A 72,089-nucleotide genomic window follows, 5' to 3' on the forward strand; every position below is an offset into this window, starting at 1 on the left:
AGAGAGTGCATGAATTGTCTAATTTGTTGACTACAAAACGAGATATTTGGTCGAATGATGGTAAGATACTCCAAAAAGGCAACAACAATCCTAAAAAGTTTTGGATCATCAAATTGTTCTGAACCTGAGGATAGTAGCTGCAAAGAAGATATCATAGGTGTTGGCATTGATGATGCCTCTCACATACCTACTTTAAACAATAAGTTCTTTATGTATTTTGTTTGTGACAAATGCAGATGACCATCTTCTGTATATTGATATTCTACACTTAAAAAATAGCTTAATTTGCCTAAATCTTTCAAAGAGAACACTTTATCAAGTTGTTGAATCATAGAATTAATTTGTTATACATTATTTCCAGTTATGATAATGTCATCTACATAGCATAATATATAGATTATAGAATTTAAAGACTTCATAACGAATAATGATATATTAGAATTTGCACTCTTTAAGCCAAAAGGATTCAAAGTATTACTCAATTTCAGAAACCACTCTCTTGGGACTTGCTTTAAGTCATAGAGAGACTTCTTCAACTTACAAACATGAGTGTCCACATTTTGTTCAAAAAAACATTATTAAAGTCGAATTTTCTAATAACCCAATTCCTAGATAAAACTATACTTAAGACTAATCGAATAATAGTAGGTATAATAACAAGACTGAAATCCTGTTCAAAATCAAAATCCTCTTGGTGGTGGAACCCCTAAGCAACTAAACGAGCCTTACATTTCTGTATACTACCATAAGGAAGTTTCTTAATAATGTAAACCCATCTGCAGACAGTAATTTTTGGCATTTTGAGGTATAAGGACTAAATCCCATGTCTTAGTTCTCATGAGAGCATTGTATTCTTCAACCATGGCCTTATACCAATGAGAAATACTTAAAGAAGCAATAGGTGTTTTAGGAGCATGCTCATCATAAGATGCAGTGCAGACAATAACAGTATATTTTTAGTTTAGAAGATTCAGTTTTAGATCTTGTAGCCATAGAGTGAATATTAGTGGTAGTCTTGGGTTGATGTTTCTCAGTAAGCTGAATATCTTGATTATCTATGGATGGGAGTTCAATTTGAATCCCAGAAACAGGTATTATAAAATTGGGTATAAGTGGGAGTTCACTATGATTTTAATGTTCATTATCATGAGACTCATCATTATCAAAGTTACTTGACAAAGAAGCATCAGTAAATATGTGATGTTGCTGAGAAAGAGTCAAATTACTACTGTCTTGCTTGATAGGAGAAACAGAATCACACAAAGTAGGGCCTATACGTAGAACTTTAGGAGTAGTCTCAGACATAGGCTTAGTATTAGAATTAGTAAACAGCTCCATATAAGAGAAATCACATTCATCAAACAAAACATGTATGGTAATATAAATTCTATAATTTGAAGCAAGACATTTATATCCTTTATAATTAGTAGCATAACCCAAGAACAAGCATTTTGAGATCTAAAGTCAGCTTTTTCTTATTGTAAGGTCTTAACCAAGGGTAACAGCTATGTCAAAATTTTTTTAAGGTATTGTAATTTAGTTTTTGATTTAGCAAGACTTCATATGGTGATTTATTAGATACTGTAGTTGGTATTCTATTAATTAAGTAGGTAGCGGTAATAACTGCTTCATCCTAATAAATTAAAGGCATATCAGTAGTGGATAGCATAGCCAAGCTCATTTCAATGAGATGTCTATGCTTCCTTTCTGCTCAGTCATTCTGTTCAGGAAGAGAATCTATGTAAAATGCTTTCTTGGGTCATAAAATTAGCAGAAGTAGCAGATTTATACTTACCTCCATTATCAGACTGAAAATCTTTTATTTTACAACTAGAAAGATTTTTCATTAGAGTTTTGTATATTTTAAAAGCATGCAATACTTGAGATTTATTGACAAGCGAAAAAATACAGGTATATCCACTAAAGGCATCAATAAAAATAACATAATATCTATAACCAAGATGAAAGACAATAGGAGCAGTCTCCAAACATCAGAATAAACCATTTGAAAAGGTGAATTATAGGATGTATTAGAATTTGAAAATGGAAACTTATACATTTTTTGCTTTAGCAAAATTTTTACAAACATTGAAATAGAATCAGAATTGGATCTAACACTAGCTATATTACATTTGATTAAGAACTAATTGAATAGTTTTGGTGGTTGAATGTCCTAATCATTTATGACACAAATCAAAGATAGAACAAGAAACAGTGAGGTCATGAGGTTTAATAGCATCTAGTGTAGATTGAGGCACAATATTCACAATTTGATAAAAGCCTCCCCTCTTAAAACCTTGTAATAGCACTTTCTTGGTGAATTAACATAGAACAACACAATAAGTGACATGAAATTCAAAATAGACAAAATTATCTTCAGTAAATTTAGATACACTAATTAGATTTTTAGTGATGTAAGGTGTATGAATTAATTAACGCAATGAAACTATCTTTTTGAATCTAAAGCATACAAGAAATAGTTACCAAATTGGAAGATAAGGATACCTGAACCATTCCCAATTTGAACTTGACTAGGACCAGAATATTTTGAGAAAGAAAGCATGTTGGATTGATTCGTAATCACGTGATGTGACGCTCTTGTATCTGGATACATTGTTGGATCACAAATTGTAGATGGTGCAGCAAGAAAAGCTTGTGAATAATGAAAATGATGTTGTTGATTTTTGAATCTGGTAGATTCAACAAAATATGACTCCGTCCCATATCTGATAGTTATAAGCATAGCCTACCGTTTTTGGCTTAAAGACTAAATCCATAGAGTCCAACAGCCACGAGATCAGATTTGATCATCTTGGATCCACTGTTTGTATTGAGAAGATTCAATACCAGCAAGCTGATTTTCTGAGCTTTCAAAATGTGTAGGAATGTTATCTTTATGCAAATGATCCTCTAGTGCTTGTTCTTGAAGTGCAGCAAGAGCTTGTTTCTCCCATGTTTTATGATTTTTCCCCCCTAATTTATCTTGATCAGATTGAAGGGCCTTTGATTGTAGAATTGATTCAGAATCGAATTGAGCGTTGAATTGACATTGTTTACAACCATGTTTGTTGAACTAGCAGAATTATCAGTTGAGGAACTTAACTCTAGATGCCATAAAAGAATTCTTGCTCATGGACTTGTAGAGCAAAAAGAATAACACAATAAAAAAAGAAGAATAAGAAATTGAAATGATCTGAATTGAACTAATCTAATCTCAGTTGAATGTACAAGATAGTATTTATAGTCAGTGTTAACAAGTAAAGACCTCTTCTAAGTTCTAACCAACCACAACAACTCTAGCTTAACTAATTCCTAGCACTGCCAAAGTTCAAGATTTTACATCTTTATCTTTGCTCTACAAGTTTCTCTTCAAGTTCTCAACTCAAATAAATCTTGTGTCGTGATGTAGCTACAACATTAATCAAATAATTCTATATAACTTATCTTACACAGAAATATTTCCGCCAGATAAATAATACTAATTAGAAAATCAAGTGAGGTATATGTCACTAATGTTGTCATCTTCTTCGGTTACGGAACCAATTTTTGAAATAATGGTTCTTGGACTGTCCATATTTTTCCAGCTACTTCCAAAAGAGGCTTCTCCAATAAATGTTCCTCCTCTTACAATAATCTGATTGTTGTTGTCGTTATTATTCTCATTCTCTTCTTCCTCAACAGTTTTGATTTCTGAAATGGAATGAGTTGATATTTCTTCCTCTTGTGTTTCACCTGTAGTACTCTCTTCCTCTTCTTCACCGCTTCCACTAGCCAAAGGTAGTGGAAGAGGGTGCATTGTGTTTTCATTACATTCTCTTGAATCACCTCGGTTGCTTAGATTCTCTTTTATTGAAGATTCACTTTTTCTGGAATGTAAAGAAGCTAAGTATTTGCTTGAAGTTGAATTGTTGTTTGAAACTGATTGTTTGGCCCTTTTGTGCCAACTTTTAAGGCCTTCAGTTACGCGCTCTGTGAATACAGCACTCCTCATGCCAGAACCCATCTGTTCGTTTAAAAAAATGAAAAAATAATTCATAATTTATTATATTAATTTGTATATATTGTACGATTTAATTATGAGTGATACTATATGATAACAGTTAATCTTGGTGCAATTAATTAAATTAATTTTTGAAGCAATTAAGGAAATTGTATGTGTCTAGTTACCTGAGTAACAAGAGCATAAAGGGGTAGAGTGACATAACCACAGAGGATCTGCACAGTTACGCCCATGATAACACGTATGGCAATGCTTTCTACTTCTCGATTAAAGCATGATCTTGGACCGAATTCATACTGTTATTTGTTAACAAAATTGTTTAGAAATTTCAACATCTCTTTCATGATGAGTAATAATCTTAGCTAATTAAATACTTACCCAAGTCCAGGCAAAGAATGCTAGTTGAAAGGAGGTCTGCCATCAATCACATTCATTTAAAAGCATCAGCATATTTATTTATTTAACTCCAAAATCTTTTTGTTTTCTATTCTTAGCCTACAAAAATGGATTGGATCCCTCAGTTTTGTTTTGCAATGAATATAGTTAAATGTCATGTTCACCGTATAGTTTCTTTTTTCACGTGTTTTATTTCGGTTTAATTTAAGGATTATGAAAATATTAAGTGATTAATATTTTTTTATATTTGTTTTATATTTGAATCAATATTAGCTAATTCTTCATTTAAATATTAGAGAAATATCTATTATACATTTAACTTGTGTCCACTGAGCAGAATCAACGAAGGTGTAGATTGAATCATCAATGATGGACTATAGGAATGTGAGTGAATATTTATATGTTTTGAGAATTGTGAGTACCTGAAGAAGGATGAACTGAATTAAATAGAGAAGCCATTCAGGTCTACCAAACCAGAAATAGTCATCGTTGGGTTTCACAAGAATAGTTCCTTTGATAACTGCCTTTTCCTTCACACTATCCACGCACATGTTCGTTATAACCACTTGCAGTTTTGTCCCGCCAATTATAGCAACCTTCATAAATAATAATCAACAAACCAAACATGACACAAGAAATAAAAGGAAAAAATGTAACTCAATACAACGAACCATACCACAAGGGGAATAAATGGAAGCCAGTAATGATTATAGAACTCTGCACATTTAATAAAAATAGAGAGATACATAAATATATTTGAACTTTGAGGCAATGATAGTTTATCACAACATATAAATTTAATTCCTTTTTGTTAAATTTTTTGGTGAAGAGCAGAATATATAAAGATAATATTATATGTGAAGTTGTTGTGTTGAAATTGATGTTACATGATTCAAGAGTCACTCTATTTATAAGGATATTACCAGCTAACCTCATAAATATTCATCTACTAACTACTAGTCATTACTAACTTAACTTCCAACTATTAACGACTCTAATAATATTGTAATATTTTTTTCTCTTTTATAAATCTAGAACATGGGAGACACAAATTTCCTGTTCATTTATTCATGTATTTGTATTTTATCTTAGTTATAATAATACGTTTCATTAAGTTTTTTCTTTTAAAAAAATACATAGATAATAGAAATAAAGAAAAGATTAAAAAAAGTTATATTTTTTGTTTCTATTCTAATTGTTTTCACTTTTTAAGTAAATAAAAGATTAATATATTTTTTAATTTTGTGTCTGTCACATTTCTAAGTAACTATGGAGACATAATTACTGTGTCATCATACCATGAGCAGAGAAGAATATGAAAAGTATGGAGAAAATCCAGATCCAAGACCTGAAAGAGCATCAAATGATGAGTTGATTAATTGACACTTCTAACAATAATAATATGCTTAACTATAAATGCTGATCTAGCTGAAATTAAAATGTATATTGCTGAGTAACAATATATAGATGAATGACAGTGCTGCTTTTATAGCGTGTGATCCTAGTTTGTTACCTGATTCGAACAATCTTCTCAAAATCCTGATCATAAGTACGGGAAAGAAACTTCATGAAGTTGAAATTGCCCCCTACAGAAATATTAGCCTGCAAATTCATAATAAAATTTACATTAAAATTGGTATAAATTTTGAAGAGTCACGACATGCATTCATAGTAAATTAGAAGTTGGTTTAGATGATTCACTTACTGCAATGAATCCATTTCGGAGAGTGAAGTAATCATCTTTTGAGACTGACCTATAGAATTGCCTCAAAAAACAAACCTATTAAGCACGGTTTGGTTTTAATTAGTATAATGAATAATAATTGGACTTAAAAGTGACTTTCCCAATAATCACTATTCCATAGAAATAGTAGATGCTTGATAGTTGATATCATGAAGTAGTATTTTTATGATTCATGATAAAGCATCACCATAAATTAATATAAAATAAGTGAGTCACAGGAGTAATATGAATCAATCAAAATAGATTATTTAAATGTAACGAAGTTAATCACAGATTTAGATCAACTAGTGAAGCTGTTACTTAGCACACAAGCAACCGATTCTGTTTTGCCATGTAAACTGAATTAACAGAAGCTGTTATTGCCAGTTATAACTAACTCCTTGTATATATCACATTGAGTAATGTAATTCAATTCACAAAATTCACAATTCTGCAGTTTTCAGGTTTCATGTAATCAATCACTTTCTCTTCTCTGTTCTTAGTATAGTTAATTTAAATTTTAACCAAAATATCGCTAGTCTTTTGGATTGTGTTTAGTAAATAAATAAAAATTGTATCCTTATACGGTAGCTTTAATCAAAAGTTAAGGACGTTTTTTTAAAATATTTAAAAATATATATTTTAAAGTTAATTTGTGTTTATTAAAATTAAAAAAAATCTAAAGGAGTCCTATATACTCATACTATTTAGATTTATTCTTAATTAAATTATTGATATCAAATTTTATTTATAACTAAATTTTTCATTAATTTACATCTATTACAGTTACTTTAAATTTTAAAATTTATTTTATTAATATAATTATTAGTTATATTTATTAAAAAATATTTTTAATTTAATTTATGAAATATAGAGACTACGGTTTTTAAATTTTATATTTTTATTGATAAATTAACAAGCCGCCTTTCAAATTTACATACCATCCAAAGTAAGGGAGAATAATTACTCCAAAAGTTCAAATGACGCTTGCCAACCGATGTTTGACGGGTATATTGGAACCTACTGGAATCTGCACACACGAATTTTAATTTATTTATTGACTAGCTAAAAAACCTAAGAACATTATAATATATATACTGATAGCAAACTTAACAAGATTGGTTTCCATCACAGTCTGCAAACTTCACTCTTCATGATTCCATTTTACAATTAGGATGAGATTAAGAAATAGACAACAAAAAAGAAAAGGGGGATAAGAAGTATATAATAAAGCAATAAATTAAATTAGATTACCATGAGCTATTTGGTATTCAAGTGTTTGAGTCTCGTTCTCCCATTTTTTCCATCTTCTCATCTTTCACAAATAATTAAAACAAAATGTTAAAACTAAAGTATTATTATTATTATTATTATTATTATTATTATATATTAAATTTTTAAAAAATACGAAAATTAATTTTATAAGTTAAATGTGTCTATAATTAATTAGGTCTATCATGTAATAATATAGAGAATAACTTAGAAAAGATTAGTCTGTGAAAATATTTTATTTTTAATTTCTTTTTTCATTTAAATGATCATATTTTAGAAAATGAGATTGAGTTGTCAAACTTAATTTTATTTCCAAAATTAATAAAATAAGTTAATAGTTAAATTAGTCTTTTAAAGATGATACGTTCTTTAAATTCGTTCTTAAAATATTTTATCAACTAAATTAATCTTTTAAAAATTATAAATTAATTATTTTTGTCCATCAACGATAATGCAAAATGTTCATTTACATAATACATGACACCTAATATATCTAATTAGATTTTGAATAAATATATTTATGAAAAATTATCAATTTAGTGTCATTAGGTTATATTAGGATTAGGGTTTATATAATTGAAAAAATGATTAAATTGATTGATTTTTATAAACATATTTGTGTCTACTTGGGTATGAGCGGTGTTATATATGTTGTTAGTTAACGTTTTATATCATCAATCATTAATGAAAACTATTAATTGAGTGACGAAATGACAAAAATGATTAATTTATAATTTTTAAAAAAATTATTTAATTGATAAAATTTTTAAGGACGAATTTAAAGAATGACTCATTTTTTAAGAGCTAATTTGACCATTAACCTGATAAAATGTGTAGTTGATGAACTTTTAAAATGAATTTTAAATATCAGACTTAAAAATATCATTAAAGGATAAACATTATAAATATACTTTATTTTATAAGTTACTTAAACAACTAAAAATAATTTATAATTTCATTATATTGCACAAGTTTAATTTGTTAAAAAATCGATTAAATTTAAAAATAAATATATTTTTTCTAGATCAACTTTAATATTTATATACAAAAACGTTATTATTTGGATAAGGTAAATGAACTAAAATTACAATAAAAAACTAACAAATAAGGTATATATTTTCAAATTTCACGAAATTTCAAATACCAAGAAATTCACATGCCTTAATTGAATTTCCATTAATTATAAAATTTTTCATCTGATTGAAATAAAAATATTAGTTGCATTTATAAAAAGGTTCAGCCAATAATGTACAAAATTTAAGTTTCTAATGTATTTTTTATTTATTAAAAAAAAATAAAACATGTTTACTATAATAATAATAATAATCTTAACATATACTTTTAAAAAAATATTTATAAAATTCTTTACATAGGTAAGGTAATTTAATTATTTCCATCAGTTTGTTTTTTCTCTCATTAAATATAGTTGACTTTCCTTTTTATTCATTTTTAATGAGATAGAGAAAAGGAGAAATCAAAATGTTCTCATTATAGTGAAATTTTTGAAATTCCTTATATTATCTAATTGAATTTTTTGTTAAAATTCCTTAACTCTTATAAATTCTTTCAGTTAAATATCTGAACAAAATGTTATTTTTCTTCAATTACTACAATTTAGTTATGCAAGAATATTTGTTCATTCTACTAGTAATTTCTAAAAGATTGAATGTAATTTTATTTGAGGTAAATAAATGATACGGACCTTGGCCATTCCAAGACACATTGTTAGAGTGCAGGACGATATATGAAAAACCGCCAGAAATACGATGAAGATATTTAATTGTTGGATTCCATCATCCGAGATCAGACTAACCATGCCCTGAAACCCTCAACCGATCATAGGGTCATATAATAACAATAATAATTAAAAAAAAATTAATAATGATGATATATAATGATACATATATCATATTCAATTATTCATATATGAATGAATAATGTTAATTGTCAACGCCATTTGTTGTAAACGAAAGCTAAGTCAATGCCATTGTTGTTTAATTTAATGAAGGAAGAAAGACTTTATTTAAGTGTATGCGTGGACAAGAAAAATAAAAAGAAAAGCCACTATTATTCTATATAAATTCTGTTCTACTATTATTGACGAATAGTAAAAATTTGCATTTTAAGAATACTTGTCTCATTTTTATTGGTCGTCACTATAATTTCTTAAATTAAATTTTTTAACTTTTAAAGAGTGATATTAATTATTATTATTATTATTATTGAAAAATGTGACGTATATATAGTATAAAGGAGATTAATTAGTTAAAGAAGTAATCAATGCATGTTGTAAGCAAGAAAAAGTAAAAAATAAATGCAGTTTCTGTGTATACGTGTGTGCATATATATTGAGATTAATTATTTTAAGAGGATCCTTAAATTTGGAAATTAAAAAAATTTATTAAAAATATAAAAAGTTTAAATTTTTAATACATTAATTTTTCTCGTTAAATAAAAATATTTAAAATTTTTTACTAATAATAAATTTATCGCGTGCTTTTCGCTAAACTCTTATTTTTAAATAAGAGTAAAATTAAAAGTAGTAAATTCATGTCATGTAATTCTATGTAAATACTGAGGATGAAATCATAAAAGTTATTAAAATATCATTTAAACTAAAATTTTCATGCAATATAATTAATATAATATTTGAATTTGGATGTAATTAAAGTTCTTTACTGAGTCTCTCACCTTTGATTCACAATAGTTGACCTCGTTTGCTGTTGCATTTAATGAACGTCCTTTTTCTTCTCCAAAGTCCCAAGAAGCTACCTCTTCTGTTAAGCTCCTCATCAATGGTGGGTCGCTACATGGTAGGAAAGAATTTGCCACAGCCTCTCTCACACAGATTTTGGATAACGGTATTTGTTGCGATATTGTCAGAAGAAACGATATGAATCCATATTTTATCATCTCTATATCATTACGAGTTAATAATTTAATAATAATAATAATAATAATATGTGCAGCGCAATATGTTATTAAGAAATTCTTTATCTTCGAAAAAAAAAATAACAATAAAAGCAAGGTGCAACTACATATTATTATAGACCAACCTGTTTTGATCTTAGCCAAAGCCTTCCCTAGGGACCTTCGATTATTTTTCTTCAAAATCTGAAGCATGGTTGACGATGAATACAAAAATCTGGTTAGGATTAGATTCTGAATTTATTTATTTATTTATTGAGATATTTAAATAACACTTGATTTTCAAAAAAGAAAAACGGAGAGAGTATAATATCAAATATGTATAAATTTTTTGGTATATAAGTTAATAGTACCTAATATAACCTGATAGATAGACATGTATAGCATAATATTAATTTCCTCCAAATTAAAAAGAAGAGTCTAGATTAATTATTATGCTGAGTATTATTGTTATTATTAATTACCGCACTCAATTTGTGTAAACCAACTTCAATGGACAGAGATAACAAAATAAAGAAGAAACAGCAGATTGAGACAGCCCATGTTGGTGTTTCTTCAAGGGTTCTTTGCTCTTCTTGTTCCCCCGCCGCCATGTTGAAGATGAGTTCTTATTGCTTCGAAGAAGAGCTTCTTCTCTTCTAATCTCTTTATCCCTTGAGAGAAGAAAAGAGAACAATTCCTTGTTTGTGTAGTGTTTGTACATTTATGATATATGCATATATGATGATGCTTATACCTTAATGTAAGAGGAGGAGGAGGAGGATTAGCCTCAATATTAGAAGGTTGATGTTGTTTTTATAGAGAAGAATGCTTGGTTGGTCACAATACAATATGGGAAAGTCGTCACCGATTAGCTAGTAGGAAGAATATTAAATTAAAAAACTATGTCTATAAGCAACCTCATATGCTCGCAAATTTGTGTTTTAGTAAATGTACTTCATTTGTCTACACACTACCACAATAATAAAAAGAAATTTATAGACATCTAACGATAATAATTATTATTACATAAACAACAATATATACTTTATATCATGAATCCATAAAATATAAAAAAATAAACCCAAACAAAAATCATTTTTTAATCCAAAAATTAAAGAGCGTTTAACAACACAATTTAAAGTGCTTATAATGAACTTTTGCGTTAAGCAAAAGATGAGAAAAAAACACTAAAAAAATATTATGAAGATGAAGTGATAGAAGATAAATGATGAGAAATAAAAAAATTTCCAAAGACAAGTAGAAGAAGAGCAAGGTAAGAAAGACATAGAAATGGAGATGAGATGTGGTATGGCAAGAGTTATCAAAATAGTGACAAAAGAAAATTTTAGTGAAATTAAAAAAAAAAATCGAAGTTAGAAAAAGGAGTCATAATGATGGGACACAAGCGTATAAAAAAGACACAGATAATTTTTTTTTTTTTAAGAGTAGTTCTTGTATGCAATATTTGAAAAATATAAGATATCTATCAAGGAGATAAAAATGACAATAAATAAAACAAGAACAAGAATATTTGAGGATCTCTATCAGTCTTTAGATATGAAAGAAAGATAAAAAAGTATATATAAAATCACAAAAAATAAAAAAAACGAAAAATTTAAATTAAATCAAATGCATTAAAGACAAAAAAAAAATGAGATTTTGGTATAAAATTAGAGCATTGACGAAAGTAAGGGGGTCTTTATGATCTGATATAAAAATTCGACCAAAATTCAATTGATTTTGGTTAACTTAGCTTGATTTCATTTGGATTTAGTCAAACCCAAAATAAAAAAAATCTAACTCAGTTAAACCATTCAACTAGATTAGAATCAAAGCTCGAGTCACTCGATCCAACTCGGTTGAACCTAAAATTGGGGAAACATTTATTAGATATCAATTGGTAAATTTTACTATTTATTTGTTAATTATTGATTGAAGGGTTTCAAATTGTTTATGCAAATTTCAAGTTACATTACTTTTTTTTTTTTTGTATAATTGTCCCAGTCCGATTCAGGCGATGATCGACGCTAAGCAAAAGTTCTCTAGCAAGTCTATTTACTGTATAATTCTTAAATACTAATTCTTTTCAAAACACATAATGTAAAGTTGCATTATTATATAGCACAAATATGAGTTTGTACAAATATATAATACTATCAAATATGAAAGATTCTGTGTGTGATATATGGAATATTAACTAAGAAATTCAAAGGTGTAGTACAAATTACATTGTCCTTGGAAGATAAAGGCTTATCAAAAAGTCGACATCTAGAGACAAAAGGATTAGGGCTTTGATCTATATCTGTATCTAAAAAATACATAAAGACGACGAAGTGAGTTTTGTAAGTGAGTGAATAAATAATATATTTGTAACTTATATAAAAAATACAAATTATATCAAAATAAATCATAAGTTTAATATCCATATAAAAAGAGAGTTTATAATTTTAAATTTAATATTACACATCGAGCATCTCTACTTCTAAAAATAACTTTTTTTTATTTAATGTGTCAAAACAGAATAACAGATATAACATGTACTTCCACATTAAGTTAATATATATCATCCTTACTAATTGAAGTTTGAGCGGAATGCATCTACGACTAATATCATAGTCATTAGCTATAATTTTTTAATTAGAACCTCCCAAAATTTTTCAAACATATGGAATTATTCTATATTTACAAATACCAAATCTGATAACAAATAAACAGATGTTAACTTTGAATAATATTTGTATTGTATTTTAAAACGAATAAAAAACATATTTTTAAATAGTGAATAATATGAATTAATAAAAACAAGTACAAATAGGTAAATATTAACATACGGTATTTATAAATAGTAAAATACATTATTTATAAATAGTAAAATATAGTATTTACGAATAGTAAAATACAATATAGTAACATACAGAAAATAATAGTTTGGCAAAATATTAATAATAATAAAAAATAACTACAGACATAATATCTACTCATAGATTGATTCTAAAAAACAGACGGTCGTTTTGATGTATTACCTATAGTCCTATACTTTGTTCGGTATAATTTTAGCACTATTTGGAGTTTAATAAATGTGAAGATTAGATATTTTTTTCTAACTGAAACTTTTCTAAAAGAGTTTTTCTAAAATAAAAGAATAATATTCAAAGAAAAAAATAACATATATATATATATATGATTTTGGTAGTGCGAAGACATGAGGGAGACAAAAACATATTAACAGGGGAAGTGAAAGAGAAAGAAGAAAAAAAAATAAAATATTTGATACGGGTTTCACATATTTTTTATTTATTATAATTATTAATAATATAATACTATTATAATCATGTGAATCTCACTTTTATTATTATTTAAAAAAATATTTTTTTTCCTTTGATATTATGTAAACTGTGAGATTTTTTTATTATTATTATTATCACAATAATTAAGATTTTAATGATGATTGTTGCAATCTTGTAATATAATTTTGGGTATGTAGTAAGCTTGAAACAAAAATATATAATCGACACTTGATACAAAAGATCAAAATCTTTATGGATAGAATACTCTTGTTTTATTGACAAACTCAATTGATCATTTTTTTTTTGACATAGTTCTCGCTTAGTTTTGATTTGGTATAGTTGTGATTTGATCGGACCAGAACATGGATCCTAATGGAACAGATTTAACTTTATCGGAGTACAGTGATTAAAGAAACATGCCATGAATAAAGTGACACCATAGTGTTTGTAGGATCATTCTGAATATATATATATATATATATATATATATATATATATATATATATATATATATATATATATATATATATATATATATATATATAGGTAATGTAGGAATAGGTAAATGGGTAGGTACTCAGGGATAGAATTTGTAGAATACAAAAATGATGCAAGGAAATTTGTTCTCCCCTCTCGTTAACACTTTGTTTGGATGTAAGATAGAAAATGCGAGAAAAGAAAATGGAAGAAAAGAAAATGGAAAGAAAGAAAATGAGAAGAAAAGTTAGTTTTTTTAATATTGTTTGGATGAAGAGAAAATGAATGGAAAGAAAGTAGAAAAAAAAAATTTTATTTGAATAGAAGAAAAAGTAAAGAGAAAGAAAATTATAACCAAGTAAAATTACATTAATAGTCTTATTTATATTATATGTAAATTATAATATATTAAAATATTTAAAAAAATTAATAAAAAAGTGATCCTAATTGTATTTTAAAATTTTAATGTATTATCATTGTTAATAATAATATTTTTTTAAATTGATCTTTTTTATTTTCCATTAAATGTTATAAATTTTGCTTTATATTATAACTATGGGCATATTAGTAATTTTACGTTTATTTTAGAACTTTCGGTGGTTTTCTTGGCAGGTTTGGAAAGAAAACTTAAATGTGGGCTCCACGCCATTGTTTTCCTTTTCTATCCATTTTCTATGCTCTTCCAATCAAAGAAAAACTTCATTTTCCATCAATTTTCTCTCGGTGCATTTTCTTTCCTTCTCATTTCTATGGATCCAAACACAGTGATAGTTATGGTATTAGTGGTCTAGATTTTTTATTTAAATAAATAAAATAAATATTTTAATTACTGAATAAATAATTATAAAAATTATTATCAAAATTCGTTCTCTAACATTATATAAACGAGATAAACATGCACGTATTTCATTTACTGCGTGTACTCTTGAAAACTGCATTGATGCATTCCGACAGATTTATTGTCATATGTCCAAACTGTCGATCGCTATCGTAGTGTTATAGCCGTATCTTTTTTGTTGAAACGAGCAGCCCAATCTGCCATCTCTCACGAGAAACCTCTCAAGGCATCCATGTACCACTCGTACTCAACCTTGCTTGGACTATAAACGGCGTTTATAAGGTATCGCTTGCCCTCGGCTCACTTAAAACGAGACATGAAGTTTGCTGCCATATGTCTAATACAATAAACATGGAACACCCTTGGAGGTTGTCAACCACTATCATTGGTCCTGAGTGCAACCATGCCTGTGATCTATCAGAGATAATCAACTGGCCTTCCTGTGGGGTGACATGTCGTCTCAGATTAGTAAGGAAGAACGACCATGACTCTGTACTGTCGGACTCCACAATTGCAAAACCAATAGGAAGGATATTGATGTTGTCGTCTTGTGCCACTGCAATAAGAAACACACCACCGTATCTGCCATACAAATGTGTGCCATCAACGAAAATAAACGGCTTGCAATGCTTGAAAGCCTCAACACAGGATGGGAAAGCCCTAAACACTTTGTCAAAAATGCTATAGTTGCGAACCAGAAGGTGCCCATCGTATTAAGGTACGACCCTGAGCTCACAAATAGTTCTGGGATAACAACTCTGCAGTGCCTGCAGTAGTTTTGGCACCTTGTTGTATGACTCCTCCCAATCCCCATATATCTACGCAATTTTCTTTTTTTTCGCCATCCAGACCTTTCTGTAGGAGGATTTGAAGTGACAGCTCTACTGGGCTGCACCTTACAGGATAGGGATGCTGACGGATGGGTTGGACTGTATCAACGGCAAGATGACCTTGCAGATGCGGCTACTATCCAATTGTCGATGGTCTTGAGACATGGTGGGTGTCAGACAAGTATGAGCTCCACCAAGTCTTCGGACCCCCCTAATGAAATGAAACACCGTTGGTTGGAAACTACTCAACATATAGCAATTAAAAATGAGTAAATACGCCTCAATTAAACTTGAACTCACCAGTATCCGAGGTTCTGTCGGAGGAAAACATGGAGACTCCATGGACATTCATTTTTAGTTTGACGGCAATGCACATGGTACTTTAATCGGTCCGATTCGACCACTCGGTACTCAGCATTTCTGTAAATACTGTAGTTCTTCACACCCTGTATTATTGCATCTCAGCATTTGAGTCTGTGGCCGACCTGAAATTCAACCTCATCGTCTAGGTTGTAATCTGCTTCTCCGGTGTTGGAAATAGGAGATTTCTCATGCATGGCATCTAGATCCAATGTATGATAGTGCCTTGATACATTTGATAGCACCAAAATTGGGTGGCGGGGGGAGGGCAAAAACATAGCGCACCGTTGTCTCAGCCGGTGTCTCCGGTACAAACTTCTCCTCCTCATCATCCTCAGAAGAATCACTATCGTTGCTATTCGCAACGTACTCTTCATCGGAGTCTTCCTTACCCACCTCCATGTCTTCCACTGGTATGGCAACATGAATCGGTGGTGGTGCAAGAGGTGGGTCATCCTGCACAAATATCGAGTATATAGAACCACCACCACCAACATCACCAACCTCGGCGAAAAGCTCAATCACTTGTTCCGCCATGATTCTCCCATAGATGTCGAACATGAGTCACACATGCTTGTCACCGAGGAGCCGAAATAGTCGAAACTGGAAAACACCATTACCCATCGGTGTTAGCAACCTATACCCCACCCTTCCGATCTCTCTTCTCCCTGTGCCACCAAGATTGCTCAATATCAAACTTTTCAACTCGAACAACGAACTTACGTGCCAAGTGCGCAATAGTAACGGATTCTCACACTCAAATATCACCCCATTGTCGCTGTTTCTCATATGACAATTGGGGTACACACAAACAACTACATATCTATTATTACTGGACATTTTTTCCTACTTTTTGTAAGAAAAACGGGAGAGAAGAAAATATGAAATGTATGTGGAGAATGCCAAGGGTTGCACATCTTTTTATAGCAGTTAAAAATTTGTCTTACTGTATCTCATTTACACTATAAATACATTAATATAACACATATCGCGTTTACAGTGTAAACGAGATAAGCATGCACGTATCTCGTTTACATTGTAAACGAGATAAGGCTGGGGAATAGATTTTGATAATAATTTCTAAAATTATTTATTTCAGTAATTAAAATATTTATTTTATTTATTTAAAAAAAATCCTTAGTGGTCTAAAATAATGAAAAAAATACGAACAAGATATAAAATTTATGAAGAAAATTAAAGCTGACAATCAAAACATAGTATTACATACGCAACCTTCTGTGCGTACAACAACATCAGATGCACAACTCTCAAGGCATACACATCGTTCTCGTTCGTGCAATAACAGCCTCCAATGTATACATAGAAGTCCTGCATACACAACACCTTCCATGTATGCAACAATAGAAACACATGACTCGAGCAAGTTGAAACATTTTGTTTCAAAAATTCTTGTTACTAATTTACATTTTGTTTGAAATTTTTTCAGATAATTTTGTGATAGATTTTGAATAGATATTTATCTGTTAGATTTCTAACTATTATGATATTGTTATTTGGAAAATATATAAAGTTGAAGACATCGAAGCCGAAGTTTGATGTGTATTATTTCAAAGAATGTAATACTCATCGAAAAAGGATTCATCGAGAAAAAGAGGTAAGATTGATCGATAAGTCCTATTGAAAAAGAATAATAAGTGAAGATAATTGATGGCAGTTACTCACGCCGTACAAGAGGTGGAAACTGTTATTTAAAAATTAATGCACGTGGGAGTTATATTTGAATTTGATTGGTCAAAGATTTTTATAAATAGTTGAAGATTTGAAGAAATAGTGGTTGGAATCTTATATCAGAAAATACTCTCGCACACTCATATCCGTAGCAAATTTCTGAGTCTGCTTAGAGCTTTCTTTTTTGTAGGGTTCCTTTCATTGTCTTTTATTTTTAGTTTAACTTTCTTGTAATCTTTATTTTCTTGTAAATTTACTTTTCAAGCAAGTTTACTCTTTTTGTTTTCTTTTAAGATTTAGCATCTTATATTTGATTTCAAGGTCTTTCGATCCCATGGAAGGTCATTTTCTACTTTCTTTAAATTAAATGTTATTTTATTCATTTTTAATCATTTTACTTTCAACTTTATTTGTTTTCTTTTCAGATTTTCTTTTATTAATTTAACCAATTGGAATAACCTTTGATGCACTTTCGAAAAATGGTACTCGTAAGAGGAGTAAATTTCGCTCACAGATTAATAGATATCGAACCACTAAAATTTGTGTAAAATATGTAAAACAAATATATTTTAGACGAATTGCAGGCAAATTAATCAATATCAAGATAATATATTTCAGACAAATTTCAAACGAAAAAATACTTCATTTTAGACAAATTTCAAAAAAAAAAAGTATTTCATTTCAGACAAAATTTCTAACAAATTTAGTCAAATCCGAATGTCTAATACATTTCGATCTCCGGCTCCCTCTCAACGGATCTTCACAGCAAAGCAGACCATTGGTGGCACATCCATGGCGACCTTGACTCCCTCCGATCAAACCTGCTTTGACAATAAACGCTTCATGGATTTCCATTCTGTTGTGTGTTCTATGTCGTTGTTGTTACCCCCATTGTTGTCCTCTACTGTTTGTTGTTGTCCTCTGTCCTCGTCGAATGTCCTCGCAGAGATGCCCATTTGGTTGCTGAAGAAACTGCAACTCCCAACAGCAGATTTGGCGCTGCTTCTGCTCTTTGTTTGGAAGATCGTTCAATGCTTCCTATCTCATCCTCGGCGCAACTGCGTGATGCTTCGCTCATCGTATAGTTCTGCCTCGTCTTAAATTACCAACCCACTTTGAACACACATAGTCATTTCCACGCCGCGTCCCTCTTCTTCTTCTTAGCTTTGGATAATTCTTTTTCTTACCTTTAAATGTTTCTTTCTCCTAAATTTTAGATAATTTTTTTTTCTTATATGTTTTGGATGTTTTTTTTCGTTTTGGATGATTTTTTTAATAGTTTTAGATATTCTTTTTCCAATATTTTTTAGATGTTTCGTTTTTTTAGGTTTTGCATGTTTCTTTTTGTGATATTTTTTTCTGTTTCTTTTTATTAGAAATTTTTATAATGATTTTTTAAAACAATTTTAGAATTAATTTTGAAATTTTTAAAATAATGTTGAATTTTTAAAATTTTTAAAATGATTTTAGATTTTATTTTTTTCAGAGTTTAGATTTTTTTTATGACAGTCTAAATTTATATTCTTTCCAAAAAAGTATTTTGTTTTTTAAAAATTACTAGTTGACTTCATTTCTTATTAGTTACTTAATAAAATCATATTTTCAATATATTTTTCACCTAAGCTTTAGCATGAAAAAAGAGAAGTAGGATGAAAATATAAAGTAAAAATAAAATCTCATCATAAAAATTGGCTGATTGTTGTTGGCTATTAAATATTGACTCTTTAGTTGATTACTTATGTAAATCATCATGTCTCCTCAAAAAATATTTATTAGCAAAAGCAAAAGCATGTGAAGATTCTAACAAACAGAAACGGGATACAATTAATCCTAGAACTACTCCTTCATAGTTCAATATGAAAAATTCTAATGCATTTTAAGAAAAATAAAGTCATCTGTTTTATATAACTAATTGTTTGACATCTCAGACATGAAATTATTATTTCGAGTTAGTTTTTTAAAAAATTTCATTTAATATAAAAATAATAAATTCACATGTTACATATAAAACGATAAAATATACAGAACAAACAATTTGATTTATTCTTATAACAACCTCAAAGCTTTTGTTTCATATATCCTCAAAACCGTACAGGGATACCGTACAAAAAGCGATATATATATATATATATATATATATATATATATATATATATATATATATATATATATATATATATATATATATATATATATATATATATATGCCTACTTTTGTTGACTCACAGCCGTCCACCAACAACTTGATGTGTTCATCGAATCAACCCACCAAAACATCGAACGTGTCCGACTTAATAGCCCCAATAGGCCAATATATTGGCATTGATCATATGACTAGCAATTATCATATAATATTAGTTTATTTATTCTGCATATTTTTATAATTTTATTATATTTTTAATTAATTTTTGTATATTTTTTATTTAAGTTTTTATACTATATAATTATTTTTTTAATTTAATCTCTTATAACAAAAATATTTAAAATAATAGAATATTATATAAAAAAAACGAATATTTTTTCCATTAGAATAAAAGAGCTAATTGAGGATATCTCCATATTTCAAAAATTTCAAAAAAATTCTTGTTATTTTGTCCCACATATAGTCTTAGCCCTAAGTTCTTTATTGAGCTCCCACCGAATCCACCGCATGGTCCGTGTCTCCTCCGTTAGGCGTCCCTCACGTACTCGTCACCAACAGTCTCCCGATGAGTGCTTATGTGCTCGTTGTCCCTCCGTTGGTCGCCTCGCTATTGTAGAGCTCAGCAAAACCCTAAAAGAAGGAGAGAGGATTCTTGCCCTTATGCGGAGATCCAATGGAACCTTCTGAAAACCCATTTGCATCAAAGCTGGCTATAACCCCTCCCCCCCCCCCCCCAAGAAGAAGTCACCATTTATGAAATGAACCGAAATTACATCAGATTTGAGCTGGCAGTCATATACATTCAATCAGTAAGAAAGCACATTTCAATTCATTTTTGTATGCAAATGAACTTAATTAAATTAAGAGATGAACCGAATTTCTTAAAGAATGACAAATTTGGTGAATACTTAACAGTAATATCAAGTGAACCTAACTCAATTCACAAATGAATCGAAATAAAACTAAGAGATAAACTGAAATTACATCAAATTTAAACTGGCGGTCAAGAAAGCTCAATCATCAATAAAAACAAATCAAATTCTTCATCAAAAAATTATTTAAGAAATAAAATATTTGGCTTACCACAATATATTCGGCACACAGTATATTTCTTCATCAAATCTGCGACATTTTCTATTATTGAAAAGCATACACATTGCAGAGACGACATATAGGACAAAAATTTATTAGATACATGGGAATAAAACTTTTCAAAAAAATCATTAATGTTAATGTAATAACCGAAGAAGAATTTACCGTATTTTCTACATCTTGTTTGGGTCTTAGAGACAAGAAGTGGAATTTAGTCCCCTAGCCTCTAAATACGCTTTGTGGTCCAACATGAATATTGTATCATACTCATTGGTTGAATCATCTTTGTAAACCTTAACTTGTGTCATCAACTGATAACATTTCTCTCTCAACTCCTCTGTTATTTTATTTTCTTTCACCGGAGTCTTGTACCTTTCAGAAGTGCTCAAACTCGGGTCTACACTTGTTTTCTCAGCAAATTACAATGCTGCTATCAACCCAGCATCCATCACGCCTCTACTAACATTTCAAGTTTTGTTACTGTGGATTGAGAGGTCGAGGGACTTGGTTCAGAGGTCGGAGAACTTATGCCAAGACTGAAGAAAGGTGCACCAAAGTCATCTTTCCAATGACGAGGACGGAGAGAAATGCAACATGACAGAGGAAAGTTTTGAGTAATAACAAAAAAGCATTATGATATAACATCAAAACTAATAAAAACAATTTTAAGTAGAACTTACATATTATTAAGTGGAGCTTCTTGCTCTGTTTGCCTTGCAGAAGATTCTTCGCAGGCCTGGTGTTGGAATTCCGGAGGGCGGCTATATTAAACAGAAAAGAGTTCAATAATGAACCGAAATTACTTCAGATTTGAACTAGCAGTAAAAAAAATTCAATCATCAATAAGAACACATCGAATTCATTTCTGAATTCAAATAAACCTCAAATAAACTAAGGAATAAACCGATATTGCAATTATATACCATCAAAAGTAATAAAATTGATTTTAAGTAGAATTTACACATTAAAATGAGCTTTTTTGCAGGCTTGCTGTTGGGGTTCCGGAGGGCAGATGTATTTAAACAGAAAAGAGTTCAATAATAAAACAAAATTACTATTATATACTATCAATACTAGTAAAAAAGATTTTAAGTAGAACTTACACATTAAGAGGAGCTTCTTGTTCCGATTCTCTTGTCGGAGTTTCTTCGCAAGCCTGGTATTGGGATTTCGGAGGGCAGCTGGATTAAACAGAAGAGTACTCAATAATGAACCGAAATTATTATCATATACCATCAAAATTCATAAAAAGAATTTTAAGTACAACTTACTTATTAACAGAAGCTTCTTCTATTTGAGTTTTCGAAGGGACAGAGATAAGTATCTTTTGATGTTTTATTATCTCTTCCACAAGAGAACTTATAAGAGCCATTGCAATAGGAACTCTAATGAAGATAAATAAAAAAGAAGTTAATGTTGGATTATTAGAATAGGAATTGAGAAACTGAAAGGTGCATATTGATTAGAATAGGAAAATAGGTTGAAAAACTTACATATCCAAAGGTTGAGATTGAGTTTTTCTCGAATCACAAGAATTTGTTATTGAGAATCAGGTGTTATGCTACTGATAATTAAACAAAAATTCCGTATTATTAATTAAACAAAAATTATTACCTAAATTAAAAAGACCAATGTAAGTATTTGAACTTACATAGTTGGAAGTTGTAAACTCTGTTTTTCTTTTTTTCATGCCGTTTCTTTCTTCTAAAAAATGTAATCGGAATTTCAGAGGTATTTTTTCTAATAAAAAATATACCAAATTAAAATCATCAACCAAGATTAAAAGCAGAGGATTAAAAACACATCAAATTCATTTTTGGATTGAAATGAACCTCAATTAAACCTAAAAATAAACCGAAATTACTTCATAATTGAACCTCAAGTAAACTCTATTTTTCATAAAATTTTTTGTTCTAAAAATTATAACAAAAAATTTCAGGGGTATTTTTTCTAATAAAAAAAGATACGAAACTAAAACCATCAACCAAGATATTCTAATTAAAGGCAGAAGATGTAAATAAATGTTAAAAGGAATTACTCAGTATTTCTTGGTGCATTTACAGACGGTGCCAAGTTCGTCTGTGTTTGTAACACATGTTCAATTTCGCTGCCTAAATTTACAGTCGGTAGTCTAAGAAAGAAAATAAATATTATTCAGTGAATCCAAAGAAATTATATGAGGTTTTAAGAAAAGTTATCAGAGAAAGAAAAAGAACTTTATATAAGAAACTTAATTTAGGTCTGCGATAATTCATATCACGCGTCCGTTGAGTCACATTTATCCGGAGCAACATTTGTTTTTTAGCTCCATCATTTTTTCTCTTCATTCTTTTTTTTGTTTTCTTTTTTCAACACTCGTCTCCTCAACTTGTTCACTTCTGAAAATTCATATGATAAATTTTGACTTAAAACCAGGATGAACTTTAATTAAAAAAATAAATAAATCGAATTTATTTTAAATTTAAACAAGTAGTCAAATAGAGTCGATCATCAACAAAAATACATCAAATGTGTATTGGTGACAAATATTAGAGTTGTAACTAACTTAATAAGCACACATGAACAATTTTCAGCAAATCTAAGTGAAACTAAACTAAATAAACCTCAAATAAACGTAGAAATGAACCGAAAATAATTATTTTTGAATCTTACTTGTCTTCAGATTTAGTTTTGCTTTTCGAATTCGTCAAACAATCTTTCTTTTTTTTTTTTTACCACCCTTTGTGGTTATTTTCTTTCTTTTTTTTTGCGGCGTTTTTTCGATTTCATCTTCTCTGCAACAGAATAAGGGATAGTGAAAAGTATACTTAGATTCAGAAAAACTGTCTTCTTCCGAAAACGAATGCAAGATGACAATTTTCTTTTTTTTCTTTTTTTTATTTTCCTTCTTTTTTCCCTTCTTTTCTTCTATCTCTCCTCCCCTCAATTCTGCTCTTTTCACAAGTCCCTAAAATATAAACTTATTTAGTTATCAAAGTATTTTTAGAAGTATGTGAACCAAAATTTCAAGGAAAATAAGCTTTTTTTATTTACCATTTCATTAATTGTTTCAAAGCAATCCACTCCACCAACCTCCTCCATGTTCAATACGCCATCCATGGTGGCCTAGGCACGTCATCTACTTCTGGTTGAGGGAATTTCATTTTATGAAAATATATTAATATTAAAATGAAGACACAACCATCAATCAAAAGTTTCTTTCTTGCTCTTTGTATTTTGATCCCCTTGATTAAGAAGCTCAGCACATAAGACGCCTAATTCCATCGTCAGACGGTCTTCACATGAAGCGCAGGCAACTTATGGACCAAGGAGACTGTGCTTATTGTTGTCGGCAGCAAGAAGTATTTCTGGATGAAGACGAAGAAAGTCCTATTGAATTTCAGGGTGTTTCCTTCTCTTCAACACTCATATCAATGACAGATTTTGTCAAAGATGCCAACGTAGCACCTTTGAAATTGTCAATAATCTCCTTTTGTTCCTCATTCAATTTGTTGTATTTAATTTTTTCAAAAAAACGATCCTCTATAATATTTTAATATAAATAAATCAGTCAAAATGAACCTCAAATTAACTAAGGAAGGAATTGAAATTACTTAATGAATAACAAGAAGATCAAAAAAGAAAAATACAAATGTAAAAAATGAAAAGTATAATACTACCAAAATTTATGCCCAGTGCATCTCTTATCTTGAGAGGGGTTATGTAGATTTTTTTATAGAGACTGTCCAAGAATTCATAATAGACAATAAAGCAACGAATCAATTCCCTTGAGAATTTGTGAGAGACCTTCAATTCCAGGATATGTATTAGTGCACCGAATTCCATTTCTTCAATAATAATTTTCTTTTCTACACTCAATTCTTTGAACATCCTTGCTATTGATTTTGTTGAGCATCTCAGATAGTGAGTTTTTTGCAAGGATTTAAAACATTATGATATGATATATTTATAATACAAAAATAGAGTTAATTTAATGTGTATATACTTACATTATAATGCGATTTTTTCTTTTTTGAGACGATCATTTTTTTCATTTTTTCTGTAAGGAACAAAAAATTTTGTCACTACTTAGCAGGTGAACCTCACTCAATTCACAAATGAACCAAATTTGGTTCACATTTGGTGAATACTTAATAGTATTATCAAGTGAACCTAACTCAATTCACAAATGAACTGAATTTGGTTTAGATTTGAACAAAAAATGATAAATATTTAATCAGCAAGAAAAACATATTTCAATTCATTTTTGCATGCAAATGAACTTAATTAAACTAAGAGATGAACCGAATTTTTTAAGGAATAGCAGATTTGGTGAATACTTAAAAGTAGTATCAAGTGAACCTAACTCAATTCACAAATGAACATAATTCAATTCAGATTTGAACAAAAAGTGATAAACATTCAATCAGCAAGAAAAGCACATTTCAATTCATTCCTACATGCAAATGAACTCAATTAAACTAAGAGATGAATCGAAATTCTTAAGAAATAACAAATTTGGTAAATACTTAACAGTAGTATGCAGTTAACCTAACTCAATTCACAAATGAACCGAATTTGGTTCAGATTTGAATAAAACTTCATAAACATTCAATAAGAAAGAAAGTACATTTCACTTTATTTCTACATACAAATGAACTCAATTAAACTAAGAGATGAATCGAGTTATTTATCAGAACCAATAAACTAACAACACAGTTTCATTCGATGCCCTTAGGTACGAAGAAAACAAGAAAAAATAGAATCAGAGAAACTCGATCCACTAAATGAACGAACTCAATCTTCTAAACCTTAAATTGAACTAGAAGAAACGCGAGATTTGCGAGAAACTAACTAAATATAGTAACAATAGTTTGCTCAATACCTTGCAGAATCTTTGTTCTTATTTTTGTGTGTTTTTTGTTGATGAATTCAAACGCTCCACCTGATTCTGCAAAGAATACGAATGAGTTTTGAGAGATTGTGAGACAGATTTAAAATTTGTTGGCCGTAGTATCAAGTTGAAAGAAGAAACTTTTTTCATATTCAAGGGCGAAGTGAATTGATAATGTTTGGGTGGTCTTCGGCGCGTATAACACGCGTTTTATCAATGAGAGTGAATTTTTTTATATTAAACCTGCTTAGTTGGGCTTAAATACAAAAATATTTAAATACGTAATTCAACTAATAAAAAATAGAGTAAAATTATTATTTACCTAATTTAAATTTCTCTTTTCTTTTTAATTGATTCCTTATATTAGCCGAATCATTGCTATACTTTGATTCTTCATTTAACCTAATTGCATCCTTTGTGTTCAATAGGCTAAAATTCCTTTTAAAAACAGGGTCATGAATTGATGATGATTGATGCACCATATATGGCGGCGAGTATAGGTATTATTCTAATCAAGTTGAAAGAAAAATATAATAAATAGGAGCTTGTTTTTTACTAGAACACGTAGATGTGTTGGCATGAACTTCCATCAACAGATCACATGCAGAGCCAAAAGTCAAACACCTGCTCCATCCAGAAGCCGTAGATGACCTCCTTCAATGTTTATATATTTTTCCTTTCTTTTTCTTGCTCTTATTTTTTATTTACTTGTATAACTAGAAACCGTATATATGTATATGGCTTGTTTTTATCATTTTATGCAGAGTTGGTAGCAATTATCAAATATCCTTTTGAGTCTGCTGAGTCACTTATGTTATTTTTTATACAGAGAGTCCTCATCTATTCAGTTATCAATTATATATATATATATAAATTTAAAATTAGTAAAATTTATTTTCTTTAATTAATATTTTTAGTTATTAATCTAATTTTTTTAATTTTATAATCAAATAATATAATTTTAATTTATACTTTTAAATATTATTAATTAATTGTTAATTAAAAATAATAAATTTTATTGATTTTTTGACTTTCTTTAATTATTATTTATGATGAAATTACACTTTATGACATGCATGTACATCGTACGTCTACGTATAACGCCGTAAATAATTTTTTATTAGGAAGGTACGGACGTTCTAGAAGACACGGATTCTAATCATTTAAAAAGTAAAGTCAAATTTTTTAACTTTTAATATGATTAAACAAGCTTGATTATGAAAGAGTCTTTTAATCTTTCGAATCAAATTTATATTTTTAATTTCTAATATATATGTGTGTGTGAGTGTGTATAATTAATATCTTTCTTAATAATATTTCAACCAAGAACAACAATTTAAATTAAATTAAAAAATATATTTTAAAGTATTATGATTTTTATTATAATGATAAATTTTTAATGCTAATAAAAAACTTTATTGTATTTATTTTTATTTAAATAATATATATATGATAAAAATGATAAACTATTTAATAGATGATAAATTGAATTATAGTCATATTATTGTTCCAAACAGTAATAATAACTAATTAATTCAAATTTTCAATGTGCCGATATATATCTCTGATCTATTAAATTTTAAGTCTATATATTAACAGAAAACACCTAAATATATAAATTAATTATAAGTACATGGCCATCCTGTACCAAATAATGCTTTATTTTAGTATTTTAAATTCATTCTACGTTGTACACCAAAGTTTTGTTTTATTTTTCTTTTAATCAGTAATCGTTTTATTTTTCTCTTAATTAATAATCACGACTACGTTTGGACTCTGGAATAATATTGACTTTTGAATAATAAAACTTTTTAATATAGTTATCAGAACCGAGCTAATCCATCCGGTTAGAATATTAAATTAATGAATTATTAGTTTAAATCTTAAATTATTAGGTGAATCGATTAATTCAATTATAATTATATAAAAGTTTATTTTATTCTTTTCATAGTAAATATTTTTTTTATTTTATCTTTGTATTAAATTAACTATTATTTTTAATTTTGATAATTCATTAATAATTATTTTTGTATTTATGATAGACTTTAAATATTTATAAAAATTATCATATAATCGTAAAAAATATATTTTGCAATTAATAAAGAGTATTTTTTGTCATATTCTTTAATTTATAAATAATAAGAGGTAAAAATTAATATTTATTTTAAGAATTATATATATTTTAAAAGATAAGATTAATCTTTCGGTATAAAAAAAAGAATGTAGGTGTTTTGTTGGTTGGTCGGATTACTTTGTACGAGGTAAAAAAAAATAGAATTAATATTAAATCGAATGGTTATTTTTTTATTTTTCGATATCCACCAAATGTATGGTTTGATTTTTGTTCTTAAAAATTAGAGAGTCTGATTTTGTTTTCTAGAAATTTAAGGGTTCAATTTTTATATTCTAAAAATTTAAACTAAATAGTGTTACATTTGAGATTAATACTCTTATAATTTATAAATCTAAAAAATATTATTCTCACTCTAATATAAAAAATATTTTTCTTTTTTTATTAAGGAGATTAGTTGGTGTTTACAAAATTTTTGTTTACTTTGTCTAAAAATAAAGATAGAATAAGATTGGATTCACGCCTTTATTTTTAAATTTTATGAGTAATGTAAGGCATTATAAAAGAGACTTTTTTTTTTTATTGTACTAGATATATTCCTATAAACTTATTCTGACCTACATTTATATTTCATTTAAGAGTGAATTAAAGTATATTTTTTATTATTAAAATTTATTAAAAATTTTAAAAATATTCTTAAATTTTATTTTGTTTTAATTTTATCTCTAAAGTTTTTGCTTTACATCAAATATATTCCTACCAGCTAAATTTTTAGAAATTTAGAATCAATCCAGTAATAATGCATAATAATTATGTCTGAAATTATTGCTGAATTGATCCTAAATTTTTTAAAAATTTAGCCGTCAGAAATATATTGATGCAAATTAAAAATTTTTGAAACAAAATTAAAACCAAATAAAATTTAAAAATATTTTTAAAATTTTTAATAAATTTTAAAGATAATATTATACTTTTATTTTTTATTTAATAATGACTGAAAATGTGTGATCCATATTGGGAATAAGACACCATTCTCCCTTGAGAAAATACATTTGACAGAGAAATAAAATAGACACAATTACAACACAATAATTTAACGTGAAAACTCCAAGAAACGGGAGAAAAATCACGGCCGTTGTCAAATGACAACCAGAAAATATCACTATGTAAAAATTATTACAACACATAGACTTCTTTTTCTCTAACACCGGCACCCCAGTACACCCACACTCTCTCAAAACAAATATTTAACTATACCTCATAACACTCTCTAATCAAAGAGTATAGAGGAAATTAAAAGAAAAGTTAATACAAGCTTTAAGTGTTTCTGACTGGTGCAAAAAATATGGAGAACTTAGCCTCATATTTATAGCCTAGGCCACCCACTCCATTTGCTATCCTAAGCAATGTGGGACTAATTCAACCAAATCCTAACAATCTCCACCTTGATTGAAATAGTCACACATCTTCAGCTTCCATTGTCAACACCGACAATTCTTTGCTGCCATTGTCTATACCGACAATCATAGTTCAGAGAACTATCATACTCCACCATGAAAGTATACTCACTTGGAATTAGACCATTCCAAGCATTTCGCCTTGGTACAGATCGAAACCTTGCTGAAAATTAATGGTGCAACTTTCAAATTGGCTTTTCCTGGAAGTTTTTCAGCCATCGACATAACTCCGCCACACACCTTGCATCTCAACGCCAACCAATGCCCATGTGCAATTGTGGACACGATTGCCACAACTTATCCTTATCCATGGCAGTGCGGTAATACCATGAGGATACTTCTTGTCTTCTAGAGAACATCATCTTCATACCAGAGATCTTCTCCTTCAACGCCTTGTGCAAACCTGATTGTATCAACACATTCTTGACTTGTATTTGCCACAAGCCAAAATTGATTCTTCCATCAAATTTCTCTATTTCAAACTTCACAGCACTTGAATATCCTGATATTGTTGCAACCGTATACTGGAATAGTATAACTCAACTGTAGACCGTGCACTGGGAAGGGTCCCCAGGAAAGAGAGGTGGGTCACAATGGACACACTTAAATACCAAGTCTTTTCTTAGCCAGAACCTTTCCAAACTGCACTCTCACAGTATCACACTGCCTTCCAGCAACAACAGCAACCAAAGATCAACCTCAAACTACAGGACAAAATTCTTTTCTGATGTGGAAGGTCAGACTAGGCTGCAACCACAAAGCATACTAAGAATAAATCTCACCGAACCGAAACTCTGATACCACATGTTGGGAATAAGACACCATTCTCCTTTAAGAAAACACCTTTGACAGAGAAATAAAATAGACACAATTACAACACAATAATTTAACGTGAAAACTCCAAGAAACTGGAGAAAAACCACGACCGTTGTCAAATGACAACCAGAAAATATCAATATGTGAAAATTGTTACAACACATAGACTTCTTTTTCTTTAACACCGGCACCCCAGTACACCATACTCCTCAAAGCAAATATTTAACTACACCTCATAACACTCTCTAATCAAAGAGTATAGAGGAAAAGAAAAGTCAGATACAAACTTTAAATGTTTTCGACTGGTGCAAAAAATATGGAGAACTTAGCCTCATATTTATAACCTAGGCCATCCACTCCATTTTCTATCTTAAGTAATGTGGGACTAATTCAACCAAATCCTAACGATCCACATAATATCTAATGCTTAATATCTGTAAATAATATTTTTTAAACAAACAAATATTTACATACACAAGAAAAGCATTATGGTCTATGGGATCTAGTTAATCTAAACTTGTATAGTTGATAGATTACTAAAATATATACTTTTAAGTTTTAATAGTTTAATTTTAATGTATTAATAACTTTTTATATTATCGTTTAATTACATTTTTTTTCTATAATTATTTATGCAATAAATATGACAGTTGATTATTTTTTATCACAAAACAATTATATATATTTTGTATTTGATAATAAATCAAAAGTAATTCTTTTTATAACTTGTTAGCACAAAAAAATCAACATTACAGATAATTCGATCATGATCATTATTTGACTTAAAGGTGAGTTGATAATATGTAAGTCAAAATGTTATAGCAAGTGTGTTGTTCCATGAAAATATAGGTCGAAGTATTACAACACATAAATTATTCTATAAGAGCGTCAGCACAAGAGCTCGACTTATCACAGAAGGAGTCGAGTCGGTGACTTCTAAAAATCGAAATGAGATAATCACACGAAGGCTTTATCCAGAAGCACTTTATGAAACGTAGAACTTGAAGACCAAGGTAAGAAAAGAGGGGCTTGAAGACCAAGGTAAGAGAAGACGTGGGACGTCAAACTTGAGAATCAAGATTTTTCATGGCCAAAGTAGTATCGTAGCCTAAGAAATAGGAGGAAGTTAGATCACTCTGTAAATTTGTCCTCGTGGTCTATAAATAGAAGAAATACAAAAAGAAACAGATACTTCAATTTGAACACTACAATATCACACAAAACTCTATACAATCCAAACGCCAAAAAAATTTATAGAGTGTAAGTGCATGTAAATGCTTGAAGTCAATTTTCAGTTCATTTATTTTAAATTTATTTATTATTTCAGTTATCGTTTTTATTTATTTCTCTTTTCCTTCTCATTATTTTGTTTTACATTGTTTATTTTGATTCTTTTCTTTTAAACATTTTATTTCTAAGTTTTTACTTCACTTTATTTTATTTTTTTTTATAATTTATCTCAAATATTTCAACATACACAATTTTAATACCTACGCTAAATAATTTTCGGATCGAACTCAAACTTTTTTAAAAGGAATCATTCCCTCGAACTGAAATCTTAATACAAACTTAATTCGACACCTTATCGAAATTACTAAAAATAAAGTGAAACATAACTATTCAAACTTCAACAAATTGATTTATCTAATAAATTTCAGTCAATCATTGTCTGATTGATGATTATGTCTTCCGTGCAATAGCAACCACTAATTAACATCATGATAACGAAAAGTTTCATAAACAGAAGTATTATTACAACTTACATCGTGATTAAGGCCGAAGTGAGTCAGGCTGAGCCGAACTAGACCAAACTCAAACTCGACTCACAAAAATTGAGCTTGGCTCACGGCTCAACTCATTAACAATCGAGCCTATTTCTTAAACTCAAGCTCGACTTACCGAAAGCTCACGAGCTAGCTCGAGCTCACGAGCTGGCTCAAATAATAGAAACATAAATACATAATCTACAATTCTATATCAATAAATTATAACTTATATATTTTAAAAAATATTTTAAAAAATCAATTTTATATATTATTATTTATCAATAAATTATAATTTTTTTATTTATGTCATACATCAAAATTATATGTAAAAAATAAATATAAAATTTTAAATAATTAAGATCGTTAATATATATGGTTATATAATACTATTTCATATGTATATATAGGATATGTGTATTAATAATTATATATAAATAATCGAATCAGCTCACAAGCTAATGAGCTGAGCTTATCCAAACTCAAACTCGGCTTATTTAATTTATGAGCTCAATTTCAATGTCAAGCTTGGTTCACTAGCTTACGAGCTTAACTTATCAAGTTATTAACGAGTCGAGCTCGATCTAGCTCATGAGCTGACTTGACTCACTTCCAACCCTAATCATGATATATGTATAAATTACGTGATTAAGAAAGACACGCAATGTATGGCTTCATCGAGTATACATACATGCCGCGCGTTCTCATGTACCTTATTTTTTTGTTTTTCATTTTTTTCTTTTCTTTTATTTCCCAAAATAGTATCCAAAAATTCGTACCATTGGCACAAATAATAAAAGATACCGAACGAGAAATAAATCCTTGTCTTCAGCTTTGTTTCATAAGTTTAGAAGCAAACTTAGGGTGTTTGAGACTGAGTCCCCACCTAAGTTTGAGGGAGTGTTAGTAGAGGTAGTTAACTCTGTTATAGAGTTGGTTCTTTTTGTGTTTGTTACCATATCTTTCTATACTTAGCCACTATCTCTACTGCTATATATAGAGCTAACTGACGTATGATTCTAAATTTCTAACACAACTCATCTTCTACCTCGTGCTCTCTTCTCTCTTATTCATTCCTCTACCTGAATGAATCTTTTCTTAACTCTAGAACTCAGTTGCTGATGATCTTATACCAACAACAGGGATGACTATTTCTATTTAAAACTATTAAGGGTGTGTTTGTGAAACACGTTAGAGAGGATAAAAGTGCGTTTAAATGCTTTGAACGATGTTCTTTGATGTTTGGCAATCGCCGACATTATTCTGCATCCCAAAAACTCGTTTACTAGAAGCAAAAAATTATAGCTTCTGCATTTACTCAACCTACGTTTAAGTTTATTGCTAGTTATTATTGATTTTTCCATAATTTTTTAAAATAAATACCGAGAATATTAAAATAATTATTCTAATTTTTGTACACTATTTACTATTTTAATTTTTTATAATATGTATTATTGTTCCTATTAGAAATGATAAATTAAATAAAAAATTAATTATAAATAATAATAAAAATATAACTTGTAAAAAATTAGAACCTAAAATAATAATAAAAATAAAATTATTAAGAGTACTTAAAAAGAGTACTAAAATATGTTATTTTATATATTATTTTTAATTTAATAAATAAATATTAATTTTTACTATAAAAAAATACTTAAAAAGTTGTCAATTTTTATATGATATTTTTAACTTCATAAATAAATATTAATTTTTATTATAATAATAAAAAATTATAATATACTAAAATAAAGTACTATAAAAAAATATAAAAAAATTAAATATACTTAAAAAAATATTATAATTATTTATCTAGAAATGATTTTAACTAATATTATTTAAACAATATTTATTTTATCAAAATCAATTTTAATAAAAATTACCAAACATAAATCATGTTAGCACAAACTCACTTCTACCCAAAATCAATTCTACAAAATTACTTCTATTCAAACTCCAGTTTGCCCAACATAAATCCAAACACATACTAAGTACTACAAAAGATTGAGGACTATAGTAGTAGTAGTAGTAATATCTATATCTAGACTGAACGTTGTTTAGGAATAGAGGCTTGGACATTATTTATGCTTTGGAGAATGCTAAATAGTTGAAATTTGAAATGATGATGGGCTCAACTCTTTTTAGACTAAAGATGTGTTTGTGAGTTCCGGTTTGAACTTTGAAGTATAAAAGCGTCAGGAACGCATACACACTAAACTATATTCAATATATATTCCTTCTTCTTGTTCCTTTCCAAAACAAAAATCAAGAACATTACTCTTTAAGAGTGTATTTTTGAGGTAGGACTTTCGAGGAAAAGTGGGAAGAAAAGGGTCTAAAATGCTATGTGGACTCTCTCTCTCCCTCTCCCTCTCCCTATCCCTCTCCTTTCAGATCCCAACTCACAAATACACCCGAATCCAAGGTGCAAAACCCAGCCATAGTGAGCATGGCAACATGAGGGATTCCAAAGGCTTATAGGAACTAATAGCTACCTCTGGACTTGTTGAATTGCCACACCTGATCTTTGATTGAGGCAACACTTTCTAGCTATATGGAAAGGGAGAAAACAATTTGACATGAAATCTGAGACAACTATGGTTAACTAACAGCTACAATCTATAGAGTCTATGTTCAGGTTAAATATAATCAGTGCAAAAGTAATAATTACCATGTTTTACCATGGTACATAACTAAAATACAGTACAGGACAGCACAGGATAGAATCAATATTTTCTGTGATTCGAACACAAAACAAGTATGACCAACGTATTCATACAAGATGATAAACTCAGTATGTAACATACTAGAAGATTTTGGTGAATGAAGTAACAGTTCAACAATGAAGTAACCATTATGAATGAAGTAATGCAAAGATCGTACAGAATAAAACATTGCAGGTTTAAGTGCCCCAAGAAAATAATAACAGCAAGATAAACATTCTCAGCATATTACACACAGAAAAATGATTCAATGAACAGTGCATTAGTCTATGACGGCATGGATCAAGCAAAGAGCTCGTGATAGTTATGAATTATGACTCATATGTCCGTATCCAAGAATCTAAACCGATCTTATGTATTGCTGAATTGGCAAAATACGTCACATGATTGACAACAGAAAGAACGAACTTACTCTATTAGAATTATACCAAACCAGAGATAGAAATCAATTGGTGATGTTTACCCTCCAAGAATTTGCCATTCTCTAACATCAACCTATATCAGAGTTTGCTAGAATGATGGTTATATATGGAGGCAAAGTGCTTTGACTGTCATTTCATTGGTGACATTCATTAGCAGCAGACAAGAGATTCACTGAAATACCACAAAGCTATAAATTGATCTTTCCAAACATTTGGAACAGATTCAGTTGATTATACATTCTCCAAAAAAATATCCATGCCTGTAAATGGTCCACACTCTACAAACCACCAATATAATTGTTGTGAAACCAATTATGATAGTAAATAGGTATACTACAATCTACATGCAATAAAATAGAAGAAAATTTATTGTAGATGATGAGATGATCACTGAAAAGGGATAATAAAATGCAATATACTAACATAGCATAGCATCAAAGTTTACTATATTTCAGAATAAACACAATTGGAATCTAACTAACTTAATTGTAGGATTCATGTTAGACACAGGCTGAAATTCTGCAACTGTACTTCGATCAAGACTTTGGATTTCAAACATGGATTGTAACATACCCGAAGATTTAGTGAAGAAGCAACAGTTCGATACTGTAGGCAAGTTTGCAAGCAACTCAGGAAAGAAAAACAACAACCAGTGTATATCAGTCTATCATGATATAATGTAATCAAACAGCTTGTGATAGTTGAAATTCAATAAAATGCCGGTATTCCACTATAACCAGAAACTGATCATATGGACTGCTGAATTGCCAAAATGTTATATGAATACCCATCATAGAAAAAAAAATTGTTCAATTTTAAGAGACATACTAAACCAGACATAGAAATTGATATGTTCTATTTGTCATATTCTAACACTCAAAATATTATGACTCTGAAGGAAAGATACCAACCAACATTGAATTAAGTTAACTGGAACCTTCAGTGATAAAACCTTCCTTGCGACCTTCAAAGCCAGGCCGCAAAAGCTTTTTCTCTCTCTTTGCGATTTTACGCATCTTCTTCTGATGAATCCTCTCAGAAATATTATCTGATCTCTTTTGCTGCTTCTCTGCCTTCAACTGGTCCCTTGTTTGAATTCTCTCTTTCCATTTCTCTGCATTCTTCTGTTGCTTCTTCTTCTCTTTACGAATGCTTTTTTCTAACAGCTTGGGATCATCATGAACCTTAATCCCCGATGCTCTATCCAATGCTGCTTTCCACGATTGCTTCTTTGCAACAGCCTCACCTTTCTCGGGATCATTCTTCGCTTCCTCCAACTTCTTTGCCCTTTCAAGTTCCTTATGCCTCGAAAGTTTCCTTTTCTTCTTACCTTGCATTTCACCATCTGTAAGTTTGATATGACCAAACACAAGCTCTTTCGAGGTCTCGGCAGCATCCTTCTTCACTTTCTCTGTAGACTCTTTCTTTGCAACTTTATTTTCTTCATTTTCACTACCCCTCTTGCGTTTCCTGTCCTCAAACCCTCTCTTCGCATTTCTTTCCTCCCTCTTCTTTGACCTTCCCGAATTCTCGCGACTTGAACGAAACTCCTCAAGCTTACGATGAAGCCTTTGCCGAAGCTCTTCATAAGTCACAGACCGATTGTCCCCTTCAAGGGCAATGGGCTTAGCCTCACCGTCCTCCTCATCGCTACTCTCATTTGCCTTCTCCTTACCCAAGTTCTGCTTCAACAAGTCAAGAGTAGTGGCAGGGGGATTTTCAGGATCCAACCGTTCCCTTCGAGACTTCTTAATATTCTCCTTAGTTTCCCTCTTCGCCTCAGCTTTCTTAGCCTTGCTGAGACCCTGAAACCACGGCTTATCCTTATCGTCGGTTGGAAGGTAAAACTTGGCAGGGATGAGTTCAATCAACTTGTCAAAGAAAAGAGTATGGTCATGAATCACAGAGTCTAAATCTTGAACTGCATCAGCCTCTGCAACAGATTGTTGCTTCTTCTTCCTCATCTTCTTCCCCTGGGTAACGGAACTGAAATTAGTTTCCATTGGGGTTTAAGGTGGGAAAGCCTAGTTACTGAAACTTATGTGAAACTCAAAATTTCATCACTGATAATGGGAAAGCTTGTTACGAAGTTGAACCTATAGATGATAAGAAAATGGAAGAGGGAAATTGGCACCTAAACCTTAGTGCTTTGAAGTAAAAAAACAGCAAACAACACACTCTATTACAGTAACAGCAAAATAATGAAAGAGAACAGTAAAAGAGATGAGAAGAGAAGCACCTGATGCAGCGGCAAGGGAATGGAAGGGCAGAGAGAGAGAGAGAGAGAGAGAGAGAGAGAGAGACTACTATAGTTTCAGACTTTCAGGTTTACTTGTTTGGGTCAGGGAGGTCACTGGGTTAGTTTGGGTCCTAGGGATGAATGAAAAAGTTAAAAGGGATGGCAACGGGTCTGCATGGGGAGGGGGGGACATGCCCCCGTCCCTCATCCCCAGAAACACTCCCCGTACCAGGGAGCGGAACCAATATCCACCGGATATCCGGATCTCCAGGGATTTATTTTAGAAAAAAGGGAAAAATTAAAAAATTAAAAACAAAGAATCACAATAACAGACATCAATTTTACAGCTGTGGCACTTAAACCAATCAGAGGACTTCCATAGAAGCTATTCATGCATATATATACACATCATCACAGAGTTGCAAGAGATACAAATTCCTTAATCAACAGCTTTAATCCTCATCCCAGTTACAGATTACTATGATTGGCATGTAAATTCCAATAAAAACTAAAACTTTAGAAACAACAAAACAACCCAAAGAGTCAACTAAAGTATTAAACCAAATAACATGAAGAGAAAGAGTACATAGAAGCAATCAAAGAATAGCAGCACCCAAGATTCACCTTCAGACAAAGATAAAACAGAGCGAAACACCACACAAACACTCAACCGACCCAAAAGCAAACAACCCCTTTTCACAGAACAAGAAATAGGTCAGAATCCATGAGCCACCACAATCAATTCAGAGAATGAAACCCCATTTGCACACCAAAAAAAAAAAGAAAAAAAAAACAAACAAACTGATATTCATTGTCTTGCAAAATATTACCTAATGAATATTCAGAAACCTAATGGTGCTTAATTTATGATTTATTGTACAGGAATTAAAATCATAGAATCCATTGCAAAATATTACCTGAACTATCGAAAGAAATACAGAACACCGTGGATCCGACACAGGAGGAGCAGCAGCGCGACGGCGGGGCGCGAACCTGCGAAGGAGAGGAGAGGCGCGATGGCGCCGGGCGCCGCCAATGGATACAGGGCACGGAGAGAGGGAGCTGGTTGGGTCGGTGGGTGAGACTGAGATGGAGGCTGGTGAGGTTCTGTGTTATGGGTAAGGTTTAGGGTTAAATCGGGTCCAGTTATGCTATGCGTCTGAAATGTTTTACCAGGCTTAAAATAAAAAATAAAAAACAAAATGGCGGGTCTGTCGAGCATGCTCACCCCGCCTCGCATAAGTTCGGGAATTTCGGACTGTTTGTCACTCTTAATTTTGGGTTCAAATCTCTTCTAATGTGACAAAAAAAAAAAAAAAATATATATATATATATATATATATATATATATATATGATCATTTCAAAATCTTAAGCATTTCAAACAATAGAACTTTTAAAGATCCAAAAAAAAACAATAGAACTTTTTAACACAATTATTTTTAATTAATATCAGTTAATTTTTTAAAATTATTTTATTTATTTTAATTATAAATTATAAATTATAAATTTGTAATTAAATTTTAAAAAATTTAGATTTAAATTAATTAAGATTTTTGTATAATTTTATAATAATTGAGTATTTTTTATATTTAAAGTTTAAAATTTTAATAATTAAAAAATAATAAAAACTAAATAATTTTATTTTTAGATAATATGTGTTATATTTTATTTTTTAATATTTTAAAAATAAATAAATTTATTGTTTAAAGAGAAAAATATTTTTATAAATTGTATATATCCTAAGTACAGTGCTAGAAATTTTGGTATAAATGTATACTAGATACAGTACATCTAGTTTATGCACAAATTTTTAAATTGTATGTATCTCGATTATAATGTACTCAAATTATATTTTTTTGTGGTTTTAAATGTTTTGTACTCGGGATATATAAGATTTATGAAAATGCATAAATATGTTATAAATTACACATTTTCATAAAATATTACATTTAAATAATTTAAATATAAAAAATCCATAAAAAATATTATCAAGATTTGCCCATGAAAAAAATGTGAAAAAATAAAACTAAATCAAGTATTATTATTAAACTAATGTTACTATCACGTTAATAAAGAAAGGGCTAAATCATGCATAAAAATTTTTCAACAATGCTATATGTATAATTCATTTTAATAATCAAATCCAATCAAATTAAATCATTAACTATAAAAAGATATTCTCAAAATAACACGGATATATAGGCACTCCACTAATATTTAATTAGAGAGCGTAATGCATTTTCTGTCCTTTATGTAACACACAATTTTTTGTTAAAAAGTACACAAATTTTAAGCAGACAAATATCAATATAACCCACAAATTGTTCAAAAAGATTTTTATACTTAACAAAATGACTTATTCATTTAATTCGAATTTTTGTAGTAGTATTTGAATAAAATTTTAAAGATGTGCAAAAAAATTCGAAGCAAAATTAATCTCTGAATTTTTTTATTTTTTAAAAAAATATGGTCATTAACACTAAAAAAATTTTAAAAGAACTCGACATAGAATTACCAAATTTTAAAGATAAAAAATTTCATCTTTTTAATGATAATTATAAACATTTGCATCAAAATTTGATCTCTAAAATTTATTTTAAAATATATATTTAATATTTAATTCTTTTCATCTCATTTTTAAATCTTTTAAATGTTTATTTGTCGTTAATATTTTTTAAAATTTTTTTTATCAATGATATATCATGTTAATAGTTTACTCATATAATTATATTATTAAATTTTTTATTATTGTTAGTTTTCTCATCACCAATTTAAATACTCATTTTAATCTCTTGAAAAAAAAGGAACAAATTCATTCCTTATAACTAAAGAAGTCATCAATTTTTACCTCGAGAAAATATTGGTACATAACAAACTATATATATAATTATCACATTTAAACTACATACATACTCGTATAAATATATAATTCGTTTTCTATATGTATGTGTGTTTTTTGAAAGGATTCTTGAAGCAGTAGTTTTGATAGTAAAAAGATGAAAAGAAAAATAAAAAATTAAAGAATAGCAATATTGAATTGGATTCACGGAAACAATGAGTCACTAAAAAGATTTAAATAGAATTTTACTTCTCTACTTATATAACGCACTTAAACTAAGATGAATTTTTTACAATTGTCATAACTAATCACCGTGATTTTTTATTATCTTAACTCTTTTTAACCAAAGAGTTACACTCTTCTACACCCTCCTCAAATTCGAGTTTGACCTTGAGAAAACTTGCAGTTTAAACCTCAGCCTCTCAAATGTGAAAGCTATCAAAGGTTTAGTAAGAAACAACCTGATCTGTCCTTAAAATATGCATAACATGTAACTATTTTTTATTTTTCTTGTTCCTGATTAATTGTACTTCAAGCTGAAAATATTTAGTTTTGTCATGTAACACAGGATTTGTCATTAACAAAACAGTGCTTAAGTTATCACAATATCTAGTTAGAGCAGTTTGAAGCTTGACATCCAATGCTTCTAACAAATGTTTGAGCTATTGTATCTCAGATTCACAAGTTGCTACACTCCTAAATTCTGCTTCTGCAGAGGAACGACTTATAGTTATTTGTTTTCTGCACATCTAAAAAATTAAGTTAGTCCCCAAATACACACAATATCCTGACACGGACTTTCTATCTTCTAGATATGTAGCCCAATCTGAATTAACAATTCCATATAATATCATATCATCACTTCTGTGTAGGACTAAACCATGATGTTGTGTGCCTCTCAAATATCTCAATACCCGCTTGCCTTCCCATGAGCCAAGAGGGGAGAGTGTATAAACTAGCTAATTTTTGTCACAGTAAAAGAGATATCTAGTCTTGTGATGTATAAATATTGTAGGGATCCTACAACAGTTCGATAAAGTTTTGGATCTTCAAAATTCTCTAAACCTGCAGACAACAATTGTAACAAAAAAATCATAGGGGTTGGCATAAAGCTAGCTTGAGCCATCCCCAATTTTGACAATAAATCTGTAATATATTTGGTTTGTGAGAGATGCAATTTTTCATTCTCAATTTTGTGAATCTCAATCTCCAAAAAATAGCTTAAGTCACCTAAATCTTTTGTGAAAAACAGTATCCAATTTCTTAATCATGTCAAACACACAATGTGAATTATTGCTAGTAATTATAATGTCATCCACATAACAAAGAATATAAATAATAGAACTAGTATGCTTCTTGATAAATAAAGAATTATCGGACTTGGCATTATTGAAACCAAAAGAGTGCAAAGTGGCGGTTAGCATAATGAACCACTCTCTAGGAGCTTGTTTCAAGCCGTAGAGAAATTTGTTCAACTTACAAATATGTGTGTCAGACTTTTCTTCAAAGCCAATTGACTGTGATATGTAGATTATTTGATGTAAATTCCCATTCAAAAAGGTATTGTTAAAATCAAATTGCCTTATCACTCAATTTCAAGAAAGAGCTAAGCTTAAGATCAGCCTAATTGTTGTAGGTCTGATTACTGGACTAAAGCCTTGTTTAAAGTCAAAACCTTCTTCTTAGTGAAAATCTTGAGCCACTAATCTAACTTTATATTTGTGAATAAATCCATTAGTGTGTCTTTTATTGGTAAAAACTCATTTACAACTTATAACTTTTGCATTTTCTGGCTTAGATACTAAAAACCAAGTATTGGTTGTTTGTAGAACTTTAAACTCTTTTATCATCGTCTCTTTCCAACAAGGAATACTGAGAAAAACATGAGATATTTTAGGAAGTTGTTCATCACTAACTTTAGACAAAATAGAAGAAAAAAATATTTTTGATTTAGACGAACCTATTTTAGACCTTGTCATCATAGCATGAATATTGTGATGAGTAATGTGTTGAATGGTATGGTGTTGTAGAGGGTTGAGTGTTAAGAATTCTATAGGTGGAAGAACCATGTCTATGCCAGAAGTGGATTGCATAGGATCTTGGTGCTGTGTTAGAGTAGGATTGTGACTAGGATCAAAATCATCCTCTAATTGATGGCTTGGATAGTCATTAGTTGTGACAGAAGGAACACCTTTAATTGTGTGTGAACTAACCAGAGTGGCTCGTTCATTTAAGGTGCTTGAATTTTGCTGAGTAGTTAAAGTGAAATTTGGAATAATAGTAAAAATAGTGTACTTTGAAAAATAAAAAGAACTATCTGCATCCGTCTTAGTTAAGTCAAACTTGTTAGTAACAGATTTAGAGAGAAATAAATCAGAATAAAAAATTGAGATTCATCAAATTTAACATTTTTAGTGATGTATATTCGTCAATTGGGTGATAGACATTTATAGCCTTTGTAATTAGGGGCATATCCAAAAAAAACACGCACTTATGTGATCTATAGTCTAATTTATTCTAATTATAAGATGTAAGAAGAGAAAAGTACCTGCCAAAGATTTTGAGAGATTGATAATCAGGTTTCTGTTTAAATAAGATCTCAAAAGGTGACTTTTGTGACAAAATAAGAGTTGATAACCTATTTATCAAATAAGTAATAATAACAGCTTCATTCCAAAACATCTTTAGCATTTGAACATTGAAAAACATGACTAAGCTCATTTTTATCAAGTGTCTATGTTTTCTCTCAGTTCTTCCATTTTGTTGGGGAATATATGGATATGAAAATTAATGTTAAATACCTTCTTGTGCAAGATATGTAGAGAAAGTTTTAAAAGTGTACTCACCACTATTATCTGACAGTAAAGCCTTTAATTTGCAATCAGTTAGGTTCTTTATAAAATTTTTATATTGAATGATAGCTGTAAAAACTTGAGATTTGTGAGAAAGTAAGAAAGTACACGTATATTTTGAGAATGCATCAATAAATGTGACATAATACTTATAACGAAGATGAGAAATAATGGGAGAGGGTCCCCAAACATCCGTATAAACTAATTGTAATAGTGAATTATAAACGGTTAAATAATTACTATATAGAACAGAATGCATTTTGGTTTGAACACAATTTTCACAAAGACTAGACTTCTTATTATCAACATTATTATCAAAAGGAATGTTACATTGTGAGTAGAACAAGATGTACAGTTTTAGTGACAGTGTGTCCTAATCTCTTATGTCACAAATCAAAAGAAGGAAGAGAGATAGAGAAAATTTTAGTACATGAATCTATTTGTGAATGATAAGAGACAACAATGTAAAAAAACTAACATAAACCTCTGCCTAAAATCTTGCAGTAGAACCTTTTTAGTGAACTGGCATTTAACAAGACAATAAAAGGCATAAAATTCAAAATAAACAAAGTTATTCTCAACAAATTTAGATACCGAGATTAGATTCTTCGTTATATTAGGACAGTAAATTAACTTTTGTAGAGAGAACTATCTTTTAGAAGATAAAGAATATAAAAAGAAGTGTCCAATATTAGATATAGAAATATCTGTTCCATTATTAATCTGCATTTGTTTTGGCCCTGTGTATTCAAATGATGCAATCAAATTAGATTGAGAAGAGGTTACATGATGAGATGCACCTGTATCTGGATATCAAGCTGGGTTAGAGACAGTAGATGGTGCAACAAGGTATGCAGCAGGATTGTGAAAGGTATTTGTAGGTGGAGGAGGAGTAGATGCAATAAAATTCACTTGTGATGAAGTGGAAGCAGTTGATGAAAGAGAGTTGTAGTTGTTCATTTGAGTGTCTTGATTTTGTGATGGTGAAAGAATCGGTTAGTCAAATCTATGAAAATAATGCCAAGCAATATGTCCAAATCGGCCACAAACTTGGCATTGAGGTATTGGTTGTTGATAAAAAGACCTACCACCCCTAAAAGGTCGACTTCCGCCTCTCCCATTTCCTTTTATTGGACTGCCTCTCATAGTATTTGGCATAGAAGGAAAAGAACTTTGAGTAAAATTAGCTTGTATAAGAATATTATCTGACTTTCTAAACTTATTCATCATGTCATCATGAGTCAATACCGGAATTTGTACTTTGCAAAGACTATACATCTCAAGTTTCGCATTGATTGTGATTAAAAGACTTTGATAGTCTTCATTTAAACCATCAAAAATAGCTTCTACATGTTCCTCTGTCGAAAGAGGATAACTTAAGGCTGCCAAAGAATCAGCAAGATTTTTAATTTTTGAGATATAATCTTGAGCAGACATACTATGTTTCTTGATCAATTTGAGTTGTGCTTTAAGTTGTTTGACCTTATATTTGATGGATTTCTCGAAATATTCTTCAATCTTTCCCCAAATTTCATAAGCAAAGATGCACTCAACCATTTTACTCTTGAAATCCAAATCCATAGAGGAAAGCATTCATGAGCCGAGATTATAGTCGTCCTACCTCCATTGTTTGAATTGTTGAGATTCAATTTCAACTTGCTGATTTGCTGTGGAATCAAATTGAGGAGAAATTCGTGTTGGATGGAGATGATTTTCAAGATCTTGTCTTCGAATTATAAAGAGAGCTTGTTGTTGCCAAGTCTTGTGATTATTCTCACCAAATTTGTTACTGATTGGGTGAAAGAATTTCTGATTGAAGAAATTCGGAAGAAAATTGTTGATAACAAAAGAGGAAGGAGGAGTGTTGTTGGAATTGGAATTGGTAGAATCTTCATTAGAAAAAGTCATGAATCAAACACCTAAAGTTTATGATACTATAAAAGAATTCTTGCAGCAGTAGCTTTATAGCAGAAAAATAAAAAGAAGAAAGAAAAATAAAAAATTAAAGAATAACAATATTAAATTGAATTCAAAAAAATAATAAGTCACTAAAAAGACCTAAATAAAATTCTACTTCTTTATTTATATAGCACAGTTAAGTTAAAACTAATTCTCTACAATTGTCATAACTAATCATCGTGTTTCTTAATTATCTTAACTCTTTTTAATCAAAAGTTACACTCCTCGACATTCTTTACTTTCTTTCTTTTTCTGTGCCAAGTATTCACGCAGGACGAAAAAAAGGCATGAGATATATAACATAAAAAAAATAAACTATTGAACAATTATTGATCCAACAAGCAAATAAAGGATAAACACACAAAATGACAATGCAAAATGAAATAATTAGGTATGAGTCATTGATATGATGTATGAGGAAATCGTTTGCCACTTTCATCTAGTGCTATATATAGGATCTCTGAAACGTAACAGAAAAAGATTCATACAAGCTAAGGAATAAAGACAAAAGGAGATGAAAATAAATGTTTCTTATTTTCTCACAGCAACAAATACATGAATTCTTTATTTTTTGAATATAAAAAATTAAACAAATTTCACACACAGCATTCAAATGCGTATTAACATATGATGCCCATTATTTCACAACATGCTTCTTACTACTAGCAATTTTTATAGAAAGATTTCAATGAGAGATCTTAATCCCAAAGCTGATAAGTTTATCTTGTAGCTACTAAAACCAGCTGAAAAAATTAAGTTTGCCCATTCTTTTTCATTTCTCTCTTTTCCGTCGACTTCTACCATCATGAACATATCAAAGAAAAGTTGGGTTTCAATTGATTCAATATCTTTATCACTCTTTTCATCACTCACTACCATATCAATGACAATAACTTTTCCTTTTCTTCCCTTGCTTCTTGTGATAATTGCTTCCTTGCATTTCTTCAGTATTTTGATACATTTCTCGTCATTCCAGTCATGCAATATATACTGCATTTCAGGCAACGTAAACATTATAATGAATTAATAACTATTATTTGAATCACTACTTGCATATCATATAATTATTACCCTAAAGAGGAATACAAGAAAAAATAGTATTTGTATTTAAAAAATTGTTACAAAAATTATTAACTTTATTATTAAATAATTTGTAAAAAAAATAAATTTGTTATATATAAAATTATTACAGTAAATTTAATTTCGTTACAAAATATTCTGTTAATAAAAATAGATTATTATAAAATTAAATAATATTTTGTAATAGAAAAACTTGTTATAAAATTGGTTTTAACACAAAAAAAAAAAAGAAAAATTGAATATTAGACGATCCCATGCTTAATGATGTTAGTTTTAATCCATCATTATTGTATTCATTATCTGATTTTTAAAGTCATATTGAATATTGAATGATTTGGCTCAACTTGTTCCTTGTTTTGATAAGTTTTTTCTTGATTGGAATGCTTTTTTTTTTTTATCCGTGGTTTCAAAAAAAGCAATAATTTCCACTCTCTCTAATATAAATCATGGCAAATTAAAGTGGATGAGACATCACTAACCATAATTATTTTCTTTAATTAATTTAGGGCAACGGACTAGTCTAATTTATTTAGATCCAATTTGTTTAACTTGACAAGTTAAATAGGTTGGTCCATTTAAACTTGTTTTATTCATAAATTATAATTTTTTAATCCAAACTATTTATGTTTAGTCCAATTGATTAAATAGATTGGCTCATTTATTTTTTTATTTTATTATTTTAAAAAAATTAACAAAAAATATTACTTTGAAGTCAAAAGTAAAAAAATAATATATTTTTTAATTGATAGGTCAAATTTTTAGATTGAATTAAGAAAAATATTGCCATATTAACATATTGTCATATTGGCCATATTTGACCTGCAAGCTAATCTGTTATTGTTTTGGATTAATCAGGTTTAACCTGTTTAATTAATCTAAAATTTTAACGAACTTAATTTTAGAGGTAAAATTTATCTATTTAAATCGATAAATAAGTTAGTCCAATAAATTTAATCCATTTTAACGGTGCTAAATCCACTCACTATTAACCAAAATAAATAATGAGTTCATTAGCTTATATGTCGTTTAAGAACACATTAAAATTATTAATTCAAAGGTTTTACATAAAAAGTTTATATATAAACTTTAAATTTTTAATATATTTATTCAATAAATAAAAAAAATTTCTACTAATAGTATAACGTTATATATTTCTTTAATTAAATCATAAATAATTTAAAAATAATCCGACTATAATTTAGAGGTAACACGGTTTATTGATCATTGGAGAAATTTTTTTTTAATATTGGGCTCAGAACAATATTATTCCTAAAATTGACTCATTATGTATGTTATATCGCATTTTTTCAAATTTATTAAAATAACAAAATAGCAACGCTGTTTTTATTTTCATAATTTAAAAGAAAAATAAAAAACGAAACAACGCCGTTTTTTATTTTAATAATTTAAAAAATAATAAAAAAAGTAACGCCGTTCAGCATTGTGTCACGGTAAATTTTAGAAGGTTAGATTTAACAGTATTTGTATAATTTTTTGGAGTGTTTGAAAATATTCTAGATGGTTTTGAAATGTTCTAAAATGTCCTAGAAAGTTCCGAAATACTCTAGAAGGTTCTAAAAGACTCTGGAAGGTCATAGAGTGTTTTAGAAGAATGTGGACATATATAGGAGTATAAAGAGTAGAATGGAAGAATCTAAAAATATTTAGAAAGTTGTGGTATAATGAATATTTGTAATGAAGATTCTAGATGATTAATCTAGACCATTAGTTAGATTTAATCCTAACCATCCATTGAGGAGGTGGATGGCTATAAATAGGAGGTGAGAGTTAGTGTGAATGTGTGTGAATCATTTGTAACAAACGTTTGAGCAATAAAGTGTTCTTCTACTAAAGCTTCTTTTCTCTTGTGTTCTCTTGTGTTCTTAACTTTCTTGCTAAGTATTGATGGTTAGGCTGACTTGGTCTTAACTTAAAAGGTTGAGTAAGTCTGAGTGCCAGCACGGTAGCGTTGGAGTGTGTCCAAGGTCGTGACAAATTGGCATTAGAGCAAGGTTCGAGAGGGAGCACAAGTGGTTTGTGGGTATGGCTTCTAGTATCATCATGGAGCATGTTGAGTCTCAAAGGGGGAGGAATGCTATTCCTTCTCAATGGGGAGGTAAGAAGGTTCGTTCTTCAAGTGAGCCTAGAGGTAAGGACTCTAACTTCCTAGAAGAGAGAGTTTCTGTGTTAGAGAATGTTTTATCCTCTATGGATGAGCGTTTCCAAAGGATAGAACATGATAAGGAGACCCTCAAGGCTCACGTGTTGGGAGAACTAGATGCTTTCAAAGAAAGCATGCTCCAAATCGAAGAGAAGCTTGAGAATTCCTTGAAGCTATTTGAGGAAGTTCGAGTTTGGTTCGAGGAGGAAAAATCTTGACCAACCATTATAAGGGAGACGACAAAGATTGATCTCCCAAAGCCAAAGGAGTTCAAGGGCATGAGGGACGCTCGAGAGGTGGAGAACTTCCTATGGCAAATGGAGAGGTACTTTGAAAGCCAAGGGGTGGTCGAAGAAACAATAAAGGTACGCACTGCAGCCCTCTACCTTTCTGATAATGCTACTTTGTGGTGGAGGAGAAATTGCGTAGATATGGAAAATGGTACTTGCAACATAGCCACATGGGAAGATTTCAAAAGAGAGTTGAAAAGACAGTTCTTCCCCGAGAATGTGGTTTATGAAGCAAGAAAGAAGTTGAGGGAGTTGAAGCACAAGAGTACGATTAGCGATTACGTAAAGGAGTTCACCACTCTCACGCTTCAAATCCCTAACTTAGCATCAGAGAATGCATTGTTCTTCTTCATTGATGGACTCCAACCTTGGACAAAGCAAAAACTACAAAGAATGAATGTTAAGGATGTTAATGAGGCCATCGTGGTGGCCGAATCACTCACTGAGTATCATAGGGGAGACTCTAAACCCAAGTTTTCCTCCAAACCTAGTTCTACTAAAGGTGGGGGATACAAGGGGAAGAGTTTCTCAACCAAGAAGGAAGGAAAATACTCTTTAAAGAAAGAGTACGAGGAAAAGAAGAAGGCTTTCATGCCCAAAGGAGGATGTTTCGTGTGCAAGGGACCACACCAAATGAAGGACTATCCCAAGTTAGGGACTTTGGCATCTATCGCCGAGAAACGAGAAGCTCAAACTCAAGTAACTGAGTGTGTTGGATCTATCCAACACATAAATGCTGTGAAGGGCAAAAAAGTAAGTACTGTAAAAAAGAAAGGTTTGATGTATGTCAAGGCCTTTATCAATGAAAAACCTGTCATGGCTATGATCGACACTGGTGCTACATACAATTTCATCACGCCTGATGAAGCAAAGAGACTTGGGTTAAAGATCACCGAAAAGAATGGTTGGTTCAAACCCGTGAATACCAAGGGTGAACCCCTTAAGGGAGTAGCAAAAGGGGTTGAGATAACTCTTGGTTTTTGGAAGGGCCTTGTGGATTTCTCAGTAGCACCCTTGGATGATTTTAAAATAGTTATCAGACTTGATTTGCAAAGGAAGGAAAATATAATACCTATGCCATACTACAACATAGTATGCGTCATAAAGAAAGGGTCTCCATGCATGGTCCCTACAATCTCAAAAGTTGGAGGAATCCCGATGCTCTCGACCATGCAACTCAAGAAAGATTTCAAGAAGGGGAAGATGATGTCTTTGCTACACGAGGAGTCAACGTCCAAAGGAGAAGTTGTTCCCCCTAAAATCAAGGAAGTCCTTGAAAAAAATAAGGATGTGATGTCTCCCGAGTTGCCAAAACAACTACCACCTAGGAGGAAGGTGGACCACAAGATTGAATACAAGTCAGGCAAGACTAGTGTGGTAGCAGATGCGCTGAGTCGCAAAGCTGAGTTGGCAGCCATTTCTATGGTTGAAGGAGATATTGTGCATACCATCAAGGAAGGGTTGCATCACGATCCATTAGCAAAGAAGTTAGTAGAGTTGGCTAGAGAAGGTAAGACCAAACGATTTTGGTTAGAAAACGACCTTCTCTACACAAAAGGGAGAAGACTATACGTTCCTAAGTGGAAAAATCTGAGAAGGAAGTTGGTAAGAGAATTCCACGACACCAAGTGGGCTGGTCACCAAGGTCAGCGAAGGACCTTGGCACTCATTGAATCTTCTTATTATTGGCCTCAAATGAGAGATGAAGTGGAGAGCTATGTGAAGACTTGTCTTGTGTGCCAACAAGATAAGATTGAAAACAAGACACCAAGTGAGTTGTTGGAACCTTTGCATCCATCAGAGCGACCGTGGGAAAGTGTCTCTCCAGATTTCATCTCTGCCTTACCGAAGTCCGAGGAATTTGGATCTATTCTCGTGGTAGTAGATCAATTTTCGAAGTATGCTACCTTTATACCCGCCCCTACTGATTGCACTGTAGAGGAGGTAGCACGACTATTCTTCAAGAATGTGGTGAAATATTGGGGATTGCCTAAGAGCATCATTAGTGATCGAGATCCACGCTTCACAGAACGACTATGGACAGAGCTGTTCAAACTCCTTGGGTCGGAGCTTCATTTTTCAACAAGCTTCCATCCTCAAACCGATGGGCAGGCTGAGAGAGTGAATGTCTTACTCAAGTGTTACTTGAGGCATTTCGTAAGCGCTAATAAAAAGGATTGGATAAAACTCCTCGACATTGCTCAGTTCTCATACAATTTGCAAAGGAGTGAGCCTACAAGGAAGAGCCCGTTCGAGATTGTGACTGGACAACAACCGCTTACACCTCACTCTCTTTCTTTTTCTTACTCAGGGAAGAGTCCTAGAGCTTATCATATGATTAAGTCATGGGAAGAACAAGCAGATGTGACTCGTTCTTACCTCGACAAAGCTGCAAAGAGGATGAAGAAATGGGCAGATAAGAAGAGGAGGCATGCAAGCTATCAAGTGGGAGATAAGGTAATGATTAAACTTCTTCCACAACAATTCAAAGCCTTTCGCAAGGTTCATAAGGGTTTAATCCGCAAATACGAACGGCCATTTGAGATCATTGGACGTGTTGGGGAGGTTGCTTACAAAGTACAACTCCCTCCCTCTATGAAGATCCACCCGTTCTTCCATGTGAGTATGCGTAAACTATATCATGAAGACCAAGATGAACCGAGTAGAGGTAACTCAAGTCGTGCTCCGCCCGTGGTGATTAGATCCTTTGATAAAGAAATCAAAAAGATCTTAGCTAATCGCACCGTGCGACGAAGAGGAGTACCACCAAGTATCCAATACTTGATCAAGTGGAAAGGACTCCCGATAACCGAAGCTAGCTGGGAAACTCGTGAAGATTTGTGGCAATTCCAAGAACACCTACGGCGCTATCATGAACAGAACGCAACGAGGACGTTTGCGCATTAGGTGGGGAAGAATGTCACGGTAAATTTTAGAAGGTTAGATTTAACAGTGTTTGTATAATTTTCTGGAGTGTTTGAGAATGCTCTAGATGGTTTCAGAACGTTCTAGAATGTCCTAGAAGGTTCCGGAATACTCTAGAAGGTTCTAGATGACTCTGGAAGGTCATAGAGTGTTCTAGAAGAGTGTGGACATATATATGAGTATAAAGAGTAGAATGGAAGAATCTAGAAGTATTTAGAAAGTTGTGGTATGATGGATATTTGAATGAAGGTTCTAGATGATTAATTTAGACCATTAGTTATATTTAATCCTAACCATTCATTGAGGAGTGGATGACTATAAATAGGAGGTGAGAGTTAGTGTAAATGTGTGTGAATCATTTGTAACAAATACTTGAGTAATAAAGTGTTCTTCCACCAAAGCTTTCTTTCTCTTGTGTTCTCTTGAGTTCTTAACTTTCTTGCTACGTATTGAGACTTAGGCTGACTTGATCTTAACTCAAAAGGTTGAATAAGTTCGAATGCCGGCACGATAGCGTTGGAGTGTATCCAAGGTCGTGACAATTGTCAAACTAAAAAAATTCTAGTGAAAACGTCAATAACATTCTTCTTAAATTAATTAAAAAAATTCGTCAGGCAAAACGCTAGTAGTTTTTAATTTTTAATTTTTTATGTCTTTTGAAAAGTAAAAGACTTTTCTCATAACAGGATAAAACTCCCGTGAAGTCAAATAACATAATGTAATAAGATTTCTTTATTTAAATAAAAAATTTCATTTACTAATTTAAATTAAAATATAAAAATTTATCAACTTTTATATTTATATAGTATTATTTTTATAATTAATTAATACGAAAATAAATTTTAAAAAATACATACAGTTATAGCCAGCGAAAATAAAATAAATGTATTTTTCCATTTCCTCACACATTACTGCCAAAAATAAAACAAATATTTTTTTTTTCACATTTTCGTTATTGTTGAGAGCCAAAATGGATCGGTTTTAGCCTCAGACAGCTATTATGCTATCTCGTTATCAGTAGGACATGTATATGCTGTCTTTCATTAACTATGTTATTTAAATTTTATAATTTCCTAGTAGTTTAGATTTAAAAGCACCTATTTTAAAGGTTTTATATTTATATATAGGCACAAATGTTAGTTTTATTTATTTTTAAAGTGTGCAAAGTTTTATTTTTATATAAAAAATTAAATAAATTTAATATTATTCTTTTATTAAATCTAGAAAAAATATTAAATAATGTTAGCTATATATATAGTGATAATATAAATAATTAAATAATAAAATAAATTTGTTTATTATTAATTTATTTATTCAAAAAGTAAATTTCAATTCTTTAACATTAATATTATTATTTTTTCTTATTTTTAATAACGTTTTATTAAATGTATACTAACAATATTAAGTATTTTATTTATATTAATAATAGAATAATATTAAATTTATTAAATATTTTAAGAAAAAACATAATATTTTAAAAGTTTAATTATTTTGTTAATTTCTATAGTTTTACCAAATTTATAATTAGATCCTTATATTTTTTTTCAATCGAGTCCCTACTCTACTTTTAATTTTATAATTAGATCTTTTTTTATAGAAAAAAATTAAAATTAACGGAATATTTTTTTTAAGAAATATGTGGTTAAAGATCTAATTAAGTTTTTAATTGCGAATACATTCAATTTGTAGAAAAATATTCAGTTAATTCTAATACTTTTTACGCTAAAAATGATCTAATCATAAAACTAAAAGAAATGTTGAGACTCAATTAAAAAAATTAAATTAAATTAATTTAGTGATTAATTTATTAGTCTACTTAAACAAATGTCAAATATTTAAATCCTATTTTTTATATATAAATATAAAAATTTAATTATAAATTTAATAAAATTATAGAAATAAACAGAATAATTAAATATATTTTAAATATTAATAATAAAACTAAAACACACTTATATAATTACTCAAAAGATTATATATAATATCACAATATCTATACAAAATCCAAGTTGAATGGTGAGAGTTCCTTTTCATCATCTCTCTTATCTAACCATCACTTCAATTAGATGAAAGTTCAATATCTCTCTTTTACATACACCGACACATACATTTTCGCTTCCAAGAACAACGAAAATATAAAAAAGAATATTTTATTTTTGTTGGCAGTGTTCACGAAAGTGAAAATGAAGGTAAATTTATTGCATTTTTGTTGGCGCATATATTTTTTAAAATTTATTTTTGTGTTAATTAACGGTAAAACTGACACTAAATGTACAAATTAATGAAGTTTCGTATTCTAATTTAAAATGATAAATAATTTTTTTTATTTAAATTAAAAAAGTTAGTGTAACACACCTCTTTAACCCATGCATATTAAAAAAATCTAGCTTCATTATTGCTTCTCTAATTTTAGTAAAGGAAAAACTATTCTAAAAAATCGTTAAGAAAATTTAATTATTAAAAAAAATTTTAATTTTAATACTAAAATTATTAAAAAGAATCAATTTTTTTATAATATTTAAGAAAGAGGACAAAATTTTTTTATAAAAAAATAAATATTTTTAATTATTTTTATTTATTTTTCATAATTTTTATATTAATAATTTTTATTTTTCCTAAATTAATAGTAATTTTCATTAATTATTTATTTTTTATTTTTGTGATCTTTTATTCTTTTTCCTCTCATTAATAATAGAAACTCAATATACAAACCCAACAATTAAGAATGAGAACCATTATGAAAATGTATATCACTAAAAAAAAGTTTGTTCTCTAAAAGTAAAATTACGTAAACGTGACGTTTTCCTAAAATCCTAAAATGACGTAAACGTGAATTCACTTTGTCTGCACCAAATAATGGACCATTCTTGTGAAACCTTATAATTTTCATCATATACTAGAGTAGTGGAACCAAAATTTCGTACATTTTGAGTCATGTCACTTTTTTCCTTTGGTATATCCAAGCATGATTTGTATATTGAGTTTATGTTGTTATACCGAATGAGAGGAAAAAAAATTGAAAGATTATAAAAATAAAAAATAAATAAAAATAAATAAATAATTGATGAAAATTACTAAAATTTTTAAAAAAATTATTAATTATGAAAAATAATTAATAATATATTTATCTTTTTTATAAAAAAATTTGATTTTTTTCTTAAGTATTATAAATATTATAAAAAATTTAATATTTTTTAATAATTTTAATATTAATTTTTTTTAATAATTATATTTTTTTAACGATCTTTTAGAATGCTTTTTCCCTTTAATAAACATATATGTAAAATTACGGGTGCAGTTGTGCAGAAAATAAACTGATAAATGTCTCATAAAAGTTAAAATTTTAAAATAAATCATCATGTATTTATATATAAATATATGTATAGTTATTGACAAATTTTAAAAAATTTATTAATAAGAATAAAGTATGCATAATGTGATAATAATTTTTATAATTATATTTTATTATTATAAAATATAATTAATTTTTTAATTATTTAATTAATAAATTAAAATATTTGAATAATAATTTAAATAATAACATATAAATTAAAATTTTATTTTTTTAGATTTTATTAAAAAAATAAATAATTTTTTATTGTGAATACAATTAAATGTCTCTCTTTTTATATATATCACTAAACTATCATTTAAAAATTTATCTTTCATATTATTACAAAATTAATTTTTTATAATATTTATAACTATAAAATTTCTTTCAACTGATATCATTATTATCAATAAAATTAAAGCTAATTTTAAAAAAAATTAATAAATATTGTATATTTGAATCTTACTTTTTATTCAGTTGATTTTTGTTATTATTATTTAATTATTTTTTATTAAATAATCAATATAATATTATTATAAGATTGTAGGATCTTCTATTTATACCATATGGAGATAGACTAGGGGGAAAAAACAAAGTGCAGTCAAATTTGTTTATTGAGTTGAGGCAAATAAATTTTGGTAGGTATTCTAGCAAAGATTTTATAATTTTATAAAATTTTAACTGAGACACTTGTTTTTATATCGTCTGTATATATAGTTTAATTTATTTTTAATAAATATAAAAAATTAATTTTAATTAGTTAATATTAATTAATTTTTTATTATAAAATTAATTTTAACCCTTATTGATTTTTTAATCGGTCAATAGCGAAACTAATTTACCTTCAAGAAAATGGCATCTGAAGGAGGAATTGAGTGAAACATGTCACCTCCAACATATTTGAGATTCCCAGTTCCTTGCAAGCCATGAACAACATGTGGAAGATCAAACACAACACACTCCATTTGTGGAAACGCCTTAGCAAGAGCCTTAGTCATAGTTCCTGTGCCTCCACCCACATCAACCAAAGACTCCAACCCTTCAAACACACCCTTACACTTGTCAAACAAAATACTTGAAACAAATGGAGTATCGGTTTCCATGGCATCATTGAAGAGCTTATTGAGTCTTGGGTCAACGCCAGCATATTCCCAAAGTGCCATCCCATGTGTCATGTAGAACGGTGTGGGACTATCATTTTTGAACCATGCTGGCAACTCGCACCACGGCTTTGTTAAAATTGGATCAAATACGGCGGACAAGTAAGGGAAAAGACTCATGGGGTTGTCTTTAAGCAACAACATGGATGCGTCGGTTAGGGCATAACTCGATTCTGGATCGCCTTTGGAAGAGATTTGTTTAGAGAAAAAGCCAGAATGAGTCAAAATTCGCATCAAGCGGTGGATGAATTGTGTTTTGTTGGGATGGATTTGTAGAGAAGAAATGAGTTTTGAGAGTGGCATGGGTTGGCCATGGTTGTGTATGGCATCTGGAATTCCCAAGTCAATTGCACATTTGAGGGACATGGAATTTATGAAGCTGAAAATCTGGTGCCATACATGGCTTTGAGATTCAAGCAGTTTGGAAGCATAGTCTACACCATTCGATTCCATTATTATTGCTACCTCAACTAGAAGTATATCTGTATGTTTTAATTTGTAGAACACTAAACAACATCGGTCATATTTATAGAGAATCCTGGTGTGTGTCACCAAGATAATAATGAAGGGGCAGTATAATAATAAAGTATGGGGCAAATTACCCAAAAAAATTGAAGTGAATTCTACGTGTCTGTTACTTGTTATCTAATTTTTGCTTAATCTATTTTTGTTGGCAAACTTTAAATATTTAAAAAAATTTTATTTTTATATTTTTAAAATTAAATATTAACTTTTTACTTCTTTTTTAGTTAAACACTATTTTTAGACACCATAATAGTCATTAAAAATTAAATCTCTTCTAATATTATCAATTTACAATTTTCCAAAATTTTATATTTCAGGTTCTATTTTAATTTTATGTAATTCACTGAATACTCCACCAGCAAATTTAAAATTTACAAAATTTACACATAAATTCTGAGAGCCTATAGACTACAGTTCTACATAATCTGAAACACAACAAACATTATGGAAAGCTGTAGTGGTTTATGAAAAAACATAATAAAAACACACACCATAATGTATATATCATAGATTATCACTAGTTTTTATTTTTTATTTTTTCTTTTGATAGGATTTAATTTTTATTAATAAAAATGGATGGTCTAAAATAAACTACAAATAAGAATAGAAAATTGATAAATTCACCAATATTTTAATACATATCTTATTGCTATAAAAGAAAAGAAAAAGTGAGGTTTTTATCTTTTTCGATGTTCTTTCATAGCCCTTCGAGCTGCTGCCAAGACTTCAGATAGGGAGATTTGATGACCTTTAAAGATGAAAACGTTTTTGGCTTTTCAAATCTGTCAGGTAATGTTTGCTGCGAGTTCTCTTCTTTCTTTAGTTGTTACATTTTTTCTCAACTCATTTTTCAATTTCATCCACTATTTTCAGGTTTTTTTCTTGTTGGTCTGGTATGGATAAATTTGCTGCTTGCCAAACATCCTTCAATTCTGTGCACTCCCAGAAGCAATAAAATATTGATTCCTCAACTTGGTTGCATTGCCGACAGATTGGATTCACTGATTGAATTTGGTATTGGATCTTTTGAAGAACAGGTAGTCTCTCATGCATAATCTTTCAAAGGCAATTTTTAATTTTTGGATGACAATTTATTTTTCACAAATTGACCATAATACTTTGTGTTGGCACTGTTCTTGTAGGTATTCCAAAGGTGGGTGAAAAAATTGGAAGCTTATCATGTATGCCTCCTTTTCCTTTTATTCAGGTAACTCTATCTTCTGTTTCATGTATCTGTGTGTTGAAAATTGCTGTAGTAATTTTTGGGTTGAAAATTGATTGAATTAGTGGTTGATTCTATGACGTGTTAGGTAGGATTAGGTCTGAGACCTTCTCTGGTCTTTCTTCTGTATGTTGTGAGAGATTAAGAGTGATAGCTACATAATTTTTGACCCATAAATCCTCTCTAATTCATATAGTCCAATTCTCAAAAAATTCTTTTTTCTAAGACATTTCTTCTTTCCATCCTACTACTACGCCAATTCCATAGGCTATCACTAGTTTAGTTGGCTAAGATTTTTTTAAATAATTTAAAAGGTGAATACCATGATATTTGATAGATAGTGTTTTTATTAAAAAAAAATAAAAATTAATATTTAATTTAAAAAATATAAAAATAAATAATTTTTAAAAGATTAAAATTTATTATAAAAAATAAATTAAATAAAATTTAGACACCAATTTATAAATACCATAAAATTGGCCAATTTAAAAACAGTGTTCGTTTCATTCCCCCGTTCCCGGTAGAATGACTATGTACGTCTCATATCTCTCCGCCATTCACTCAATATATTTTATAACATGTTTTATTAATAGGCTTTTAAAAATGATAATAATTTAGAAGAACACAAGACTTATCATCATCATAATCATTATAATAATTAATTTATTTTTAAATATCATTTAATGTTTTATTGATTTTTTAATTTAACCTTTTCAGATAAAAATATTAAAATATTCAATAAATATTAATTTTATTATATTTGTATAAATTGATAAAAAATTTATAAATCATAATTTTTATAATTTAAATATTTTAAACCAAGTTTTATATAATTATATTTTCTCATACCATTTTTAGAAATTTGGATAATTTTTTATCCGATTTAATTTAATACTCTTTTATTAGCTTCTTAATTAAATTTTTCTTTTGTAAGAAAAATATTCATCAATAAGTATTATATTAATTTTTATCATTATAATTATATATTTTTTTACATATGTTACAATTTATATATTTAAAGAATTGCCTCTAATGAGTTTGATCTTAATTTTTTAAAATTAGACACTGAAAATAATAAAAATAATAAAAATTTAGTTTAATTTAATTATTAAATATTTCAAGTTATTCAAAATTCGAAAAATATCACTTTAAGATATTTTATATTTTTTATAAATATTTATTTATTATCAACCTTTAAAAATAATGATATTTATAAATTTTGTTTATATAAATGTTATTATATATTTTTTATATACAAATTTGGTCCCCTTAAAAATTATTTTCAAGCTCCGCCATTGAGCATAATAAACTGTAATGAATTATGAAAAAACATGATGAAAACATAAACGGTAAAAACTCTAGCATTTTATAAGAAAGGAACCTTAAATGACACAAGTTAACATTTTTTTTTTGCCCCACAAAATGTCAGGATTCAACAGCATACTGGCGGGTTGACCAAAGGAGATAGATATGATAATATTTGAGTCCACCATCTCTATCGAGGATATTTTCTATGAAATCAACCAAGTTCTTATTAGTTCTTAGTTTCTTACTAAGCTGAAAGGAACCTTAAAAATATTCCAATCTACTTATTATTTTTTGCTCAATTTCTACGTGTCCTTTTAGAAAAAAATAAAATATATTTAAAAAAATATTATCATGTGGTTCAAAAACCAATATATATATATATATATATATATATATATATATATATATATATATATATATAATTTTTAAAAAGTATAAAATTTATATTAACATTTATTTTTATATAAAGTTACATTAATTTTAAAATAAGTAAGATTAAGAATTAAGATAAATTTTACATTATATTTTATACAAATTAATATGTACGGTAAGATCAGATGATTAGGAGAATAATTTTTTGTATATATATAAAAGTTGAAACATCTGTATAGTGTGATTTGTGAATGTAGTGTCTATTGATAATTAAATATTAGTTATAAATTATTTTTTGGAACAGAAATGTAATACCAAAATTATTCTTAAGAGAGAAAAATTGTTATATTGCGATTTAGATAATAATAATAAGAGTAAAGTATCATTTTTGTTTTCAACGTTTGGGGTAAGTCCTAAAGTTGTCCATAACGTTTCAATCGTCCTATTTAAGTCCCTAACGTTTTAAAATTGATTCAATGTTGTCTTGTTGTTAGGGATCTGTTAATAAAATTGACGGTGGGACAACATTGAGATGATTTTGAAACGTTAGGGACTTAAATAGAACGAAAACATTGGAGACGAAAACGATACATAGAAATAAAATTTTAATTTTATTCTTCAATAATATCAATTTTTTACTGTACATATAGTATTTAATTATTTTTAATCACATTACTTTCATTCTAAATAAATTTATTTTTTTTAATTTTACACTTAAAGTAATGTAATTTTTTTATAAATAAATAAATTTTACACTTTTATTCTAAATAAATAATGTAATGTGATTAGAATAAAAGTGTAAAATTATAAAAAAATAAAAGTAATGTGATTAAGTACTAAAAGAAAATTACATTATTTATTTAGAATGAAAGTATAAATTTATTTATTTATAAAAAAATTATATTACCCTAAGTGTAAAATTATAAAAAATTAATTTATTTAGAATGAAAGTATAAAATTATAAAAAAAATAAGTAATGAAAGAAAAATTATATTATTTAGAATAAAAGTGTAAAAGTTATTTATTATTTATAAAAAATTACATTACTTTAAGTGTAAAAGTATAAAAAAATTAATTTATTTTGAATGAAAATTGTAAAATTATAAAAAAAGTGATAAGTAATGTGATTAAGTAATGAAAGTAATTAAAATTACATTATTTAGAATGAAAGTATAAAATATATTTATTCATAAAAAAATTACATTGCTTAAGCGTAAAATTATAAAAAAAATAATTTATTTAGAATGAAAGTGTAAAATTATAAAAAAAAATTATAAGTAATGTGATTAAGTAATGAAAGTAAAATTATATTATTTAGAATGAAAGTGTAAAAATTATTTATTTATAAAAAATTACATGACTTTAAATGTAAAAATATAAAAAAATTAATTTATTTATAATGAAAGTGTAAAATTATAAAAAAACTTATAAGTAATGTGATTAAGTAATGAAAGTAAAATTACATTATTTAGAATGAAAATGTAAAATTTATTTATTTATAAAAAAATACATTACTTTAAGAATAAAATTATAAAAAATTAATTTATTTAGAATGAAAGTAATGTGATTAACTGTAATTTAAAAAATAATTGAATATTATGTACAGTAAAAAATTAATATTATTAAAGGATGATGGTTTATCAGTGGCTAAGAGAAAGGGGTGTTGAATCTTAGCCCCTTTTTTGCTTAGTAACTCTTGTTGTACTTTAGAACACTTGAAAAGATATTTTTGTTTTTGTCTCGTGCCTAGTCAAGAGACTTTTTCGTTTTGTCTCGTGACCAGCTAGGAGATATTTTTCAGTTTTGTCTCCTGTGCAGCAGAATAAAAAATAGAGTAGAAAAAAGAGAAAATTACACCCAGATATATCTTGGTTCAGCTGTAAAGTGCAATGCAGCCTACATCCAGTCTCCATCACAACAATGATGGAATTTCACTATAATCATCATTGATTACAAACACCAATTCTCCCTAGGAACTACCCTCTCTATCCGGGACAAGTCCAGAATCTAATCCCCAATCCTGAACTTGACTTGGTCACTGCCAAGCTTTCAACTGCTAAGTGCTAACCCAACTTGTAAGGAGATTCTCACAGAATCATGAAACACAACACAGATGTACAAAGGACCTCTAAGGACATCTATAGCTTTTTCTTTTAATTTTGTGCACTCTGCCTTTTTCCGCTCTATGCCTTTTCCTTACAAACCTCACTGTTTGCCTTTTTCCATGAGACTCAAGACAGACAAAATTAAATAGAAAAATACAAAATGAAGAACATTGAAGGAGAAGAACTTCTGTTAGCTTAGATAGCTATGAGAACACTGTGCTTTCACTCTTTTCCTTACTTCAAGCCCTAGCTGTTCTCCCTTATTTATAGAAGGGGAAGCCTCCATGGTTGAAACTGTTGAACCAAGCTAAACTTCTTCTTTTTCATGCAAAACCGGTTCGGCCAGAGAGAGAGGAGAGATAACCGAATGTAATAACCAACATGCAATTACCTTTGTGTCTTCCCTTTACACCAAGCTTCATCAATCCGAGCCATCCCTCTTGACTTGCACTCCAAGAAGGACTCCTAACCCCTGATGCGTTCTTGATGCATGACAGCTCCTCATGCTCCACTTTTGCTTCCTCCTTCACGTAGCTTCCCTAGCTACCTTATGTGATGAGTGAACATAAAATGCAGAGACGAGCTATGCCTCTGAGATCTTCTTCCTCTGACCGAAATCTTCTTCTTTTATTTTTAGTATGGAGAGGATGAGTTTACTTCACCAAATATTACCTTATTTGGGTAAAGATCTCAGCCACAACATACTTTTTGTTTTCTTTTTCTTGCCATCATTACAATGGTCTTGTTATTTGCTTCTTCTTATCTACGGTAGCTTGCCATAGCTTCCATATTTTCCTGAGAAGTGACCGAGAGTGAGAAGAGAGAGTAGAGAGAAAAGAAAGAGAAGGAAGGAAAGCATTCAATGGATTTGAACAAATGAATTAAACAGAATTAATTTTCTTTCCTTTTTGCTTTAGGTAACGTGTAGCATTGATGAAGCAATCAAATCAATTTCTCTTTCTCTTTCATGTTTCCAAAGTTTACATTAACTCCACTTAATGAAAATTTGGATTTCACTAGATGGAGAGTGTGGCATCCGTGGAAGCATGTAGCAATGTATCAAGGAATTAGATTTCATTATATGTTAAAGGAATGATTTAACCATAGTGCCCCAATTCCTTTTAATTTCAGACCAAGCTAGTTAGTCATACACCAATAATTGATTTGGGCTTATACATTTAAATCTGGACCAAATGGTTCATCACTAATTCAGTCATATGAATGAAGACATTTTTATACCAAAACTGAATTTTGGATTTCACATTGGGCTTATTAATTTCCTTTTAGCCCAAAGCCAAATCTGCAAGCAACAAAAATTATTAATTAGAAAATATGAATTAAAATTCAAGTTAATAATTTTTGTAATGAATTTATTAATAATGTTTGATCATCATTAAATTAAATTAGAGTTTTCCAAACTCATCAATCTCCCCCTTGATGACAAACATTATTAAAAAATTGAAATGAAAATAAATCAAGGATTAGGGTACTCCCTTTGAATACTTAGATTCCTTTCTTTCCAATTGTTACATGGCTCCCCCTTAATGTATGCCATTTTACCAAGGGAAGATTCACCTGTAACTTTTGAGATCACTCTTAAGGCAACTATGTTATTCAACGTATGTAATTTTGGAATGTTGAATAATCTTGATTTATGAGCAGAGGTGAGATGATAAACAAAAACTAATTTGTTATCACAAAAGGATTTTCTTCTCAATACAAACAAAAGGCTTGAGTACAGAGTACATCATAATCAAGACATATTTGATAATTTCATAAATCATTGCTGCCAACCAGTTTGAAAAAGTTTCATCCACTATATCAAAAGGTAAAATTATTGGTTTATAACAATGAAAACCATTTTTGATCAAACAACTTAGAGCATGGCAAACAATTATTCATTCAATCCCAAAGAAATTTTCATAGCATGACTAAGTTCCAAAGATAGCAGATATATCAACAAAACAAATTATTGGAACACATATATCAACAGACATATCAACACAACAAATTATTAAAACAAGGGTTATCATGAATCATAAGAAATTTTTGCCCCTGTTTTCTTTCAACTTTCAATTTTTTTTGAGCTTTTCCTTCCCCTTTTGTCATCAAAGGGGAACCTGCAAAAAAAAAAAAAACAATGGTATGCAAAATATCCAAAACATAACAAGCACCAACATAACAGGTCTAAAGTATCCATAACAGCCAACAAAGTATCAAAATAAGCTAGACAAAGCCAGAAATCAACAGGAAACATAGTGGTCAATCATCAGAAAGATTAAATTCCGATTCAGATCCCTCATCCTTTTCAGCAGCTTCCATCTCCTCTTCGAAATTCTGCAGCATCAGTCCCACCCTTTCTTGGCACTTCGTCCAAGCTTTTTCGTTTTCATAGGCTTGCTTGCGGGCTGCCTTGTAAGATTGCACCATCAGGTTGGACATATTAGAAAACTCAGTGAGGACTTCCCTGATTGATTCTGCCACCTTGGAGGGTTCTGCTGGGCGGCTCTCTAGATCACTGTCAGAGGGCATTGAACGTTTCCCTTTGGTGCCTTTCATAGTACCTGAAACTCCTCCTCCCTCAATAAACGAAACTTTATTCTCTAACTCTTCATTAATTAAATCAACATTGAAGTGTTCAAAGACGCAGATGAGAAAAATGTCATAGGGAAGGTTTGTTTTTTGGTACTTCTAACAGAGTCCCACATATGTCTTATCATGAGATATGCAAAGGAGATAGGAGATGAAGTAATAATAGCAAAGAGCACAAGGGTATCAGAAACTGTTACTCTATTGTGTGAGCCACTCTGTGGAGTTAGGATGTGAGTGATGATTCGGTGAAGAAGAGCCCTCTCAGGTCTAAGAGCTTTGTGAGTGAGAGTCGTACCATCCAAAGCAGAGTAATTCGCGTATGTTTGATTCAGAGCAATCTGGAGTGTGACTCCCACTTGTGAGTCCCATTTTTCTGACATGTAGGCGGCTGGACCCTCATCAACATAACCCATGGCAGCGCTTATAGTTTCACTATTCTGGGCCATGTATACCTTCTTCACATAGGAGTGAATCGCACCATCAATCAGCCGCATGTTTGCGTAAAACTCTCGAACCAATGCTGGGTATACGGGTTTCTGTATATTGAACAGGGGAGTCCACTTCATATTCTCAAACAGGGTGAGGAAGTTAGTTCCTTTAGCAGTAAGTGAATCTAGGTTCACTAAGTATGAAGCACAGAGATGACGTTTCTGCAACACGTCTTTGTGGAACTCATAAGAAGCACAAGAATTAAACCTTCCCGGATCAAAATGAGAATGGATTTTGTTGTATTTGTTCTTGAAGTCCAAGGATTCCAGGTTCAGTGGTTCCTTTGTGTTACGTAGCACGTAACCTTTGGTCTTCTGAGAGCTTCGGGCATATGCATATAGGGTTGTCTTCTTTGGTGGTGAGGGAAGGAGTGAGGTGTGAGACTCCTCTTCTTCTTCTTCCACGATTGGTTCCTTATTCTTTCCAATCTTTTTCCTTGCTGAGATTTTCTGGGCTATCACTTTCCTGCGCATTGTTTTGGTTCGTTTGGATGGAGGTGAATGGGATGAAGAGGATGTGAAGTGTATATGAATGTGTGTATGGGTTTGAGGGGTTGAGTATGGAGGACTTTTTGGCAAGAGGGTTCAGCTACTCCTCCTTAGGGCAATTTTCTTTTTCATGATATGAAAAGAGTGAATGGAGAGGGAAGATGAAGAGGGAGCCGAAGAGAGTGGTGAGTGTAGGGAGGTTAGGGATGCATTAAATGCTGATTGGAAGGAGATAGTGGAGGGAGTTATTAACCATTAAAAGGCGCGATTATTAACCAAGGAAAGATTTAAAATTAAAAACTGAAAGATTAGTTCCTAGAATCAAGGGATAAGAGAAGGATAAAGATTTGATTTGACACACAACTCCTTCCTTTGATAGGACAACCTTCAAAATCATGATTAAGGCAAACTCAAACAGAAACGGGTCAGACCAAGGTCAACGAGATTTTAGGGCCCAAGATAATTAATGTAAGCGCAGTCTCCCCTTGTCTCATGGCCCGTTCATCATAGCCTGAAATTTGTCTCCTATTTTTCTACGAGACAAAAACAAACAGAATCAAAAAATTCACAAGTTATCAACAGAACATAATTCTATCATTTCCAAACTACTTCTTAAAGTACAAAATCTGTCTTCACACAAGGGCTTAGTGAAAATATCCGCAAGTTAATCTTCGGATTTTACAAATTGAATATCAATAGTTTCCTTTTGCACATGTTCTCTAATAAAATGATATTTAATTTCAATGTGCTTGGTTCTTGAGTGTAAAACAGGATTTTTTGAAATATTTATGGCACTCATATTATCACAAAACAAGGGTATACTATTGATTTTTAATTTGTAATCCTCTAATTGAGTTTTTAACCATATTAATTGTGAACAACAAGCAGAGGCAGAGATATATTCAGCTTTGGCTGTGGATAGAGCTACTGTGGCTTGTTTCTTGCTTGACTACATGTTGAGTGAGCTTCCAAGGAAGCAACACATGCCCGATGTGCTTCTTCTATCCACCTGATCTCCCACATAATCTGCATCACAAAACCCTACTGCACAAAAATCATCAGATTTTGGATACCATGGATCATAATCACTAGTTCCCTTAATGTATCTAATGATGCGTTTAACGGCTGACAGATGGGATACTTTTGGGTGAGATTGAAATCTTGAACATACACCCACACTTTGAACAATATCCGGTCTAGAGGAGGTAAGATACATAAGTGATCCGATCATTTCTCTATACGTTGTTTCATTCACATCTTTCCCATCATCATCCTTTTCAAGTTTAGTGTTTGGATGCATTGGTGTTCCCATTGGTTTAGAATTTTCTAGGCTAAATTTTTTGATTAATTCTTTAGCATACTTTCCTTGGTGAATGAAAGTGCCACTAGGAGTTTGTTTAATTTAGAGGCCAAGAAAGAAAGTTAGCTCTCCTATTAAACTCATTTCAAACTCACTAGTCATGAGTTTTCGAAACTCTTCACACAAGGATTCATTGACCGATCCAAACACAATATCATCCACATAAACTTGAACTAGGAGAATATCATCATTAGATGCTTTAATAAATAAAGTTGTGTTGGTGGTTGACGAGAGGACTTTTGCTAGTTTAGAATTTCATAAAAATAATCGCATTGTAAGTATAGTTTCTAAACCAACAGAAAATCCTTTCGTACAAAAGTTTTGGTTGTCACTTAAGCAAACCCAATAAAATTTATAACCGAAGTATTTAAATCTCGGGTCGTCTTCTCAAGGAATTGCAGGGAGGTGCGTGTATTATTGGTTATGGAAAAAGGTATATTTTTGGGTTTTTGAAATAGAGAACAAGTAATTTAAATAGCAAGAAAAATAAATTAATAATTACGAAAATCTCTTGGCAAGGTATGAGAACTGGAAATTCTATCCTAGTTATCCTTATCGTGTGATGAGAATTGGATTTTGCTCCCACTTGGTCAACCTCTAACTATGAAGGTATGTTAAGTGGATAAATCAATTTGATTCCTCAAGTCCTAGTCAATTCCTAAGAAAAGACTAGAGTTAGGGGAATTCAAATCAATCAGCAAAGAATTCCAATTTTCAATCATCAGCTGAGTTTGATAACTCAAGTGTCACCAATTACTCAACCAAAGCTAAGAGTGTAAAAAGCTAAATAAAAATCATAAGTCTGAAATACCTCGAATTATATTAAATAGAAAGTTAGATTGAACATAGGAATCCATAAAACCAAATTGGCAACATCCAGTAATCAACTAAAGTAATAGAATAAATAAAAGTAGAAGAAAACATAAAGTAAAGTAAAGGAATATTAAACCTGGAAATTGAGAAGTAGAAATCCTAATCCTAAAAGAAATCCTAAATCCTAAAACCTAAGAGAGAGAAGAGAGTCTCTCTCTCTAAAAACTAAATCTAAACCTCAAATTGTGAATAATGAGCTTATGCTAAGTATGAATTGAGTCTCTGCATGTTCCCTGGCTTTATTCTGTGTTTTTAGGTCAAAAACTGGGTTAAAACGCGGCCCGAAATCGCTCCGAGCGCGTTCTGTTAATTCTGCAGATCGCGCATGTCACGTGTATGCGTCATCCACGCGTGCGCGTCATTCAGCATTTTTTTCTTGCCACGCGTACGCGTCGTCCACACGTTCGCAGTATTCGTGCATACTCCAATCCACGCGTTCGCGTCAGGCACACGAACGCGTCGCTGCAATTTTTTCTATTTCATGCGGTCGCGTGAGCCATACGCCGCGTCGGTGTTCGCTGGTCATCTCCTTAGTTTCTTGTGTTCCTTCCATTTTTGCAAGCTTCCTCTCCATTCTCTAAGCCATTCTTGCCCTATGAAGCCTAAAACACTTAACACACGGATTACGGCATCGAATGGTATAAAGGAAAATTAAAATACGTAATTAAAAGATCTCTAGGAAGCAAGTTTTCAACCATAGAACAACTTTGGGAAGGAATTGTAATATCATGCAAATCATATGAATAAGTGGGCAAGAATTTGATAAAAACCACTCAATTAAACACAATATAAATCATAAAATAGTGGTTTATCAACCTCCCCACACTTAAAATTAGCATGTCCTCATGCTTAGCTTAAGGAGATAAAATAAATGAGTAGGGAAAAAGTAAGACTCATGCAATGCAACCTATGAATGTGAATGCAACTACATGCTAAGACGTCTCTATCTACTTGGTTAAAAGCAAACAAGTTCTCCAAGACAAATACAAACCAAATTCCACTAATTCAAATTATACAGTGAAAACAAGTAAACTTGTAAGAAGATAGCTCATGAAAGCAGGGAACATAGAATCAAGCACTGAACCCTTACTGGTAGTGTATATCACTCTAACTCTCAAGTGTCTAGGGTCAATCACTCTACTCTTCTCTAATCATGCTTTCTAAACTTTGTTCTTTATCTAACCAATCAACAAATATTTAGTATACCAATGCAAACATCATGAGGTCTTTTCAGGGTTGTAATGGGGTTAAGGTAAGGGTGAGGATATATGTATGGCTAAGTGAGCTATAATATGAATCTTTGACTAACCTAAGCTTTCACCTAACATATACACACACTCTATGTAATTCTAAAAATCACACGTAGCTACCCATAATTCCCACTTTTGTATAATTCCCATACTCATGTACCAAATTTTTTATATTTCTTTACTTTTATCACATGTGCATTGATCTTTGTTAAAGCTTAACATTGTCGTAATTTTATCCCCTTATTCACTTACTTATTTATTGAATTTTTTTTATCTGAAACATAACTTATCAATGCACATGGATTTTTAATTTTTCTGGTTTTACATGAGTAGGTTCCCAAATTCCCAATATTAAAATAAATTAGAAACATGATACATTCCCTTATTAACTTATGTTCCCACAGTTTTTCCACACTTAGTTGATGCACAATCTCTATCTTAAGCTAACCAAAGATTAAATTTGGGGTAATTAATTATTTTTCTACTTAAGCCTAGTGATGTGGTCCTAGAAAGAAACTTATTATTTTTCAACCAAGTAGTACTTAAATGCAAACAATCAACTACACATGCAATCTATTATGCAATGCAACAATGAACTAATAAAGAAAATAAGACATTGGTGTTGAGAAGAGAATAACTAACCCATGGAGATCGGTATCGACCTCCCTACACTTAAAGATTGCACCGTCCTCGGTGCATGCTAAGATGTACAAGTGGATGGGTGGCTCCAACTGGCGCTTTTCTCTGAGGATTGTGCAGATGAACTTGTTTGTCTCCTTATTTAGACGTCTTCCGGTTCTCTTTCCGGTGGCCATCCTGAAAGAAGAGAAAATAGAAGAAAAGTAACCCAAAAACAAAGATAGGAAACAAATAAAATATGGTTGGGTTTATGCCAAATAATGAGGGTCTCAAGTACATGGTAGCTACAACATGCAATTGAGAAAACAATAGAAGCAAATGGCATATTAGTAGTGCAAACATTGCAACAAAGAGGAAGAGTGTGGGTAATAAAAGACAGTGTAAGTTCATGTCAATGCAAAAGGAATACAGGTGTCATAAAAGATTGACATTGACAGAAAAATAATATCACCCAACATTGGAAAACAAGTCACTAAGCACCAAAATAATACCAGAAAAGATATAACAGTTGAATATGAACAAGTAACACCAATGGAAAAATGATAAATTTAGAAAAGAAAATATAAACATGCATAAAGTTAAAATACAATGAATAAAAATATGCAAACAAATTAAGTAAAATAGAATAAAAGATAATAAGTAAGTAAGAAAAGAGGAAGGAAAAATTAGGATTGGGGAAGAAAAGATAAGATAGTTGGCGCTGATCTGGATAAACTGTGCGTCGCATGTGACGCGGACGCGTGGAGCACACGTTCGCGCAGTTGGCACGATTTTGAAGTGACGCGGATGCGTCAGTCACTCGAACACGTGACGTGAATTGTGCTACTGGTGCTAGAGCAGCCTCGCGTACGCACAACTTTCTGTTTAATTCGCATATTTGCAAAAATTTAGGGTGACGCGTTCGCGTGGTTGACGCGATCGCGTGAGTGGCCATATTTTGAAAATGACGCAGACGCGTGGGGCACGCGTTCGCATGGTAGGACTTGTACTTCTAGTATGGTTCCAGCCCCACTTCATCACAACTTACTGGCATACACCCATTTACGTTGATTTTACAGGGCCACACGTTCGCGTGGGTGACGCGGACGCGTGGGGAGGCTATTTTGCAAACGACGCGAACGCGTCAGTGACACAGTCGCGTGGGAGTGTTTGGGCCTAAGGCACACCTCCACCCAAGCTTTCGTGCGACTTTCTGTTCAATGCTCTTTTTTCGTTAAGTCTTCCTTGACGCGGACGCGTCAGTGACGCGGTCGCGTGCTTTTCCCTCTCTTCTTCTTTTTTTTTATTTTTTTATATGCAAAATACAGAATTCAGAATGTAGATGCTGATGCAGACATTATGAATGACACTAATAAAATTAAAATAAAATAAACTAGGAATAAAATAAACGATTATACCATGGTGGGTTGTCTCCCACCTAACACTTTTAGTTAAAGTTCTTAAGTTGGACATATGGTGAGCTCCTTGTCATGGTGGCTTGTGCTTGAATTCATCCAGGAATCTCCACCAATGTTTGTAATTCCAATGGCCTCCGGGATCCCAAACTAGGCGCATACAGCCATCAAGAAATCTAAAGTAAGTGACAAGGCCCCAAGAGTGTTGATTGATAGAATGAATTCCGGGGTCCCAAACTTTGCTTTTACACCCGTCTTCTTGTGGGTCACCATTGTTCCTTCCGGGTGGCTCGCAATTTGAATTCTCACAGAGACATCCAAACAACCTCCTAGACCCATATAATTTAGTATTCTTCCAACCATGATAATTCAGTCGTGAGCTTCCTACCACAATGAACCTAGGATTGTGTTGCCAACCACTGACCATCTCCCTCTTACTCTTATAGCCACAAAGAGCTCTAAGTTGCCCATCCGTCTCAAGCAAAGCATATTCAAGTGGGCTAATTAATCTTAGAGATGAGAGATTTACCCACTTGAATACAGAGATGGATGGTGATGGCTTTGGGGGAGGGGTCTCCAACAACCTTGGCAAGGTGATCTCCAGCTCCATTCCCTTGGACTCCTCTTTGACAACTTCCACCTCTTTGCAAGCTTCTTCAATATCAACCTCTTCCTCTTGGTAGCTTTCTTTCAATTCGATCTCTTTTTCATTGTTCACCAAGGCTATGGGAGGTTGTGCTTCTTCTTTTTTAATCTCCATGTCAAGTCCAATGGGAGAGGATTCAAATGTAGATAAGAATTCATCAATGATTGAATCCATCTCTTGATCATCCCCTTCAAAGTCTTCAACCATGATATGCCTTGAAGGTTGTACATCCTCCTCAACATCAAATTCAAACTCCTTAGAAGGGGGTTCTGTGACTTGAGGTTCCCATGGACGTTTCGCATCTCCCAAGTCTTCGACCACTTCTTCCTCTTCCTTAGGAGGTATGGCTTCTTCCAATTGTTCCAACACAAAGTCATGCTTTTCAAGGTCCACCGGAGTTTCTAGCTTCTCCTTCATGATGCGTTCTTCAGTAGATTCTCCACATGAAGCCATGGGAGTTCCTTGAGTGTCTGAACGTCGAGAAGGTAATTGATTGATCGCTTGATCCAGTTGGCGAAGGGTTGCATGAAGTTTTTCCACTGTTTTCTTGAGACGATCTTTGATTCTTGTTGTGCTCGGCTATCATAAGTAGGATCATAGTGCTCTTGGATTGATGGATATGGACATGGTGTATATTGAGGTGGTGGTTTTTTGACGAGAGGACTTTTGCTAGTTTAGAATTTCATAAAAATAATCGCGTTGTAAGTATAGTTTCTAAACTAACAGAAAATCATTATGTACAAAAGTTTTGGTTGTCACTTAAGCAAACCTAATAAAATTTATAACCGAAGTATTTAAACCTCGGGTCGTCTTCTCAAGGAATTGCAGGGAGGTGTGTTTATTATTGGT

At 30.5% G+C, this 72,089-nt stretch overlaps 3 protein-coding genes across 6 annotated transcripts; all 3 read right to left on the reverse strand.

The window, feature by feature from the left end:
• Positions 1-3,183: 3,183 nt before the first annotated feature.
• On the reverse strand, positions 3,184-11,090 carry LOC112789853 (MLO-like protein 9). Of its 3 annotated transcripts, none has more exons than XM_025831943.3 (14): positions 10,784-11,090; positions 10,448-10,505; positions 10,083-10,306; positions 9,094-9,210; positions 7,374-7,434; positions 7,061-7,149; positions 6,102-6,176; positions 5,910-5,998; positions 5,695-5,744; positions 5,073-5,113; positions 4,819-4,992; positions 4,379-4,414; positions 4,168-4,296; positions 3,184-4,003 (listed from the first exon to the last, which is right to left on the reverse strand). In XM_025831943.3, the coding sequence occupies exons 1-14, from the start codon at positions 10,910-10,912 to the stop codon at positions 3,491-3,493; spliced, it is 1,785 nt and encodes a 594-aa protein (XP_025687728.1). In that variant the 5' UTR covers positions 10,913-11,090; the 3' UTR covers positions 3,184-3,490. The 3 variants fall into 3 exon arrangements, with proteins under 3 accessions (XP_025687728.1, XP_072088676.1, XP_072088675.1); XM_072232575.1 differs by having other exon boundaries at positions 10,083-10,197; positions 10,784-10,859; XM_072232574.1 differs by having other exon boundaries at positions 10,083-10,226; positions 10,784-10,847.
• Positions 11,091-35,776: 24,686 nt separating this feature from the next.
• On the reverse strand, positions 35,777-38,645 carry LOC112789854 (uncharacterized). 2 transcript variants are annotated; one of them, XM_025831945.2, is made up of 2 exons: positions 38,296-38,645; positions 35,777-37,112 (listed from the first exon to the last, which is right to left on the reverse strand). In XM_025831945.2, exon 2 carries the CDS (start codon positions 37,101-37,103, stop codon positions 36,066-36,068), a length of 1,038 nt encoding a protein of 345 aa, XP_025687730.1. In that variant the 5' UTR covers positions 37,104-37,112; positions 38,296-38,645; the 3' UTR covers positions 35,777-36,065. The 2 variants fall into 2 exon arrangements, with proteins under 2 accessions (XP_025687730.1, XP_025687729.1); XM_025831944.3 differs by having other exon boundaries at positions 35,777-37,235; positions 38,296-38,609.
• A 6,900-nt stretch (positions 38,646-45,545) lies between these two features.
• Positions 45,546-56,501, reverse strand: LOC112789855 (probable O-methyltransferase 3). Its single transcript, XM_025831947.3, has 2 exons — positions 55,660-56,501; positions 45,546-46,020 (listed from the first exon to the last, which is right to left on the reverse strand). Exons 1-2 carry the CDS (start codon positions 56,428-56,430, stop codon positions 45,703-45,705), a joined length of 1,089 nt encoding a protein of 362 aa, XP_025687732.1. The 5' UTR covers positions 56,431-56,501; the 3' UTR covers positions 45,546-45,702.
• Between the last annotated feature and the right edge of the window lie 15,588 nt (positions 56,502-72,089).

The sequence above is a fragment of the Arachis hypogaea genome, chromosome 3 (assembly GCF_003086295.3).
Source record: "Arachis hypogaea cultivar Tifrunner chromosome 3, arahy.Tifrunner.gnm2.J5K5, whole genome shotgun sequence".
NCBI classification, from domain to species: domain Eukaryota; kingdom Viridiplantae; phylum Streptophyta; class Magnoliopsida; order Fabales; family Fabaceae; genus Arachis; species Arachis hypogaea.

Bases quoted from the DNA above. Each gene is read 5' to 3' on its own strand.
- LOC112789853 (XM_025831943.3), bottom strand. From the start codon at position 10,912: ATGGCGGCGGGGGAACAAGAAGAGCAAAGAACCCTTGAAGAAACACCA. The intron at 9,211-10,082 runs GTGAGAGACTCA...TGAGGGTTTCAG, and splicing joins TCAACTATTGTGAATCAAAG to GGCATGGTTAGTCTGATCTC. The intron at 6,177-7,060 runs GTATGTAAATTT...CGTGCTTAATAG, and splicing joins ATTCTCCCTTACTTTGGATG to GTTTGTTTTTTGAGGCAATT.
- LOC112789854 (XM_025831944.3), bottom strand. From the start codon at position 37,142: ATGGAAACTAATTTCAGTTCCGTTACCCAGGGGAAGAAGATGAGGAAG.
- LOC112789855 (XM_025831947.3), bottom strand. From the start codon at position 56,430: ATGGAATCGAATGGTGTAGACTATGCTTCCAAACTGCTTGAATCTCAA. The intron at 46,021-55,659 runs GTAAATTAGTTT...CCTGAAATGCAG, and splicing joins CAGATGCCATTTTCTTGAAG to TATATATTGCATGACTGGAA.